General features: G+C 34.9%; 5 protein-coding genes across 6 annotated transcripts; 2 read left to right on the forward strand and 3 right to left on the reverse strand.

Moving 5' to 3' along the window:
- Positions 1 to 2964: 2964 nt before the first annotated feature.
- Positions 2965 to 27953, forward strand: LOC145607641 (putative disease resistance RPP13-like protein 1). Of its 2 annotated transcripts, none has more exons than XM_081663230.1 (6): positions 2965 to 3142; positions 5679 to 5784; positions 16087 to 16353; positions 20943 to 24146; positions 25018 to 26766; positions 26896 to 27953. In XM_081663230.1, exons 3-6 carry the CDS (start codon positions 16341 to 16343, stop codon positions 26940 to 26942), a joined length of 5013 nt encoding a protein of 1670 aa, XP_081519356.1. In that variant the 5' UTR covers positions 2965 to 3142; positions 5679 to 5784; positions 16087 to 16340; the 3' UTR covers positions 26943 to 27953. The 2 variants fall into 2 exon arrangements, with proteins under 2 accessions (XP_081519356.1, XP_081519355.1); XM_081663229.1 differs by having other exon boundaries at positions 16099 to 16353.
- Positions 27954 to 30303: 2350 nt separating this feature from the next.
- Positions 30304 to 38001, forward strand: LOC145609013 (putative disease resistance RPP13-like protein 1). The gene is made up of 4 exons (XM_081664590.1): positions 30304 to 30535; positions 33807 to 36660; positions 37540 to 37613; positions 37709 to 38001. Exons 2-3 carry the CDS (start codon positions 33844 to 33846, stop codon positions 37591 to 37593), a joined length of 2871 nt encoding a protein of 956 aa, XP_081520716.1. The 5' UTR covers positions 30304 to 30535; positions 33807 to 33843; the 3' UTR covers positions 37594 to 37613; positions 37709 to 38001.
- A 1354-nt stretch (positions 38002 to 39355) lies between these two features.
- Positions 39356 to 42630, reverse strand: LOC145609604 (transcription factor ORG2-like). The gene is made up of 3 exons (XM_081665054.1): positions 42376 to 42630; positions 41028 to 41405; positions 39356 to 39699 (listed from the first exon to the last, which is right to left on the reverse strand). The coding sequence occupies exons 1-3, from the start codon at positions 42628 to 42630 to the stop codon at positions 39598 to 39600; spliced, it is 735 nt and encodes a 244-aa protein (XP_081521180.1). The 3' UTR covers positions 39356 to 39597.
- A 4209-nt stretch (positions 42631 to 46839) lies between these two features.
- Positions 46840 to 49512, reverse strand: LOC145609739 (transcription factor bHLH101-like). The gene is made up of 3 exons (XM_081665202.1): positions 49171 to 49512; positions 48289 to 48654; positions 46840 to 46938 (listed from the first exon to the last, which is right to left on the reverse strand). The coding sequence occupies exons 1-3, from the start codon at positions 49510 to 49512 to the stop codon at positions 46840 to 46842; spliced, it is 807 nt and encodes a 268-aa protein (XP_081521328.1).
- A 2877-nt stretch (positions 49513 to 52389) lies between these two features.
- On the reverse strand, positions 52390 to 54426 carry LOC145609605 (transcription factor ORG2-like). Its single transcript, XM_081665055.1, has 3 exons — positions 54076 to 54426; positions 53274 to 53642; positions 52390 to 52491 (listed from the first exon to the last, which is right to left on the reverse strand). The coding sequence occupies exons 1-3, from the start codon at positions 54424 to 54426 to the stop codon at positions 52390 to 52392; spliced, it is 822 nt and encodes a 273-aa protein (XP_081521181.1).
- Positions 54427 to 60948: the final 6522 nt, after the last annotated feature.

The following is a 60948-nucleotide window of genomic DNA, read 5'->3' on the forward strand; positions in this document are numbered from 1 at the left end:
CCATTAATGGGCCTCTTACTTGCTTAACCCAATACCCTTGTGTGTGACCAATATAGGATCCATTCTAAAGGGCTTTGGACCATTTGACTAGCCCAAAGATCATCTCTCATAGTCTAGCAACAGAGGATGACGCCCCAATAGAATGAACTTATTATCTCCATAATAGTGATCCTTGATATATCTAGTAATTGCACTTATCGAAGACATAATTCCTTCAAATGGGTTTAAAAGGAAGAAAGAAAAATAACAGCGCCTTTTTGGTGCAGCAGACAATTTCAAATAACCCCTAATTCCAAGTAACCCTTAATTTCAGGTAACCCCTAATTACAAGTTATTCATATTATAGGTAACCCCTAATTTCAGGTAACCCTTATTTTCAGGTAACCCCTAGTTTCAAGTAACCCCTAATTTTAAATTATTCATATTATAGGTAACCCCTAATTTCAAGTAACCTATATTATAAGTAACCTATAATTTCAAGTAATCCCTAATTTCAAGTAACCCATTTTATAACAAACCCAAAACATAAGACAAAACAAGTAACCCATACTATAAGTAACCCTTAATTTCAACTAACCCCAACTCAAACCCTACCAGACCAACCATAAACCCAACAAAAACTACAAAGAAAGGCGATTCATCATCTTCTTCTTTAATGGATCTGATCTCCTTCGAAGCTGCTCTAATGGTGTCGAAGAAGACGACAACGGTGATTCATCATCTTCTTCTTTAATGGATATGATCTCCTTCGAAGCTGCTCCAATGGTGAAGAAGACGACGACGACGATTCATCATCTTCTTCTTTAATGGATCTATCTCCTTTGAAGCTACTCCAATGGTGTCGAAGAAGACGACGACGAATAACCCCAACCCCACCAAACCAACTCAAAAAATCAATAAAATGACAAAGAAACGCGACGATTTGGTCTCCAAGCTCGAAATTAGGGTTAGGGTTTGGAATATAAATTGAGAAGGAGGATTTGGAATTGAAAAGGAGAATTTGGAGGAGAAAGAAGGAATTGTCGAGAAAATAAAAAGATGACGAAGAAGAAAGTGAGGAGTGAGAGAATGATGATGATGATTGGGAAGATGAAGAAGAGTGGAGATGTTTGTTGTCACTGTTAGGATGTAGGAGAGAGAAAAGCAAGAGAAAGGGGAATATAGCGAGGAGTGAGAAGTGGGAAAACAAAAATAAATACATATTTAAATAAAAAATATGGCTAGTCACACGGTGTGACCATCCACATATAAGAATTTGTCGAAAAATGATACATAATGAGAGTGAGGTATCCATTTTTGGTAATAGGACACTTAAAAAAAACGACCATTTTTGGAAAGTGGGAACTTCAAAAAAAAAAAAAAAAAAAAAAAAAAGCGAAGGGAGTAATATATAATAGTATAGGTGTTAAAATGATGGCAATACTAAGGCCTTGTTCTTTTCACCTTAAAAAAATAATATTAAGTAAAAATAATTTCAGTTCAATAAAATTAATTTCAGTTCAGTAAAAATAATTTCAGTTCAGTAAAATTAATTTCAGTTCAGTAAAAATAATTTCAGTTCAGTAAAAATAAGTTCAGTTCAGTAAAATTCAGTTTTCTTAAAGAAGAATTATAATGGAAAATCAGTCAAAATAATTTCTGTTCAGTAAAAATAATTTAATTTCAGTAAAAATAATTTCAGTTCAGTAAAATTAAGTTCAGTTCAGTAAAAATAAGTTCAGTTCAGTAAAAATAATTTCAGTTCACCAAAATTAAGGTGAATCAAACAGGGCCTAAAAGTTGTAGCATATATTGTGTAAATTCAGTTCTTTGAGAGCAATATGCCATTAATTGAATTTCATATGTGGGGCAAACGAGTTTAATGGGTTAAAGACATAAATAAAGTATTGAAAATATAGTAATGTGAGATCTTGTTAGACTTATCTCATAAAATACATTCATAATATCAACTTTTTATAAATTTTTTCCATTGTACAATTATAGATATTTAAAATATAAAATGTGCTTTGAGATATGTAATTTCATCCTTGTTGCAATATTATTGAAGCGGAGGAAATATGTATTAGATTCTTCGCTTCTTCTTGTAGTTCCAGTTCAGCACCCATGCAACGGTTGTAGGATTTTTTTTATTTTTTTTTAAATTTTTTTATTATAAAGAGAACATAAATAAAAAAACAAGTTACAACTTAAGAGAGCTACAAAAAGAAATTAAAAACAACCAAGCACGCAAAAATCAAAAGAAAAACCTTGTAAACTGTGACTGAGCCGATACCCCCAAACAAGCCCACAAACGGGGTATGCCACCTACCTGTGTAGGAAACCCGAAGTGTAGGAATAAACCAGAGATGTCTTGTAACATATGAAGTACCAAATAGGCAAATACCACAGAGCTTGGACACCAAAAGAAATCTTACCAAAACCCTGTATTGGACCAAGAGTTGCCAACTAAACCAAACCCATCGATGGCTGGAATGCTTGGCCTTCATTCTCTGTCTTTCGACATGTTACAATGATCATTTTTAATTTACTAAAATCATATAATGCTTAGCCAAACGAACCCTTGGCTACAGTGCACGGACGGTAATGCCCTTGCCTTTTACACCAAAATTAAAGTTGTTGTGTTGGGCTTGTTTTATTTTTTTTCCTTATTTTTTTCTCAAAAATTAATTCTTTAATGACGCTTCCTTATTTAAAGTATTAAAGTCAAATAAAAAATTAATTAAAATATTAAACGAATTTATTAAATCAAAATAAAATTTTAACCGGTTTTAAAGGTAGCAGGTAAAATATCTTGTTTTTTTATTTTGACAAGAGGTAAAATATCTTGTTTAAAGCAGATATCCTACAAAATTTATATTATTCAGAAATAATTAAAAGTTTGACTTATTTTTGGCGGACCGTTCAAATTTGTATTATTTTTGACAAATTTATTTCGTTTTGCTTTTGAACAATCATTCAATCTCTCTCAACATTGAGGATTTATGGCCTTTGCAAGGTTTGGAGCAGTGCACAAACATCATCATTCGACGGTACTTTATCTCAATTTTAAGCTCCATATCTCTCCTCGATTGAAGTTCGCACTCTGAATTCTCCATTGAAGCGGTTTCTTAGCTCACTTTCCTCCGTTGAAGCATTTTTTGAGGTATGCTCTTAGTTTTTTTTAATTTCGTTTTTGATATAATTTAGGATTATAGGGTTTGTGTTTTGTTTGATTTTTATCGACTGTTTTGATTTTTGATTTTGATTGCTGAAAGTGAAAAATATGCCCAGTTTCTGATGTATGCTTTAATTCATTATAATCTTTAATGCTGAATTGTAGGATTCGAAGATCATCTATATTAGGATTTAGGATAGAATTTTTGTAGAACTCACCAATCCGAATGACCAGTCCATTCAATCAATAACCAAAACGAAATTCTATAGATAATGCTCAGTTTTTTGTGACTTCAACATAGTTTTTTGTTTTTGGGATCTTACTCTGAAACCACAAAATGGAATTACAAAATTTATATTCATTTATTTATGCTCCATTGCTGGTCTAAGCTATGATCAACAGTTAGTCCTCTAGGGTAATCCCTTTTTTTTTTCCTCCGCAGCATTTCTTTCATAGGAAATACAAGTTTATCTCTGTGGTAAACAAGTTTCGTTTATCACGAGAACAAAAATGTAAAGTAGCATTTGATAAATGTATGAAATGTTCTACGGAAGCAATGAGTGTTGTTTCTTCTTTGGCATACCACATACTAAGTCTATTATTGTCGTATCGAAATGGCAAACATAACAATTAATGTTGTTTTGGTGCATAAGGAGCCACTAAGGCAATAGCTAATTAGCTATACAAGATTTGAAGACAATCTTGGTTCCGATAAATGATAATAGAACAATTGTGATAAAAAGAAAAAACAAAGTGAAAGTTTTGCAGTAGCCAAGTTAAATGAAGTTGCTGCTTTTGTTAAAGTGGTCCATTTGTCTTGAAATTGAGAGCATCGTAGGCGAAATTTCTGGTTAATAATTGACAATGTATGCCCATGTAAAAAGGTTCTTAGATTTTGCTTGTGGATCACCTGTTTGAGCTTAATTTGATTATGTAGTGTGATTGATGCTTTTTACACAACTGTCTTGTTTGGGCGGTGTGGGTACTGGTCTTTAAGAAGCACTGATTTAAGGTATATCTCTATGATTTCGAATGGAGGTTTTTAGAGGCAAAATTGGCTGCCTTTATGAATGTTATGGATGTTAGTGTAGATGAGATAGAAGATTATGACTTTTCAAGGGCTTTAACTTGGAGATTAGAAAAAGATCCCTCGGTGAAAGGTCTCTTTGCGACTTGGTCATGTCACCTCCGGTGTCTACTACAAATGTTGAAAATATTAGCCACTTTGCAGATCATCTGGAAAATATTGTTTGCTCTGGTCGTCAAACTGATATCAACACCTTAAGGACTGGGTTTTGTAGCCCTAGCTCCCGTTCTAGCTTTGTGCCGCATCGGTTTTTGATGAATCCTGGGATGCATTGAGACGTTCTTTAACTATGATCATGTAAATACCTAATTTTCTTTTTCTCACCATTTTAATTGCCTTTTATCTTCAACCTGTAAGTCGTTGAACCATATTATGATGGAAATCTCTTAATTGATTGATCCTGTAAATTGTAGCTTGGAATTTATGATAATTACAATGAGTTTCTAAACTTCTGATGATACTATGCTGAAAGAAAGTGTACTTTAACCCGTGTAACTGATGTACTTTGGCACCCTTCCTTACCAGTAACAATCTTTAAATTGAATTTTCTGTGAGGTTTTCCAATTGGTAATCAGAAAAGATCTATTTGGCTTCTTTCTTATAGGTCTTTGTTAGGGATTTTGTTCCGATTGCATTGGCTTTTTTTTTTTTTTTTATGATTGTGGAATCAGAAATTTTTAAAAAATCTCTTCTGATAACTTGACGCCTGCAATCATGGGAGAAAAAAGATACAGGTTTTGACTGGGAGAAGGGGTGATGCCAGCTGGCTGTAAAGCTTTCCATGTTCCAGTGAGAAATTATGAAACTTTGATTGCAGACTTTGGAGAAAGTGCAATAGGAAGATTTTCCTAATTGATTTAGGATTCCGGTTCATCATATTGCTTCAAGTGTACATGAAATGCACAAGAGATACTTATTAGCTGAAATGCCGCATTGCCAGAAGGCTATGCGCCTCATTCTCAGTATGTGTCTTTCTGAGGGTTTTGATGTATTTTCGATTCTCCTATGTTCTGATGGTTACTGCATGATCTATCACAGATCAGTAAGCTCTTGCTCATACAACTTGCATTGTTATTTCTATTGACTTTTGTTGTCATGGCTATATTATTGTTCTTATCGGTCATGTGATTGTTGACTTCTTTATAAGAAGTTGTTAGTGAGACGAGGAAATTCAGCCTTCTGTGCAGTTTTCATACGAATATACACTCTTTTAGAAAGATGGGTGTATTATGAATGAGATGAAACTGATTAGGTTCCGTCCTTAGTTTGATATGTCAAATAAACAATTTCTGTGCGACATTTCATTTTCAAAAAAATGTTATGTTCTTATTTGTGCTCTGATATGATGAGTAGGTATTAATAGTTTTTATTGGGATATGTTTTTTTTCTTTTCTTTTCCGATAATATTGCACATCTGTTCTTGTTTGCTCTTTCCAGCCCAATTTCAAGACAGTAGAGAAGAGGACTTGATAGCTAGAAATTCTATCGAAAAAGACAAGGAAAACCCCTGCCACAAATTCCTGCATTATTGCTGACTTGATCGGTAAACTCTTTTTTTAGAATAAATTTGACTCTATATTTACTTTTTCCTTTAGTTAGATATATATATATATTTTTTATATGTCTCTCTTAATTGTGATACATGTGTGTGTGTGTGTGTGTGTGTGGGTGTGGTTGTGTGGGGGTGTGCGTGTGCGTAAGCGTGTGCGTGCGCCCGGGGCACGGGCGCGGCCGTGGGCGTGGGTGTATATGTGTGTGTTGGTCTTATACCCTTGTTTCAGTGAATGCCGAATGGGTGCAAACAAGTTTTGATATTTAGTTACTACTTATGATGAAATTCCATTAGTGACTTGAATAAATCTCATAATCGATAGGAATGTTCAAATTCAAAAACTTTAAAAGGAAGTCATTATATTAAGATGGTTTAAAGGAACCTTTTTATTAAAAACTTTTCTGGTTTGTGATACAGACGCGGGTACAGGCTCTGGCACGCACACATGCACAATCACTTACACCTTGCTCTTCTTTTTCGCTACCCTGCTGCTCATATTTTCATCTGGAATATATGGATGATTATATATTATTATATCCCTCTCCTTAACTCTGAAAACTCGAGGAGTTCCAGGTGGTGTCTCATCATGTCTTGCACATTTGGATACAACAGTGGTGGATGATGGGTGTGAAATGTACCTAAAGCATTAAGTGTATTACTGAACGGTTCACTTTTAGCCTTAAGAATGAAAAAAAAAATGAAAATATAATAAAGGAGAAATGGAAACTAATAATCCCATGATTCCCACCTTTGCTATTATTGCTCAAAACACGATCCTACCTTTTCGAAATCTGGAAACAATTCCACCTTTTATACCCATCTGCTCAAAACAAGCCTTTTACCGATTTGTGAAATTGGTAACCTATGTTAAAAGGTGACACGCTACGTGTCACCTTCTAAATGGTCTTTTTTTTGTCACCTTTTAAATGGTTTTTTTTTTTAAAAAAAAAAAATAATAATAATAATAAAAAAAACCCCACTTTAAAAAGACCCCATTGTCTTCCCCTTCCCTGCGGAGTAGCACCATCGGCCAACCCACCAGAAAGCCCCAACCCTTCCCCGTCGACGCTAGCAGTTCCCACCACTTTTGTCGCCGTTAGGGCTGGCCATTTCGGATATCCGATCCGATCCGAATCGATTTTTTGGATATCCAAAATTTTGGATCGGATCACTGGATATCCGATCCAAAATTAAAGTATTGGTTTATTAATTTGCACTGCACAAGTTAGTGACAAACAAGCAAGCCTAATCCCTTGGCAATTGGCCCATTAGTCCATGACCGCCCAAATTACCAAATAATTGAATTAGAAAAGCTTCTTCTTTTTTAGTGGAAAGGGGAATGCATTTCTTAATTAAATCAACAGCACATTACACAGTAGGTTTATGGCCTGGCTTACAATAATAAAAGCGTTCACATTTATATATTACTGTTTCTGGAAAACAGAGTTGCTCCTGGGAGTCTTAGAGTATTCCTCGGGGTTACGGTAATAATGTCAAGATGTCTTAAGGCAAAGTCCTAGTAATGTCCGAATTTCCCTCCGCTATGCCTCGCGGTCCGAGAGCTAGGCCTGCAAAAGAGAGAGAAGGTTAACTGCCCGGGGGTGTGACCCGGGAAAGCCCCTCCGATGCTTAAGTCAGCGATCGTACTTTAGAGAGAGAAAGTAGAGAGAGAAAGTAGAGACAGAATTAGAGAATTAGAAAAAAGTTACCATTACTAATGATTGGAGAGCTATTTATAGATGTACTTTCAGGTGGCAGAAGTTGTACTTAGTTGGATTGATTAGGGGTAAATCCGTACTTGGTGCTGACTAATGATGGGCTGAATAATGGAGGGGTATTTTCGTAATTCCAGGTCAATGGGCTTAGGACAATGGACTTAGCCCAAACATTTAGCCCCACGCGTGATGTGGGAACGAGATCGCATGAAGTTCGGATATCACGCGGAGTAAAGATAAGAGAAGAGTTGTCTGATATACCGGAGAGAATCCCGAGGTATACCCGAGGGCTAAAACAAGCCCCAAGTGCATCTGAGGGCTAAAAAGAGCCCCAAGCGATTTGCAAGGGTGAAAACCAGCCCCAAGCAATGCATTGAGAGTATTTTCATTCTGATGATTGAGCAGTTTGGGGGGCTAAGTCTGATGAGGGCTTAGGCACAACTGATGATTTTTCCCCTTTTAGAATATTTTTCTTCAGGTTGAGCTCCATGTATTTTGCTGAAGGCATGTCTTGTCTCCATTTCCCCTACCCTTGGGGCTTTTTGAGATAAGCTGGCGATGATTTAATGCTAATTAAGCTTGTAATTAAGCTTTAATCCCTCAATGGTGATATTCTGGGCTCAAGTATTACTTTAGGCCCAATTGAACCAGGGTTTTGATGAGTTGCCATCTTCTTAGCTTGAAACATATGAACTCCCACCGTACTTGCATTTGCCTGGGAATATTGGAATTCGGGTTTGACTTTGATAATTTTTCTGAGTTTTTGAATTTTGAGTGTGAATGCGAATTCCTGCTAGGTGTGTTCGGTTTTGCGGGAATTTTCGGTTTTGTGTTTGAATTTCGAATGATGTAAGTCATGATGCCTGAATCGGACTTTGTATATTTTTTTTTTAATTCTCGGGTAGGCTGAGGTGAGGAGAGTTGAGGGGGGAGCCAAGTCGAATGCTTGGCTTTTGCTGAAAGGTTGCCCGGTGCTGTTGAGGGGGTTATGATGCGAACGCCGAGAGAGTGAGAGATGTGAGCGTGAGAGCAGGTGTCTAGGCCAAGGGATGTGCCTAGGCTGAGGGGGTAGCTAGTGCGAACACCGAGAAAGTGAGTGATATTTTTCGAATTTTCTGGGGGTATTTAGCTAGAGTGTTGAAGGGCTGCTAGGTGTCGCAGGGGTTTGAAAACCCGAGTTGAGGGAGACGCTGAGAGGGTAGCAGCGTATACCGAGGGGGTGAGTGTGCGGAGCAGGCCGAGGGATCCGAGGGGTTTTCCTTGAGTGGCGCACTCGGTCTATTACCCCTAAGAGAGGATGAGCTATGCATAGCTGAGACTTATGTTTAAAGAGATAGGGCATTTACTTAGAAAAATTTGAGATGAGAGGATAGCTTTACGGTTGGATAGCTGAGAGGAAAGGCGATGGCCGAAGGCCTTGCTAGTCGAGCCGAGTGTCAGACCGGGGATGCCGAGGGGGTGCCTGGCGGGCCTTGGTGCGCGACAACCCCGAGAGAGATATGAGAGGTTTGAAGTTTACCCCCGGGGTGTAGGATCGGTGAGGTGAGAACATTCGGCTTTTACTTAGAATTTTTTTAGAGGAAGAGTGAGGTGCGCTACCCCGGGGTGAGGGAGCCATACCCCGGGGTGAGGGAGTCATACCCCGGGGTGAGGGAGCATTGAGTGAGAGTGAGAAAAGGGCATGCTCTCCGGGGTGAGGGAGCTAACCCCCGGGGTGAGGGAGCTATACCCCGGGGTGAAGGAGTATTGAGTGAGAGAGAGAAGAGGGCATGCTCTCCGGGGTTAGGGAGCTATACCCCAGGGTGAGAGAGCTATACCCCGGGGTGAAGGAGCATTGAGTGAGAGTGAGAAGAGGGCATGCTCTCCGGGGTGTTGGAGCTATACCCCGGGGTGAGGGAGCTATACCTCGGGGTGAAGGAGCATTGAGTGAGAGTGAGAAGAGCTATACCCCAGGGTGAGGGAGCTATACCCCGGGGTGAGGGAGTATTGAATGAGAGTGAGAAGAGGACATGCTATCCGGGGTGTTAAGGTAGTTTGAGAAATAAAATCAAGTGACTTATACCCCCGGGCGAAGTTACTTTGAGAAATAAACCAAGTGACTTATACCCCCAGGCGGGAGTACTTTGAGAAATAAATCTGAGAGCTTTATACCCCGGGCCGAGGCACTTTGAGAATAACCCAAGAAGCTTTATAGCTCTAATCAGAGGTACTTGAAAAAAATAAACCAAGTGACTTATACCCCCAGGCGGAGGTACTTTGAGAAATAAACCAAGTGTTTTATACCCCAAGCCGAGGTATCTTGAGAAATAAACCAAGAAGCTTTATACCCCAAGCCGAGGTATCTTGAGAAATAAACCAAGAAGCTTTATACCCCGGGCGGAGGGAGGCTGAGAGAGTGATTGAATAGGCCGAGCGGAGGGAGGCCAAGTTGAGAGAGTGATTGAATAGGCCAAGCGGAGGGAGGCCATGTTGAGAGAATGATAGAATAGGCCAAGCTGAGAAGGTGATTTAATAGGCCAAGCTGAGAAGGTGATTTAATAGGCCAAGCGGAAGGAGTAAAGAGAATACTCTATGCTGAGAGATGCTGATGGGCTTGACTTGTCATGTTGAGGCCTCCTCTAGGCCGAGGGCCTGGCTTCAAGTACCAAGAGCTTGCTCGAGCTGGGTCTATTAGCCAAGAGTTCGGCATGCATTATCTTTGCTAAAAATTATCCAAAATTGAGGGGTGATATAGATAAGCCGGGAGCTAAGCCGATAAGCCGGGAGCTAAGCCTTAGATAGCGACGCTGAGAACCTGGGGTATGCCTTGTTTTGAGTTTGTCACAAACCCAAGAAAATTATTTTTCTCCTAATTGAAGCTTGATGATTATCTCTAACTTTTAAATTTTGTTGATGTTGTAGAGGCTAGTCCCCGGGGTGCGCTTGACTTGTATTGAAGAGATCTTTCGGCCGAAGTAAGCCTCCTAAATAAAATAGATGAGAGGTATGCTATTCCAATCATAGGGATAGGTTGGGGGCTAAACGAGACCCTTGTTATAGATGTATGAGAAGTAGTTCATCCCAACTTTTGGGATAGGCTGAGGAGAAGTATGTTATCCCAAATCTTGGGATAGGCTAGGGGCATAACGAGACCCTTGTTATAGATGTATGAGAGGTAGTTCATCCCAACTTTTGGGATAGGCTGAGGAGAAGTACGTTATCCCAAATCTTGAGATAAGTTGAGGGCTAAACGAGTCCCTTGTTATATATGTATGAGAGGTAGGCTATCCCAACTTTTAGGATAGGCCGAGGGCTAAACGAGCCCCAAGTTATAAATATATGAGGGGTACGCTATCCCAACTTTTGGGATAGGCCGAGGGCTAAACGAGCCTTTTGTTATTTCAACGATTCGCCAGGACACTATCTCAAACATTGAGTATAGGCTAGCATCTTGCCCCAAACATTGGAACAAACTTGTTATTGATAACGTTAGTTAGCGACCCAGGGTGTCTTGCACGAAGGAAGGACCGGTGCTTTTTGAGAAGATAATGAATTCCCGAGATTTTAGAGCTTTAGGCAGCTATGTAGATAACCATCCCGGAAAATGAAAATGATGCACTGTTAAAAGAAAATTTCTTCCAGTATAAGTTATTGCCCCTAGGGTATCATTGTCATTTGAGAAGTTGTTCAGATGCAACAACGTCTTAAGTCCACATTCCAAGCATATCGGTTGCAGACTCCACCTTGTAGATGTTCATGATAGATGGGGAAGGATAGCTTAGGACCTTGCAATTTGGAACTTATGAGTGGAAGACCCTCGAGTGAATGACCTCCTTGATCTTGTAAAGTTCATGTTGAAGAGGGGTGCTTTCATCTTAGTATGGCCCTCAGCTAGGCATGTCAAGGGATTGGTATAAGCATATCCCTCGCCTAGGCATGCCGAGGAGATAATAGAAGCATATCCCTCGGCTAGGCGTGCCGAGGAAATGATAAAAGCATAGCCCTCGGGTAGGCATACCGAGGCGGTTGATAGAAGCATAACCCCAGGCTAGGCATGCCGAGGAGATGATATAAGCATGGTCGAGATGATAAAGGCATAGCCCTCGACTAGTCATGCCGAGGCGGTTGATAGAGGCACAGCTCTCGGCAAGGCTTGCTGAGGCGGTTGATAGAAGAATGGCCCCCGGCTAGGCATGCCGAGGAGATGATAGAAGCATGGTCAAGATGATAAAGGCATAGCCCTCGGCTAGGCATGCCGAGGCGGTTGATAGAAGCATGGTCCTCGGCTAGGCATGATGAGAATATGATAGAAGCTTGCAAAGGAGAAGATAGAAGCATAGCTCTCGGCTAGGCATGCCACGCTTAGCTCTCGGCTAGGCATGCCGAGACGGTTGACAAAAGCATAGCCCCTGGCTAGGCATGTCGAGGGGGTTGATAGAAGCATGGTCCTCGTCTAGGCATGATGAGAATATGATAGAAGCTTGCCAAGGAGAAGATAGAAGCATAGCTCTCAGCTAGGCATGTTGAGGTGTTGATAGAGGCATAATCCTCGGCTAGGCATGTCAAGGGGTTGATGGAGGCATTGCCCTCGGCTATATGAGCATGCCTAGACAAGAGAATCGGAGATTATCTAATAGGTCTTGATATGTACTGCGGGGACGCCTAGTGTTCACCATGACTTTTTGTTACTTATCCCCACAGACGGCGCCACCTGTTTCTGGAAAACAGAGTTGCTCCTGGGAGTCTTAGAGTATTCCTCGGGGTTACGGTAATAATGTCAAGATGTCTTAAGGCAAAGTCCTAGTAATGTCCGAATTTCCCTCCGCTATGCCTCGCGGTCCGAGAGCTAGGCCTGCAAAAGAGAGAGAAGGTTAACTGCCCGGGGGTGTGACCCGGGAAAGCCCCTCCGATGCTTAAGTCAGCGATCGTACTTTAGAGAGAGAAAGTAGAGAGAGAAAGTAGAGACAGAATTAGAGAATTAGAAAAAAGTTACCATTACTAATGATTGGAGAGCTATTTATAGATGTACTTTCAGGTGGCAGAAGTTGTACTTAGTTGGATTGATTAGGGGTAAATCCGTACTTGGTGCTGACTAATGATGGGCTGAATAATGGAGGGGTATTTTCGTAATTCCAGGTCAATGGGCTTAGGACAATGGACTTAGCCCAAACAATTACCAATCTTTAATTTAGATTTACGCTTTCACTTGTTAGCTCTGAAACTAAGAAAGAGTGGACAGCGGTTGCCGAAGGCCCGGAACACAACTTACACAAGTGATGAAGCGACGGTTTTCGGAACACGAGTGGGCTACGATACAATTGGTTAAGAATATGTGGCTGGTTGGTTGCGTCGCTCCGGTAATGTGGTCATGGAGAAGGAGTCTCGGCGGCTTATGGGTGGCTAGGGCGCTTGACACTGTGGTTGTGGGATACTAGGAGAGAGATTGAGTGAAAGTTTTAAAGTTGAGATATTTGAGGCATTTGACACTTTGATAGATTGTCTAATTTTTTGAAGAATTTTTAGTTTTTTATTTATTTTTTTATTTATTTTTTTAATTTTTTTTTTTATTTAATGAAATGGAAAACCGGATCGGATTGGATATCCAAAATTTCTAGATTCGTGATCCGAATCTAATCTGAAAATTTCCGAATATCCGATCCGAAATATCTGAAATTCAAAAAACCGAATCAGATATCCAAATTTTCGGATCGGATTTTTTGCCCAGCCCTAGTCGCCGTTGACAATAGCAGCCCCCACCTTCCGTCCCAATCAACCATAACAGTGTCCCCTCCTTCCCCATCAACAATATCAGCACCCTACCCGTGGACGAACATCCCCTTAACCCATTGGTGAACCATTTTAGTGAACTACCTTTCAGAAAATTTGTCAAAGGAACTCTAAAATTTTAAAATCTTGTTAGTGGATTCCTCGCACATGATTGCAACATCATCTTAATATGTGAGAATGTCTGATTAGGAGTTAATTGAAATGAATGCGTAGCTTAAAAAACCTCTAATTAAACTTTTTTTTGTGTTTGTTTCTAATGATTACAGTGATTAGTGTAGTTTATCTTATTGGTTTGTGATACATGTAAACTCAGGTAAGACAAAAGTAAGATGTCTCGCAGGAAGTTTAAGCACCCCATCATGGTTCCCTTGGGTGAAGTTTGGTGTTTGCACGATATGGGTCAGCTTGGGTTTCGAGATCCGGTAAGGTATGGGTCAAGTGAGAGAAGGTAGGGTGGGGTTGGGTGTTTGTGGTAGGTAGGAGGGCACAGGGGGCCAACCAGGTTAGGTAAGGTGGGTCATATGGATGTCAATGGGGCGGGGCGGGGCGGATGTTGGCTTTCCCATCCCCGCCTAACATTCTCATCCCCTTCCCCACCCCCATCCCCGCGACGGGTCTGAAATTCATCCCCATCCCCGCCTCGGCGGGTATAACTCCAAAACCATCCCCGCCCCACCGTCCACTTGGATATCCACTTCCACATAATCCCCACCTAAGACCCGCCTAATCTCCATCTTCTAAATACAACTATATTACATCATAATGATTAAAATAATCATTGTTAAGTTACACATTTTTTTTTGTTTATAATTTAAGTCTATTACAAAGTATTATACTTTTACAATATTATTATACTTATTTATATTAAAAATAGTAAAATAAGTATATTATATGTAATAATTTATATGGATATGAGTATGGGGCGGGTACAAAGTTGGGCGAGTGGAGTGTCGTGGGTATGAAGTAGGGATGGGGCGGGTACAACCTAAAATCCACCCCGCCCCATCACTCATGGCAGGTGTGGTTTTTATCCCCATCCCCGCCCCACCACCCGGCAAATCGGGACCCGTCCTCGCCCCATTGGGGCGGGGATGGGCCCGCCCCACTGACATCCCTAGTGGGTCATGTGGTGGTGTGGTGGTTTTTGTGAGGTGGTGCGCAAGTTATGGTGAGGTAGTGGTCTTCGTGAATAAGTCTAGAGTTGTCAATTCGGGTAAACGAGTCAAGTTTGGGTCGGGTAAGTGTGGGTGAAGTCAACTCGAGTCGGGTCAATTCAGGTTATTGTCGTAAACTATGCGGGTTAGGTCGGGTTGGGGTAAATAATAGGTCGGGTTCAAATTCGGGTTTTCATGGGTTAAAACGGGTTAGGGTTATTCTTGGGTTCAAGTCAGGTTTGGTTCAAGTCAATAATTTGTGAGTTATAATCAGGTTGGGTCATTCTCGGGTTTAAGTCGGGTTCGGTTCAGGTCAATAATTTACAGGTTATATTCAGGCAGGTCATTTCTAAGTCGGGTCATTCTTGGGTTCTAGTCGGGTTTGGTTCAAGTCAATAATTTTTGGGTTAGGTTCAAGTAAAGACAAAATACTTTCAGTATTAACATATAGTAGTTTTAGCCTTGAAGTTACTTTACAAGTAGATTACAATATATGTAGCATGTAGCTTTAGCTAGTCAATATCTACAATAACAAAGATGTATAAAATAATAAGTCGACTTGATTTTGGGTCGGGTCAATAACAAGTCGTGTTGATTTCGGGTCGGGTTTGTAACAAATCGGGTTGGATTCCGAGTCGAGTTAGTAACAATTCGGGTTAAATTCGGGTCGGCTTAGGTACACTTCTGGTTGAATTCAAGTAAGGTTAGTAATAAGTCGGGTTAAATTTGGGTTTTGACGATAAAACAGGTTTGGGTCAATTTCGGTTAAGGTCAATGATTTACGGGTTATATTCGGGTCGGGTCATCTCCATGTGGGTTCATGTTCGGGTCTTAAATACTCGGGTTAACTCGGGTCTAGGGTTGGTTTCAGGTTGGGTCAGATCCGATTCGGGTCACCATTTTTTCGGGTTCAGATAATCAGGTTCGGGTCGAGTCAACTTTTGACAACTCTATGAACAACCATGAAAGAGGTGGGGGATGGACGGAGGAGAGAGATTAAAAAAATTAACTTGTTATACAAGTTGTAGGTAAAAAGGCTTGTTTTGAGCAAATAGGGGTCAAAGGTGGGATTGTTTCCAGATTTCAAAAAGGTGAGATTGTTTTGAGTAGAGTTGGCAAATGTGAGATTATTAGTTTCCATTTTTCCTAAAATAAATTAATAAATAAAATAAAAGCTTACTAAAATAAATTAATAAATAAAATAAAAGCTTACTAGATAGCTTTGAAAGACCCTGGTTGCTCACCTTCCTCTGAGGGTCCGACATTCATTGCCTTTTGTTCTCAATATAGTGTTTTTGTGTTTACATTAATAGAAAGAAGGTAGATCTGTAATCTGAGCAATCAATCAAAAGGTGGCGGTTAGAGAACCCATGCTTTTGATCATTTCAGCAAACCACATCAGTGGTGAGATTCTTTTGTTTGTAGCTGAAATAAGTCAGCATATTTGGGGTGTGGGTGGCGGAGTCGAGAGTTAATATTTCACAATTTTTGGATTTAGTTTTGTTTCTGTTTCCGTTTCTATATCTATAAGCTTCTATGTCAGTGCCGCAAATGTTATTGAAGTTTTTTATTCATTTTTTTTTTTTGGGTGCCTTTGGCAATGTGGCATATTACCCTGCTGATTATGAACGCCATTGGTACTCTTTTATTTACTTCAGCCTGTGGTCCAGGCATCATTCCTAGCAATATACATCCACCAGGAGGAGTATTGCTATGAGTCTTCAGAGGTTGGATGCAGGCCTACACCAAGTCTGCAATTCCCTTGCACCAAAGAAGCCCATGTTAACGGTGATCCTGTCAAGGTGGAATACTGTGAAACATGCATGCTTTATCATCCACCCTGTTGTTCTCAGTGCTCGATATGCAACAATCGTGTGGAGAGTTTTGACCACCATTGCCCCAGGGTTGGGCAATGCATTGGAATGGTATGCATTTCAAAAATCTCAGTACTCCATCTTTTTTCAAGATTCATGTCTTAATTATTTTATTATTAATTTTTTCACACATGAACTCCCTTTGCTATTGCTGGTAACACTTGAATTTCCATGAAGCTTCTTAAAATACCTAATATAGTGCAGTTAGGTATGGTGTGCTTCATCTTTATTGTGTAATCATTAGAAAATGCAAACTTTTTAAGGGAGAAATAGAAAATCAAAATCGCATAATTCAACGATTGAATTGATCAATTTTCGGGAATTAAGCTCCCTGTCATGTTTAAGTAGTTAATTTATAACTTAAGCGATTTACCGAAATTACTACTCAAGAAAAATGGCGCGAAGTGGAACATCATCTATTCATCTTGGTGTATAAGGATAAAAGGGTATTGGGTGGCTGGTTTTAGTGAAGAGAGAGAGAGGCAAGATAGTGAGGTAGCAGCGACAAGAAAGGCAACAGCAACAAGAATAGAACTGTGGTTCAGGTTGGTTGCGGATCTCATGTCCAAAAACATGGTGTTCTTCCCTTTTTTTTTTTTTTAAATATTTTTTATAGAATTCTGCTTCAATTGTCATTTGTATGATGTCATAGTGCAAATTGATTTCAAAATGCCAATTTATTTTTCCCCACTTTCAGTATTATATCCTATTTAAAACCATAATTTGTTTGCTTGAGGGGTTTGAATTATGAAAACCCACGTTTCGTCCTCTGGAAGTGCATGGCAAACTAGGAACTAGAATTTTTCATATTGTCAGCCAATTTACCCACCACCCCTGTTCCTCTCTCCCACCCCCCCTCAATCACTTCTTGAGCAAATGTACCTTCTTTGTATAAATTTTCTGTTCAGTAAATCTTAAATCTTTTTTGTTTTAATCACCCACTATATTGTTGAATTTGTTCATGATTTTAGCTTTAATTTTTCTGCATTAATAATTACTTATTTAAGTAAAAATACAATCAATGTTTCCTTGATTTTGGTTTTTATAATTTTAGATATGGAGTACTGTATGTGTTGATTAATATCCTATTCTAAAGCCAGGAAAGGAATGTAATAGACTAATAGGCTAGAAAGACTACAGATAGTACAGATGAGTGTGATGGTAGCTAAGAACAGGGAACTTAGATTAAAAGCAAAAGCTTCTGCCAAGAGGATTCTCACTAATGTAAGACATTTTATCCTTGCAATTAATAGTTTCTGATTTCTAAACTTTACATCAAATGACACATTAGCAAATTACTAATTAATGGTTGATGACATTGGCTTTGCAAAATATGAACTTTGAGCTAAATTGAGCTCTTCTAGGCTACCATTGTGTTAAGGTCAGATTTCTAGAGGTATATGGGAGTTGCTTAAGAGAGTGAGAGTGTTTATGATTTTGTTTTGGGATACTTGGGCTCCACAATTAACAGCTGGAAATGAAAGGAGTCAAGAGAATGATGTCTTACCAAGTTAATAATTGTGAGAAGAAGACATAAATTAGTATTAAAATTGTTGGGTTTTAGATAGGAGAGATTTGTTTTGCAAATATGAAGTGCGGTGCTTAAAACTTATGGAGAAGGAACTTGGAACCATGTAGATATTCCAGTAGAAATCAAACGGTTTAGCTAGCATGGTAGCACCTAGCAGTTTCCATTTGGTTGGGGAGAAGAAAATTCCCCTGATTCTTCTCATACTGAAATTTTTTTTTTTTGTTTTTTTTTTTTTCCCTAATCGTTCTAAATGAACTTTGATTAATTTTTACTGACATGTAAATGAAAAGGTTTATCTGCAATTTTTTTGCTTTAGAAGAAAGCTTTCTTTCGGACCTCAAATTCGGATAAAAAGAATGAGTATATAAACATTGGTTATGATCTAATGACTTCTTCTATACTACTAGGTTCCCGTGGTAATGGTGGTATTCTTAGAAATAGTGAGGGTAAGCGGTTCATGGAAGATATGCTCCCACACCTAAAGATCTTACATCAAGGGATGTATCTAGATCTATGACAATGGGAATGCGAGATAGAGCTATAGAACTATAGAAGGCCATGGTGTAGGTGACACATCTGTTCTTCAGTTGTACCTAGATATGAAATTATGGCTATTAGGGAGGCAGAATTGCTGGAAGATTGAATGGTTGATGAGGGGATTGTATGGTTGAAAGATTGAAAGAGCATTATCTTCTTCTCTCTCTTTTTTTTTTTTTTTAGGCTGGATAGAAGTATAAGTTAACTTTATCTACTGATTAGGGTAAAACATGATAGAAACTTGGCGAAATATTTGTGGGAAAAGAGACTATGGATTTGGATGTTTTTAAGTGCAATGTTGATTTGTAGCCCAGCTAGGTGTGGTTTTGAGCTTCTGGTAATTTTGAATGAGCAATTGAAAATCGTTTGCATTGTTGAAGTAGCTCGATTTAGCTTATTACTTCGTATTACTTAATGGATACCTTGTGTGTTGTGTGTATCATTTGAGTGAGATTTTTTGTTTTTTTTTTAATGATCAATACAAGTGAAGTCTCCTATATAAGTTGACACATTTTGTCTTTTAGCACTATTCACACATCTTCCTTTGACCATGTTTTGTGATTTTTATGTGAAGAAAAATATAGTAAGTAGAATCTTGTTAGATTCATCACATTGTATATTTTCAAAATATCAATTTTTTTTTATCATTTTCGCATATTCGGTAATTAAAGATATTAATAATTGAATTTGTGCATTGACAAAGGTGACTAAAAAAACGTGTCAATTAAAAAGAAACGGAGGAAGTATTATACATAGGTATCGTCTATTGGTAATGAAATGAAAGCTACAAAATTAATTATTAGTGGTGACTTTTTACCTTGAGCAACCACTTGGGAGTTGGGACAATATGCTTAAGAGATATTTAGTAAAACATAATAAAAACAATTTGTTTATGTAAGTTCGAGAACAACTTTGAAAATAACTTGTAGTATAATGATTGTAAACATATTGATTTAATGTGTGGTTGGTGCGCCTGGATGCACCATACCGGGAAAGAACATTTGGAATATTTAAAAGAACATGACGAAAAAAAGAACATTATAGATAATTATAAAGAACGCGAGCATAGTATGTTCTTTAAGTTTGATTATTACTCCTTCCGTCCCTAAATTACATTCCTCCTTTCTATTTTTGGTAAGTTTTTTTTTAGTAAATCAACTCTCTTTTTCTGTTTTATATTTAATGCTTTCTCACTCATCCTTACCTAATCTCTCTCATAATCCTTGTGCCAAATTACAATGAATATGATTGGTTAAAATTTTTAATTAGAAGCATGTGATTGGTCTTTTTTTTTTGCAAAGGATTAATGACTTGTCATAAATAATAACTAATCTATCTTTGTACTTCCCATTGCATTATCTAATTATTGTTATTTGTCTTATTCTTCCCTGCTTAATTCCCGTGTAAATTTCCAAAGAGGAATGTTATTTAGGGACGGAGGGAGTATGTTCTTTATATTATACAATATGTTCTTTAATGTATGTACATTTAAAAAATAAAAATAAAAAATCAATCACCTAAGTATCCAGAAAAAAGAACATGTTCTTTAATATATTATCATGTTCTTTTTGTAAAGACTTTATGTTCTTTGGTTAGAGGTAATCAAAGTTAGAGCAACCCGGCTCGCTTTTGGACGGATTTTCGTAGAATATTTTCGCCCCCCAAATCGAATCGGACCCGGCTCGCAAATTTATTTATTTGTGCGGGTTTGGAAATGCGTTTTTATGCATTTTAGTTGATTTTTTTTACTCGACTCGAAAAGCCCGCACAATTGGATCATTTTGGGCGGGTTTGGGCATAAAAACTTCAACCCAAAACTTGACCCGACCCGAGAAGTGAGCTGCTTTTTTAACCTTGGTCCGGCCCGCCCAATGATCACCTCTATCTTTGTCGATCACAAACATGTTCTTTTTTGTCAAATATAATGTTTTTTTTCAAACACGTTCGACCACCCGAGTAACCATGAAAAATAACATGCTTTTTTTGTAAAAAATTTATGTTATTTGTAATGTCATGTTCTTGTCAAACACAAACATGTTCTTTTGTCAAACACAGGTGTGTTCTTTTTCAAACACTAGCATGTCCTTTTTTTGGCCCATGTTCTTTTAAATTTGTCTAAGGTTCTTTTCGGGTGAACCATGCGCATGGTGCACGCGGATGCACTATACTATTTTCAATATTGATTAACTCGTACACCGTAATATAAATGCATTAAAACTTAAAAGCGTTTTTTCAAAATACATTTTGCAAAATTGAGGGTGCACGCGCAAAAATATTCTTTTTATAATAAAAATTAAAAACAAATACGTAGTACAAAAAGAAGACTTTTTAATACTTATGAAGTACAGTGGGAAATATCAACCACATGCTAGTAAATTAAAGTTATAGAAAACCATCCATTCAAAAAAAAAAAAAAAAAATTTATAGAAAACCAGCCAGCTGTACATTTCTTCCTACATTATCTACTCGGCTATCACTCTTCTTTATTCTACTCTTCTTTATTCTATACTGTAATAAAGAATTATTGCTGCAACTCTTATCACTCTTACAGTACCCTTCTCTCCTCTTTCAGACTTTGACCAAACAGTGGAGCCAATGGAGGTTTTAGGTTCAGTTCTCTCTGCTGTTGGAACTCTTTTAGCAGCGCTGCGATGTCCGGAACTCTATAACATCCCCTCAATCGTTGAATACAAATCCCAACTTGAAGACCTCCAGCGCACTGTCGAAGCCATCGATCCTGTTCTCCGGGAAGTTGCCCAGATGAAGAAGGAGATCCTCTTCCACCAAGATAGGGCTCAAATCCTGGAGATCAAGGATGCCGTCTTTGAAGCTGATGATCTGCTTGATGAGTTTGTCACCATCGCGCAGCAGAAGCAACTTCCAGGGGATTGGTTCAAATTAGGCTCACTTCGCTTGGGTTACAGAATGAGTCACAAGCTGAAGAAGATCAAGAAGAAGCTGGATGATGCTACTGCTTACAACAGCCTGTTTAGCTTTAAGCATGATCCTCAGCCTATCAGGAACAGAAGGCCTGATACCTGTGCTTATGTGAATCAAGTCGATATCATTGGAAGAGAGGATGAATTGGAGGAGATCGTTGGTATGTTGCTTTATCCTTCTGCTGATAAATGTGATGTGTCTTTCCTTTCGATTGTGGGTGTTGGAGGCTTGGGAAAAACGGCTCTTGCTCAACTTGTGTTCAACGATCCCAGGATAGAAAGTGCATTTTCATGGAGAAACTGGACTTGTGTAGCTGATCAAGGTCTGAAAGAGCTTGATGTGAAAGAAGTTCTTTGCAAGACTCTTGACCAGGATCATGAGGAATCTGACATGGAACATGTGCAATCCACACTTCAAAAAAAAGTAGCAGAGGAGAGATGGTTGCTTGTTTTGGATGATGTATGGACCGAGAATCGTAATGAGTGGCTTGATTTGGCAAAACACTTGGTTGGAGGGCAAAGGGGAAGTTGGGTCGTGGTGACTACACGCTCACATACTACTGCGAGAATTGTAGGAGGTCAAGTGTATGAGCTGCAAGGCTTGTCCAAGATAAACTCATGGCTCTTGTTTGAACGAGCGGCTTTTACATCACATCAGTTATCAAACCCACCTGATGAGCTGATCAAGATTGGGCAAGAGATTGTTGACCGATGTGCTCAAGTTCCGTTGGCTATAAGAGTGGTAGGAAGTCTTTTGTATGGTCAAGACATGAGCAAGTGGAAATCGGTTCAAGAGATAGGATTAACCAACATTAGTCAGAGTCAAAATTACATTCTACCCATATTGAAGCTAAGCTTCCATCATCTTGAATCTCCATTAAAGAGTTGCTTTGTTTATTGCGCATTGTTTCCGAAGGATTTTGAGATGGATAAAGAGATGTTGAAAAGCCTTTGGATAGCTCAAGGCTATATTGTTCCATTAGATGAAGGTCAAAGTATAGAAGATGCTTCTGAGGAATATTTTTCGATTTTGTTAAGAAGATGCTTTTTCCAAGATATCAAGAAAGATGATTTCAATGAGATCTACTCGTGTAAGGTGCACGATCTCATGCATGATCTTGCTCTAGATGTCTCAGGAAAGGAGATTTTCTATGCAATAGATACCATTAGAGGCAACTTAAATAAAAATGTTCGCCATCTATTAGTTGCAAGTATGAGGGAATATGGCAATTACTCTTTATCAGGTAATAAGACCCATATTCGCTCTCTTCTTCATGTTGATTCTAATATTGAAGAAGATACCCAATTTTCGATGAATGCATTATTAGCAAATTGTAGGTCCCTAAGGGCATTGGATTTGCATTCGTTAGGATTTCAAAGTTTGTCGGGTTGCATTGGAGAACTGTTGCATTTGAGGTATTTAGATCTCTCATATAATGATCTACATGTGCTTCCGAAGTCCTTTACAAAATTATGTAATCTACAAACCTTGAATTTAAGGGGGTGCGTGGGTTTGAGAGAGTTACCAAAAGATTTGAGTAGACTAGTGAAGCTCAGGTTCTTGAATGTAGAGGGATGTGATAGTTTGACAAATATGCCCAAGGGCATCGGTAAGTTGACTTGCCTTCATTGGCTAAGTGATTTTATTGTGGGTGGAGGGGGGAGTAGTTCAAGTTGCAAACAATTGTTTGATAGCTTGGAAGACCTAAAGGCTCTTAATAAACTCAAAGGTAGTCTTAACCTTCGGATTATGAGGCCCAAAAAGGATAGATATATTGTTAAGGAAGATGTTATGAGAGAAAGACTATACATGAGGAACAAAGAACATCTCAATGGAATATCGTTTGATTTCATAGACGAGGAGGGTGATGATGGAGGAAAGGATGAAGAGTTAAGTATGATGGAAGATTTGCAGCCACATTCCAATCTGAAGTATTTAATCATGGTAAATTACAATGGTGTACAATTGCCTAGTTGGTTAGCCCTTCTTCAAAATATTGTAACACTTAAGCTTTGTTTTTTTGAGGAGTTGGAGTATCTGCCATGCCTAGGAAACTTGTGTCATTTGAAATCCATTCGACTAGAGAGTTTTGCAAAACTGGAGTACATAGGAGTAGATGATCCTTCATTGGCTAATTCTAGTTCCACAATGCGTATGTCCGAGTTGAAAAGCTGTGACAAGGAACTATCATTCTTTCCCTCCCTTGAAGAAGTTTGGTTAGAATATATGCCAAAGTTGAAGGGATGGATGAGAGGGTTTATATGTCGGGTGGAAGACAGCAACTCTGGCAACAAGCTCCAATCACAGCAATTACAACCATGTTTTTCCCGATTGAAGATATTGAAGATAAACAATTGCCCAGAGTTGACATGTCTTCCGTCATGTCCCAGTTTGGAAGTCCTATCTTTACAGAATTTCAACGAAGGGCTGCAAATAATAAATATGAAAAAAGATGAAGTTTTTCCCGCAACCTCTTCTGGTTATGAGATTGTAAATCCCAATTTACAGAAGTTTACCATAGACAACATGGCATGGCCAAATTCGCTGCCGCTGGAGTATTTTTATCGGGTTAGTACCCTGAATTTACGGCTTGGCAAGCAGGACGTGTGTCTGCCCAATTGGTTGCAGTTCTTGACCGCCCTCCAAACCTTGCATATTTTGGGATGCATAAACCTGGAAGCAATCCCAAATTGGATGCCCAAACTCTCTTCACTCACAACACTTTGCATTTGGAATTGTTCAAAAAGCCTGAAGCAAAAATGCCTAAAGGATCCACATGCAGAGGATTGGGCCTACATTAAACACATCCCCAGCATTGCAATCATTGCAATTCGAGGTAAGCCTTTCTTCCCCCTTGTGATTTTAATTAATCAGGAGTTTTTTTTTTTTTTTTTTTGACACAATCAATTAGGAGGTTTGTCACGCGTATGTATTTCATTAAATGCCTTGGTTTTCACTCATGATCGTATTGGAAAATAAATATAAGACATTAGTAAATACTTTTTTGTATCTTCGAGTGATTTGTAGCTTAAGTTTCCCTGGTGTTTCTTTCTTTAAAAATTATTCTTGTTCAGTGACTGCTTTTATTTTGTATTCTAATCAATAAGTTATTGTTGATTCACATAGATTCAATTAACCCTGTTTTTTTTCCTTTTTTTTTTTTTTTTTTTTGGCCTACTTAAAATATTATGTAAAGAAAATTATGGGTTAAAATTGCAATTTCAAAATTGTGGATTGATATTTATAAACCTAAATTGAATGTTATTTTGCTTGTATATTTTAATTTAGCTTTAGAATTTTACTAATTTGACTGTAATACTTAATATTTTGTTACCTGATTGTTTGCTTGAATAAATTAACTAATGAATTTACTTAACAATTTTATGATCTAGCTATTGATCATTATGGCCTTATGGGGGATGAATTAGCTGTTGTAACTTTTGATAAGTTGACAGGTTTAGACTATGCTAGACACATTGTTAGGGAGTGTAAGAATGGTGATACTTTTGAAGAATTTCCAACTGAGCAATCTAATAGCTTCAAGATCTGCATCATCTTTTAACTAGAAAGTAAAAAAAGGGGTTACGTATCAAATCTGACTAGATTCAATCTGTACTAGAGTTTTAAGAAAAACCATCTTAGATTAGTTAGAAGGCACAACCGCACAATCAACCAATGTTTAAATTAAGCAAACAACACTTTTGCAGGAGTGAAATCAAATGAAGATGCCAGTTCATGTATGGAAAAACCTAAGCTTTCAAAGCCTAACCGATGGAATACGTTGTCATTGACTCTACATGCCATAGCAAGAATGAAGATTATGGTTCAAGAGAGATACATGATTCTTTACTGTCTTTTGTTTGGTGACATTTATGAGTTCGAAAGAGTAAAATTAATTCAATTGTGGATGGCAGCGGGGTTTTTAAAAAGGGAGCCTATGGAGGATAATGGTGAACGTTTTATTGAATTTCTCTTGGATCACAAGTATATCTTACCTTCAAGAATTGGCATTTCGAGGCAGAATAATTGGTATAAAGTGAATTCCGAAATGATGCCTGATGTTCGTGCTAGGGCAAATTCAATCAAAGACTTCAATATGAGAATAGGGGATGACAATGCTATGGCCAATCAGTTTGCTGATTTGTGGCATATATCTGTGCAGTCAAGAAACATTTACAAATCTTTCGAATCACTCAAGAAAATTGGCAAGGTAAAAACACTTCTGTTACTCAACGGATCTCTTCTCACACGAGTGCCACCTGATTTTTTTTCAACTTTTAAGTTTCTTACAGCATTAGACTTGAGTGATAGTCGTATAACAGAGCTACCAAGTTCAATTCAGGATGCGAAAGAGCTTTGTTATGTTGATCTTTCAGGGTCGCCGATTAATAGGTTACCTCAGACAATAGTTCATTTGCGAAGATTGCAAACTTTGAGGCTTAAAGGGTGTACAGATCTTTTTGAGTTGCCTGAAAGAACGAAGGAGCTTATTAATCTTCGACATCTAGATTTTGATGTTCTCAGCCAATTGACTTTGATGCCAAGAGGAATAGGGCATTTAACGGAGCTTCGAACGTTACATGCATTTATTGTTGATGGTCAGATCGTTGATGGGGAGAAACGCTGCAATATCAAAGAGTTGAAGCTTATGAATAATTTATCTGGAACACTTTGCATATCAGGGTTGGAGCATGCGAGCTCACAGGATGCTGAGGAAGCAACTTTGATTGACAAAAAACGCCTTAAGCATTTGGAACTAAGATGGAGTGATTTTAACGAAGATTTTCCTAAGGAGGAATTAGTTAGAGTTATCCAGGGTCTAAAACCACATTCATCCCTGGAAGAGCTGAAGATTGTGTGCTATCCCGGAGAATGTCTTCCAAATTGGATTGGGGATCCTCAATATGAATGGTTGGTTAGTATTACCCTATTCAAATGTGAAAATTGCTCGGACTTTCCTTGTCTTGGTCGACTGCCTCAACTCAACAATCTTGAAATATTCGAAATGAATGGTGTCAAAAAAATTGATCACACATTTTACGGAGATGACATTGATCGTGCTACATACCATGCTTTGGAGAAGCTATCAATTGATGGTATGTATTGCGTGGAGGAGTGGAAAGGGCTAAGAGACGGGGACTTTCCTTGCCTAGTTAAGCTCATCATAAATCGATGTCCCAACCTAGCATTTCTCTCTTCATTCCCAAGATGTCAATCTTTGAAGCATTTGGAAATAACGGATTGCCCACAGCTTGAACGTTTGCCTGATGATATGTTGTCCTCCCCACTTGATAGTCTAGTTATAGATGAATGTCCTTTGCTCATAGAGATGTATTCAAAGGGAGGCGAAGATTCACACAAAATAGAGCATGTGAAAAATGTATGGATTGAATCAGAAGAGACAGAATCAAGTGATAAACATTCTACTAGTACTGAAGATGATGATTCCATTCATGGTAAGCTTTTGTATTTAAATATACAGAGTATCGTTATTTAGAAGGTTGAATTGATAACTATTTTGAAACTCAGTTTGTGTGAAAACAATCCTCATGGTAATATCTGATATCTGATGAGCTTTTATGCAGGTACGCATCATGAAGAATTGAAGATTATAGGGATGAAGATGATTTGAGTCATAACATGTAATCAATATGTAAACATTTTGGTTGGCTTGCCTCTTGCTCAAAGAATTGGAGCATACTAGTACTACTCAAGCTAGATTTGATTAAAATTTGATCTTATTTGTACACATATCATTAAAATTAAATAAATAATCAAGTAAAACATCAATTGAATTGTATTATTTTGTATTTTTCAAATATGAAAATTTTATAATTTTTAGTTATATTGCTTTAATTTTTAGCGCTTTTGGCTACTTGCGAATGCGTAACATGGATTTTTGAGGTCGATGTTGGTGAAACTATGGCAATGACTCAATGAGACATAGTCTGCTGACTGCAATTGAAGCAGGTTTCAATACCTTTGTGCCGAGATTGTTCCATCATTTGAAGAAGGGTACTGCTAGTCTGCTAGAGGTGTGACTTCTTTATCGGTCGGTAAAGCAAATGGCTCATATTTTAGTCAAGTTACTCAAGTAGCAATTTTGGAGTGTCCTTGAAAACTTGATTGATTAATAATATTGCTTACGGTGCTTTTGTGTAAAAAAAAAAAAAAGAAAGAAAAAAAAAGTAGTTTAGCGGTAAATGAACATGAAACAAAATTATTTAGTACTCCCTCCGTCCGGAGTTTTTACGGGTATTAAGAAACTTAAGTTCGAAGTACAAGTGTATGGGAAAATACATGGGATTTGCAAAAAAAAAAAAAAAAAAAAAAAAAAAAAAAAAGCAGAGAGAGAAAAAAAAATGTGCATAGAAAAAGCAAAATTTACATAAGAAAGTTAATTTTGCACAAATATTATTGCAAATGAGAGAATATATAAATGTAAACGGAATGAACATTTTGGGATTAAAATTTGGTCAAAAAAGTTGTTCTTTTAGGGACGGAGAAAGTAGTAAATAACTAAATACTCGTAAAACCGTAAGTCACAATGATTTAAGGAAAATTTGATTCTAATAATCCAACCTTTGACCGGTCTTAGTTTATTAATCCCACCTTTCAATTATAGCTGATTACTCCCACCTTTACACCCCATTCTATTTTATCCAACCCAACAGGTCATCCCACCTTCTACAACAAGTTGCCTGTCCACATGTCGTGTTATGATTGGTCTAAAAATATTAATCTTTTTAATTTAATATTTCTATTTCCTCTTTTCTCTTTCCTTTCCCCCTACCCTTCACCTCCATGAAACCCGACACTCCCAGCCAACTCTAACGCCCTTCCCCAACCACCATGGCCAACCTGCTGCCCTTCCCTTGCCACCCCAATCACCAACCCTTATAATTCACCTTCGTCCACTTCCTGAGGGTTGCCGGACGAAGATTTCAAGGAATACCCCAATCTACGAAAACCAATAGTTCACCACTAACCAAAACCCACCCACGAAACTGGCAACCCATGAAAACCAACCCATCGAGTCTTTTAAGCAAGAAATTAAGGTGGATTTTTGCGGAATTTCTGAATTGGATGATGGGTTTTGGAGCTTGAGTTCCATAGAAATGGAGGTTGTGAGGAATTGGGGGAAATGAGGACGACATTGTCGGTAATGGTGGTAATGGAGGGAGTGAGAATGAAATGATGATGATGAAAAAATCAATCGAGCTTTCATGGTGGTTGTTACTTGTTAATTGTTAGGATTGGAAGCTGAAATTCTGGGTTTTGAGTGAGTGATTTGTTAAACTCACATTCGCAATTTTTTTTTATTTTTTTTATTTTTGGGTTGTTGTTGGAGTTTTTGTTGATTGATTTTAATGGAAGGAGGAGGAGGTGGATTTGCAAGGAGTAAGAGTGAGAGAGAGATATTGAGGTGGATTTGTGGGAGGTGGATGAGGTGGTGGTCGGCGGAAAATGGATGGGGCGGCTGGGAGGTGGGGTGGTCGGGGAAGGGGAAGGGGAAGGGGAAAGTGGGTGGCTGGGAAGATTTTCTTTTTTTTTTTTTTAAATGAAAATGGAAAAACAAAAAATATTACCTGATGAGTAGGTAGCCGGTCAACTTGGCCTAATAAAATAGAATGGGGTGTAAAGATTGGAGTAATCAGCTATAATTGAAAGGTGGGATTAATAAACTAAGACCGGTTAAAGGTTGGATTATTAAAATCAAATTTTCCATGATTTAATTTGGTCTAGAATCTAGATATAATTATTTTTGAAATAAAAAAAAATACTCTCTCCATTGACCTATGCAATGCTTTGACCTATGCAAGTTTTAGGTGGTTTGATTGATTTGTTAAAGTTTGTCCTCCCTTCTTTATTAGTTGATACATTTTGACTTTTACCATTATGTATACTTCTTACTTGACTAAATTTTCTGATATATAAATAATATTTTTTTTCTGATTTATAAATAATATTCTTCTTATCTGCATTAGCTGTCTTCAAACCTCGTTCTATGCTCCTTTCTCCAGATTTTCATAGCAAAAACTTAGTTCCACTAAGAACCTGTCATCAAATACAACTAACATAGAAAGATAAACTGTTATGAATTTGCTTAGGCTCCTTCGAGTCATCATCAAAACTTAGGGTCAACAATATTCCCCTTTTTTTGATGAATAACAAAGCTAAGCAAACTCCAGTAAAGTAATGAAGATAAAATAAAATAAATAAAAAAAAAACGAAAAATAGAGATATTGAACTAGATATATACCTCAAGTCCTCAACATAGATGGATAGAGAGTTTGTCAACAATTGAGTTTGCCTTTTTATTTTCCCCCTTTTGGCTTTCATCAAAATTAATGCACACATATGTATCACTAAGGGGAAATTTGTCATTGGCAAATTTGTCATTTAATTTAATTTTTTATTTATTTATTTTTTTACAACGGTCCAAAGAGGGATTTAATTTGTCATTTAAACTCATCCTACTAAATCATCTCTTTACAAACGCTATTATGAGCAACATTTTCTTAGAAAAGCTTATCAAAGCAAATAAACTTTCCCAATAAGCTTACCAACAAACATTAGTACTAGTATTAGCTTATTTAACCCGTCAATCAGCTAAATTCAATCGAATCATCTAATTTCACTCCAATAAGCATAGTAATGTATTAGTGAGCATAGTATCATCACCAACTAGTTTTTGGGCCCGGGCGATGCCCCGGATTATTACATGGAATTAACATTAATATACATTGTAATGTATGATTTATTCTTCTTGTAATTAAATTTGTTGTTCATATTGTCATTTGCTACATATTAATATTTTGTTTCGAATGATTGCATAAAAAATTACCTAGCTTGGTGGTAAGATTCTTTCTGAATGAATTAGAGGTTGTGGGTTCAATTCTAGTGGATAACAATTTTTTTATTATTATGATGAGTCCATGACATGGAATGAAAAACGAATGGAATGAGAGCCACTTGACGTAATGAACAGTTGAGTAGGTGACGTGGCGTAGTGAGGAGAGCTTACGTGACACGTGGACGTTCTTAGGAACGCCTTTTAATAGATTAGTATAGATAAGTTTATTATTAAACAGTCCATCCCCACTCCTCAAGTCTTCAAGTCAGTATCATCCCCAATAAGCTTATTATTTCAAAATCTTGATTTTCAATTCCTCAAATCACCGGATCTGCCCAAAACTCATCATCTGAGCCCTGCCGTACTTGGTATGTTCTCTTTTCCGACAGTTTCCTATTCAGATCTGTGTGTTTTTTTTTTTTTTTTTTTTCAGCTGGATAAGTTTTCTTTCTTTTTATTGGATTTTTTAGCGGAAGATTTTACTTTGTATATATTTTATCTACGATTTGATATATGTTTAGTATTTTTGATTAGATTTCAATAAAAGATATACAAGTATGTATATTGGGTATTAAAAAGTAGTCTGTATGATTAATCCAACAACATACATAGTACATGATAACATTCATTTATTATAGACGGAGTATTAGTTTAGAAAAACAAGTCAATGCTAAGGTATAAATAGTACATAATTTCAAGTGATGATTTTTAGATTTTTGTAAGATTATTAAATGTAAAAGTATGTGGTTCCGGATGAAGGGAGGGGCCATCAGGGGTGGGGGGAGGTGGTTCTGTGGTGGTGGCTAAGGAAAGGGGATGGAAAAACTTTGGGGATTGGGAATCAACTTAGAAGATTTTGGGAAATGGACAAGGTAAAGGGAAAAATAGCCTAACAAAAAGTCAAAAACATCATAGGGAATCAGGATAGTTGATTTCCTATCCCGTTGATGAGTACCTCCAATTAGAGCTGTCAATTCGGGTAAATGGTTTGGGTCATCTCGGGTCGGGTCAGAACGGGTTAAGGTCGTAACATGTGCGGATCGGTTGGGTTGGGTCATGCTTGAGTAGGGTCACGTCGGATCATACATCTTTCGGGTTTGGGTTGGGTTTAGGTCGGACAATAAAAGGTCGGGTTACATTCGGGTCGGGTAAAAAATAAGTCGGGTTAAATTCGGGTTTTTACGGGTTTAAACGAGTTACGGTCGTTCTCGAGTTTGAGTCGGGTTCGATTCAGATCAATAATTTACGGGTTACATTATTCTCAGGTTTAAGTCGGGTTTGGTTCTAAGTCAATAATATGCGGGTTATAATCAAATCGGTCATTCTCGGGCGGGTTCGGTTCAAGTCAATAGCCATTTCTTTTCAATTTTAGTTATTTCAGTATATCTTGATTTCTAAAGCCATTTCATTTTTCAAAGTTATGGCTGTTGGCAAGCGTCTGCGTTCTTGGGTGGAGAGTATTCCTAATTCTTTTTTGTTCTACTCTAGCTTTTTTATGAATAGTTGATTATTTTAGCAAAGCACGTTGAAATAAATCGAGCAAGGATTTACATAATATGGAGTAATGTGTTTTCTTTTATAGAAATCATAAAATATGGTTAAAGTTTCATAGTATGTCTCTTATGAGATCGTCACACGGGTGTGTGAGTTAAGTGAAATATTGAAGGAATAGAGTTAGTATTCAATTTCTGTTCGAATACTAACATGAGAATATGAGGTAGATAATGACCTATACATATTGATTCAATAACAAGTCGGGTTAAATTTGGGTCGGGTTAATAACAAGTCGGGTTGATTTTAGGTCGGGTTTGTAACACGTCGGGTTGAAATTCGAGTCGGAAAAGTAACAAGTCGGGTTAAATTCGGATCGGGTTAGGTCAGGTTGGGTTAGTAACAGGTCGAGTTGAATTCGGGTTTTGAGGGGTTAAATTGGGTTTGGGTCATTCTCGGGTTCGAGTCAGGTTCGGTTCAGGTCAATAATTTACGATTACATTCGGGTCGGGTCGTCTATAGGTCGGTTCATGTTCGGGTTCAGGCCTCAAATACTCGGGTCAACTTGAGTCTAGGGTTGGTTTCAAGTTGGGTTAGGTCGGGTTCGGGTCACCATTTTTTTGGGTTCAGACGGGTCGAATGTCATCTTTTGACAGCTCTACCTCCAATCCACCGGCCCCTAATAATTAAATAATAGAAACTTTATTGTCTTTTTAATCTATATTTATTATTTAGCAACAAAAAATCTATAACAATTTAAAATAATAAAATTACTAGAGAATAACTGAATAAATGGTTGAAAATTTTTACTTCCATTTTTTTTTTTTTTAATCTTAGTTTGACTATTGCCTTATCTATACACTCTCTACACCGCTTTAACTAATGCTTTGGCTTAATACTTTGTATTAAACGTTGACATAAAAATATTTGTTAGAATTTTTTTAATGTTTAGTTTACAAAGATCTAACTTTTTACACTAATTTTTAAGTGGCTCTATCATAAGAAGTTACTCCATTAGTGTTAATAGGGGTTACTTAATTAGTTTTATAAGGGTTACCAAGTGAGTATTATATGGGTGCGTAAAAGATGATAAAGGGTTACCAGGTGAGTATTATATGGGTGCGTAAAAGATGATAATGATCAAAATCATTATTATCATTATTAGTTATTGATTTACTCCTAACTTTGATAGTCAAAATATACACAAATTTTTATATGTGGCTGGCCACACGGTGTGGCCAGCGGGATTACTTAAGTTACTTGGTTAGAGGTTAATTGAGTTACTTGGTTAGGGGTTACTCGATTTACTCGGTAAGAGGTTACTTGAGTTTGGACGGGGGGTTACTTGAGTTACTCAGTCAGGGGTTACTCGAATTACTCGGTCAGGGGTTACTCGAATTACTCCGTCGGGAATTACTCGAATTACTCGGTCGGGAATTACTCGGTCATATTTTACTTAAGGGGTTCGATTAGGGTTACTTGAGGGTTCGACCAGTGGTTACTTGAGGGGTTCTGTTAGGGGTTACTTGAGTGGTTATTCGGTCAGGAGTAACTCTTGACCGAGTAACTTGAGTAATCCTAACAACTCGAGTAACCCTGACGGAGTAACTCGAATAACCCCGGCATCTCGAGTTACCCCTGATCGAGTAACTTGTACCATCATACTATATTGATGTTCAATGTTATATATATATATATATATATATATATATATATATATATATATATATATATATATATATATATATATATATGTATGTATGTATATATATACATATATATATATATATACATACATACATATATATATATATATATATATATATATATGCTATTGTATACTTATTAATATAATTAAGCTTTTTGAGAGTGATAGATACCTCAAGTGGTTAGAGCTTCTCTCCCAATTTCAGATGATCCTGAGATCAATTCCCATCCCGCCTTTATGGCTCTTTAAACACCAAAAAATATAATTAAGCTTTTTCATTCTCTCTAAGCTTTCTCATAATTTAATCAACTTTATTCTTTTACAAGCTTTAAATATGTACTCATATTTAAAGTTTTGTAGGATTTTCTAACCTTACAATATTTTAGTTGCACCAATTTTTGTTGCACCATTATTAATCTTATATCCCTTGCTATTTTCAGGAAGGCAAAGGGAAATCTTATTTGGTTAAAGGGCATTATGGATAGTGCTTTTCTGGATGCCTTTGCATCAAACGTTCTTAAGACCATTTGGAATCCAGTATTCAAAGTCATCGGTGATGAGATATATAAGATTAAAGATATGGATGTAGCATTGAGAAAGCTGGAAATGAGTAGAGAGGAAGCCTTAAACCTGCTATATGAGGTAAAACCCAGCAGCAGACGTGAAGCAGATAAATTGTTAAGCTATTTGTACGAAGCTGAAGATCTCATTGAAGTGATTGAGTATGAGATTCAAAAATTTAAACCGCCCACATATACCAGTGTTTCTGGGCGTTGTATTCTGGTCTCACTAAAAAACTTGACTAAGCCTCATCAAATAGATGAGTTGCAAAAGAGGATTGCTAAAACAATATATGATTTGAAAGAACAAGTGGACTTGAGCCAACAGATTCAACCTCTTATTAAAACAAGTCCTCCAAACAAAAAGCTGAATTTAATCGGGAGGGATGCAGATGTCCAGATCATACTTGAAGAGCTAACTTGTTCAGAGAAATATGGTTCGAATGGAGTCTCTATAATTGGCATGAGAGGTGTTGGAAAGAGTGCACTTGCTGAACACATCCTCAATCACAAGAAAGTGCAGGCTAAATTTCCTCTTATATTACAAGCTTCTATGTTTGGCACAAGATTTTGTATGGAAGACTTGTTTTCAAAGTTACAGGTGGTCTATTCTGAAGGGAGGCTCAACGGAAATGGTCAAGGTCATCTGTTGGGCTGTGATAAGTGGTTATTAATGCTAGATGATCTTGAAGAAGTCTCTTCAAATACTTGGTGCAATTTCCAGACAGAGTTTCTAACAGCTGGGAAAAAAATTCTCATTACTTCTCTTAGTCCTCGAGTTGGAAAAATGGCTCAAACTACCCTCCTTTATTTAAAGCCCTTGTTAGAGGAACATTGTCAAGACTTAATCCGCCGCAAAATAGACCTTGTGCATCGCTGTCCACCACCTCAGCCTTCTATAAGCTTTGACTTGGCTAAAAAATCTTGTGGCTTGCCGTTGGTTGCTACTTTCTTAGCACAGTCATTACTTGGGACTGAGGAAGAGGATCGATGGTTCATTCACGAAGACTTGTGGAAGTGGCCGGAAGTTGAAAAAGAAATTCTTCCAATTCTAAAATCAAGCTCCATGAATCTTAAATTGAAATTGAAGAGATGCTTTGTTTACTTCTCCTTGTTCCCTCATGACTACGTATTCTGTCGGGAGGATCTGATCCATATGTGGATTGGAGAACGACTAGTGGAACCTCATGCATCAGGTTTTGAATTAAATGGGCAGAACTTTTTCAATGAGCTACTGGAACGATCGATTGTTCAACCTCAACCAGTTGACAGCTGTGGCTTGACAAGGTACGAGATTCATAAATTCACTCATGACTTTGCCCAAATGTCTGCAGGCTCGAAAACATATGTCCAAAGTGGCGATGAATGCATGTCCAGCTCTTATGAGTGGGATAAATACACCCGTCATTTTTCCTTGTCTTCCAATAAGCAAATCCAACCTTCCTTATGGGACAAAGTTAGGAAGCACCTTAGAAATTTAAGGTCATTGCTTCTTCTTTACAATAGGCAAAAGATTGGGCAAATTGGTGAAATTCCTTCTAATTTTTTTGATAAATTATCTGGTCTTAAAGTGCTAGCCTTGAATAACACCGATATTTCTGACCTTCCCAAATCTGTAAAAAAGTTGAAGCACCTTCGTTATCTAGACATTTCAAACACTAATGTCAAAAAATTACCTGAAAAGCTTGCTAACCTTTCTGCCCTGCAAATTCTCAAGATTAGAAACGACCCTGAAATCCCTCAATTACCTGTAGATTTCAACAAATTGACTAATCTAGCATTCATTGATTGGCAAGAAAGTGATATGCTGAGAATGGCCTCTAAGCTGAGCAAAATTGGGAACCTCGTCAACCTTCGGACTCTTCCTGTATTCATAGTAGATAACAAAGAAGGGCATCGTATTACAGAGCTGAAGGATATGAATCATATCCAGGGATCACTGAAGATAACAAACCTCCATAAAATCACTGACGAGGCAGAGACTAAGGAGGCAATGTTATCTTGTAAGTCTTCTCTCCAAAAGTTGGTGTTAGTATGGAAAGATAATGTTTCAGTTGCAGAGGAGGTTCTCAGAGGCCTAAAACCTCATCATCAGCTGAAAGAGTTAAGAATTGTAGATTACAGTGGTGCTACATTTCCACAATGGCTTTCACACGACGTAACTAAGCTTCAGAAACTTGAGTTAGTTGGATGTCAGTCTTGCTGTAACTTGCCTACAATCGGAGAGCTCCCAGATCTTAAACTGCTTCATCTTAAAAAAATGAACAACATTAGAAGTTTGGACCAAAATTTTTGCGGGGTACCTAGTAGTTGTACTACTACTGGGTGTTTCCGTTCGCTTGAGTCATTGGTGTTACATGATATGACAGAGCTTCAAGAGTGGAATGGATTGGAAGCCAATATCATGCCATCGCTTCGTGAGCTGAAGATTGTGAATTGTCCGAAGCTGAAGAGTCTGCCTTCTTTTCTGTACCAGTTTGCTTCACTTGTTGATTTACAGATTGAAGAGTGCAGATCTTTGAGCTCGATACCAAAGCTGCCATCATCATTAGAGTCATTGACCATTGGAAATTGTAATCTGCTGAAAAATAAATGTCAAGATGGAGGTGAACATTGGTCAAACATAAAACATATTCCGGATGTTTTTGTTGATGGTGTAAAAATGCTTACAACACCGGCTGAAGCTGAGCACATCTTTTCTCAAAATGCAGAAAATCATAACACGTCTCTCCAGGTATGTTAGATCAAAATTATCATTGATTTTGTTAGTGATTGTGCAGCGATTTTTTTAAAAGAAATTGTGTGGTTGCTTTGGAACATATCGTGTTAAGTTCATACTGTTTTAATCTAGAATTATTCCTATGTCTTTGGTTTTGGATGGATTATTTTGAAAATACTTCACTTTCTCTTTTGAAAATAATTCAGCTTAATTCTTTTCTCATAGCTTTAGCCTAAAAAATCTAGCCTTTAATCCTTGTTTTTCTCTAATATTAGAGATTGATTTTTATTTAAAAATGGAATCCTTTGTTTTTGCACCCATCAAATGCTGCTTCCTCTTTATATATTGATAAGTTTCAAGGAGCTTCATTCCAGATTATGAAAATCAATCGATCTGTTATAAAAACAAAGCTCGGATTTGTTACTAGAGCCTTTGTTAAAAACACAAATTTTGTGATGTTAGCAATGGTTGTTGCCTAAGATATGTCACAATATTTTAACTGCCATTAAGAAGTCCATATTACATTTGTAAACCAAGTATGTAAACAACTTCAGGTTTGCCTTGAAAATTGGCTTTAGAAATTACGAAGTCAATAAGAATCTATATGAAGCCAAACTTAATTGTGAATGATAAATACTGCACTGCACTCACTATAATATGGGATATAATTTGAATGATGAGTTTCATGCTTATTTCTAGGAAAAAGGGTGATAGAATGATATATGCAAGTAAACTTTTTTGTATAGGTACAGAAAGATGAATATACTCTGTAGTAGTAGTTATGAATTAAAGTGTGGTTGATAGTCCATTTTTGTTGGAAGTATTATGCATAATGTTTAGCTTTGCACTTGAAATGGACAAATAAACTGATCTCTTTAACCAAAATGTTCACAGGGTTTCCAATATGTCATTCAAGGTGTTGTTTCAGCATTCGGACGGCTGTTTTGAAGCATTTGAATCAATACAAGGTAATCATTTACGCTTTGTTTACAAAAAAAAAAGAAAAAAATCACTACGAGGTGTTTCTCATTACTTATTCCTGGGTTTCCATTACATATTGAAGCATTGCATCAATAAATTGGATTATATCAAAGTCGGCGCTGTAGAGAAACTGCTCATCAGCGTCATGGAGTCCACATTTTACCTGATAAAAGTCCATCAACAACATATTTGATGCAGCTTTCCATGGCTGAGTAATTCTCTTGTTGCTCAATTTTCAACAAACACCACAGTGTGAGCCTTGTGCATTTTTTTTTTTTTTTTTTTTTTATTTTTATTTTTATCTGGACTTGGGTCGAGCTACATCTACTTGTTCCGGTTCTAAGACGACACCATTTACCAATTTAGTTTGTTCTACTTTGGTTTCTTTGGAAATATTTCATTGTCAATAAGTGAAAATAGTATAGTGCACCCGGGTGCACCATGCGCATGGTGCACCCGGAAAGAACATGAGGCTTATTTTAAAGAACATGAGGAAAAAAAAAAGAACATACGAGTGTTTGAAAAAGAACATGCTAGTATTTGAAAAAGAACATGCATAATAGTGTTCAACAAAAGAACGTGTTTGTGTTTGACAAAGAACATGGCCTACGAAAAGAACATTAGGCATATTTTAAAGAACATGGAATAAAAAAAACATGTTAGTGTTTGAAAAAAGAACAAGCTAGTGTTTGAAAAAAGAACAAGCTAGTGTTCAACAAAAGAACATGTTTGTGTTTGACAAAGAACATGGCCTCTGAAAAGAACATTAGGCATATTTTAAAGAATATATATGGAATAAAAAGAACATGTTAGTGTTTGAAAAAAGAACAAGCTAGTGTTTGAAAAAGAACATGCTAGTATTTGAAAAAGAACATGCATTATAATCTTCAACAAAAGATCATGTTTGTGTTTGACAAAGAACATGGTCTCCGAAAAGAACATCAGGCATATTTTAAAGAACATGAAATAAAAAGAACATGTTACTGTTTGAAAAAGAACAAGCTAGTGTTTGAAAAATTAAACTTGCTTGGTTATCTTCCAGTTGGCTTCAATTTGCTACTATTCTTCTTTCTCCTCCAATTGTTCTTTTTTGAACAAATTGTACTTCATAGCTTTATTTTATTTTTATTTTTTTTTAAAAAACCCCAAATTCACAAAATTAAACACTTTGACTTTAAAATTATTGACGAAAAATAATTTGCATGTACAAAATTTATACTTACATTTTACTTGAATCCACCATTTGTTCAAGTTTGAAGGTTGAATTGTTGAAACAAGTTCAATTTTTTTCTTGGGTTTCACTTTGAAGATGAACAATTTTGCTATTTTGATTTTTTTTGGAAAAATAGAAAAAGATAGAGAGAAAAGTTCTAGAGAGAGAAAATTAGTACTTTGAAAATGGTTTTTACCCAAACAGTAGAAGAAGTACTAATATTACGAGATTGAAGCAAAATGAGCCCAATTTAAGAGCTTCATTGAAATTCTTAGATGAAAACAATGGAGTAAAGGAGAGAGAAAATTGGCAGTAAGAAAGAGGGTGATAGGAAGAGAAAGAGGAGTGAGAAATTGCTGGAGAAGAGAGTGATTGATTTGCAGTTGCAATAAAATAAAAACATGTTCATTTTTTACCCATGTTCTTTTAAATATATTAAATGTTCTTTGGGTGCACCTGGGTGCACCAACCACAAATTAGTCAATAAGATGTATAACTCCTATTCCCTCTTTTCCTAAGCAATGACTACATTTTTTATTTTTTTTAGTTGTTTCCAAATAGTTCCTTGCTATGTTCATCATTTTTCTATTATTCTATCACATTTGTAACAAATACTACAGCAATGATATGCATGTATAATTGAGTAAAATTGACATTTACACTATAATATGAAGTATAAGATATGCATATGTTTTTCCTAGGTTTGTAAAAAAAAAAAAAAAAGATCAAAAAGCAAAATGTGACATGATATGGGCACTTCAAGTACAAGGAGTACAAGGTGTATACAACTTCTGCTTCTGAAACAAGGACAATATCTCTTCATTCAACTTGTCGTAGTTGACAACATAATTTTCTTCCAACTGTTAAATAGATAAATAAACAGCTTAATCAAAACATTGATCTTTAACTATCCTTATAAAAGGAAAAAAGAAAAGAAAAGAAAAGAAAGGAAATTGAATACTCCTTAAGTTCTGCTTTGACAACATTATATTCTTGTAAATAATTCATGACCACTACTTAGCACCTAATTATTATCTTAGTTTGTTATGGATTAGCTAGATTAATTAGTACGTCCGCATTTAGGTGTGATCGACCCTACTATTAATATAGTTAGTCGAACAAATAGTGGCCACGACATTAACATAAAAATTATTGTAGAGTTAGCTTTCAAAAAAATAAAAAATAAAAAATGTAGAGTTACAACTTACAAGTTTACAACAATATACAAAAGTTATGGCCATGAATTAACACATATAGAATATAGTAGCTGAAATGCATGACCAAACACGTAAATTGAGACACGACTTTGACCATTAATTTATCTAATCATATGTTAATAAAATTATAAGAAAATTCATATTATGAAAGTATATATCATAACGAATCCAACAATGTATTATACAATATCATTTTTATTTTATTTTTTAAAAATTTATTTTTATATATATACGTAGTATATATTAGTAAAGTAATCAAGTCAAAACCATTATGTGAATAATGAAAAAAGTCAAACTGTAACACTTATTAAAATATGGAGGGAATATATGAAGTCAACAATTATATGGTAGACTTGTGGAGAATCTTGTACAGTAACCCTTCTTCATTTGTCAATACCTCATAAAATATAAAATTTACTCCTATTCCATTACTTAACTCAAAATTTTAAATGTTCAAGTATATAATAATACTAACTACTAAGGACTTGTTCCCATTTACTGAATTGAGCTAAACTGAACTGAACTGATTGGAGCTTAACTGAACTGAGCTGAAATGAATATTTTATGAGAGAAAGAAATTAAAAGCTGAACTGAACTGAATTGATCGGAGCTGAACTGAACTGAAATTATGCTGAAGTGAACGGGCCCTAAGTGTATATATATATGACTAACGCTATAATTGATCTAGTCCAAACCAATTTAACACGTAGAATTATTGTGACTAATGTTATTAGATTATCGTAAAAACCTAATCAACATAAATTCAAACACAACCATACAATTAAATAGCCAAATCAATTTTGAACTAAATAAATCATCACTAAAATATAACTTGGACTGAATTGACATGAACCAAACGACCTATTTGTCATCGTCACTAAACAAACTAGATAAAATGCATCCGATAAGGTAAAAAGATATCTTCCTTTTAAAGTCCAGTATAAAGGTAAAAGATGAATTAAGGTACTTACCCATAAATGTATATTGTAGAAAAACCTTCCTCCAAAGGAATGAAAAGAAGAAACATCAATAATAATATTACCATTCTTCTCAAGCAATATAAGCACTTCACACAATGATGACACCCTTTCAAATAATGTTGATATTTGAATTACCAATTCTTTATCACTCAAATTATTCACAGAAACTGAAAAAGATGTTGATTTCTCCTTAAATTTGTCCATTTTCGGCTTTTCCTCGTGAATATTTTCCCTTGCATTATTTCCTTGTAACGCTGAAATTTCTGATAAGAGTTCTTCTTTTCTATGTGTTAGATCTTTCACTTCTTCTTGTAGTTCTGGTATATACTTCAGCACCCGTGCAACGGTCGCAGGAATGCTTAACCTTCTCTGTAATTTGATTTGTAAATAATTATCATTGTTAATTACTTAATTGTTGTGAGAATATAGTGCTTAAAATAAAGTTCAACTTGAGTCAATAATGTATAAATTAACTATAAACGTTCGTTCTAAGTACTTAATTAATGGGTTCTCAAAAAAAAAAAAAAAGTACTTAATTAATGTGTAGTATTGTACTAGCTTGGTTTAATTTAAGTCATATTAAGCATATTTAAAAATTGAAATCATCCAACTGTCGACACGTATGTTACTGTACCATCAATACATACGTTACATTTTTATTATTCTACTATCAATTGGAAATAGAATAAATTTTAAACTTGGAGTACTAGCTATACAACAAAAAGTATTACTTAATTAATGGGGTAACTTTCATAATTAATAAATAATAAATTATGTGGGAAATTAATCACAATTGATTGAAATTAAATCAGGATTATTAAAAAAATAAAGGTATGAATGTAAATATGTTATATCAATATGATTGCTTTATTGATTGAAAAGAAGAATTATTTTGGTGAATGAAGTGAAAAATACTTAATTTTTGAGTAAGCTGAACCAGTCCACAGGCAAAATCACAAGGGATGTGCATGCAATGGTATGTACAACCTTATTAATTTTTTTTTTTTTTTTCCTCTTTTGTTTATAAGAAAAATTAGTTTTTGATGTCCCATGCACATAATACAACCAGTTATACAATAATTTCCAAAATTTGACATTCTATTTATTGAGAATTATTTTGGGAGTTCAATTTCCCCTAGGACGTTATACCTTGCCTATCTCATGGCACTTTTTTCGGACTCCTACATAGTTGAATAATTAGAGAGAATCCTCACGCGTAATTTTAACCATTATACATAAATCCTACTTTAAATAGGTAAAACAAAACTAAATTATTAGAAATATTAAATCATGTTTAATTAAATGTATATATAGAAGTAGAAATTTAGCGTTAACTTACAATTTGATCAGTAGGGGGAAGCAATTCACGTAGAGAAGAATACAAGACATTAATCTTTTTCCTCCGATCTCTCTCACTGGCGTTATGATTAAGTTTTCTCTTCATTGTTGTGTTCGTTGTCACGGCTGCCCCAAACTGATGATCGGCTGAACTTGTACTTAGCGGCGATTTTCTTTGCTTAATCTTAACAAGATTATTATTGCTATCATCTTGAGCTTGAGACAACAAAATATTAGGAAGAAAAATGGCGTCCATGTTTAGATAATTATTATTATCTAGTAAAACTTGATCATATGTTTCTAATTCTATGGGATACTCCAATCCTAAAGTGGGTACAAAAGGACACATCGCTACTATATATTTGGTCTTGATAAGGAGATGAAGGGAAGCTTGGTTTTTTTTTTTTTTTTGGTTGCTAAGCTATTTTCTTGGGATCAATTCCTTGTAAGAGGCAAATGTGTTTTAGTGAAGCTCTTTATATAACTACACTTAGGGCCTGTTCTCTTACGTTGAAATTCAGTTCAGTTCAGTTCAACTCCTAATTTCCTTCTCTTATAAAATATTCATTTCAGTTCAGTTCAGCTGAATTCAGTGCAGTTCAGTTCAGTTCAATTCAGTTCAGCTGAGTTCAGTCAATGAGAACAGGCCCTTACATATATAGTACTCCTATTGGACTTTTGTTTATTTTTTATTTTTTTTATGTATATATAAAATCCTTTAGAATTAGATAATAATAAAAAATATATCCATAATAATTATCATAATTATATTTTAACTCCTTCATACAAATGCATTTGACTTGTAAACCTATTTGTTACCTTTTTATTATTTTAGTTTCTTTTTGTTAGGGTAATAAGGAGGGCCTCTATATTATTATTATTATTATTATTTTATTTTTTTTTTATTTTTTTTTTGTGGTGGAAGGGGGATAAGGGAATTCGTACCCGCAAAGAGTCCATAGAGGCATGGGATTTGAACAATAATAATCTTATTTATTTGTTTTTACGACTAGGGCCAGGGTACATGCTTATGAAGCAAGTTGAGTTTGGTTTTGGGATAGATCAATTGGATTGGCTCGCTAACATTTCGAGTTGAGTTGAGTCTTAACAGAGTTGAGTCTTGACTAAGATTTGATCAAATTTGACCGAGTTGATTTTAAGTAGCTCACTAGCTAATTAACTGTCTAGACTCTAGACTATGTAGCATTCATAGTATAACAAATATGTTGAATATATATTAATTCCATCTATCTTTTTCCTTTAATGGTTGACCATATTTGATAATAGGTTTTTTTTCAAGTTTACTTATTGGTTTTCAAGTTAAGTTTTGAGTATCTCAACTCAATTCACTATCATCTCGAGTCAAGCCTACTTGAGATGAGTTTTGACATGTGATGAGCTCAAGTTGCTTGTGAGTTGTGTCATCTTCTCGTAGCGACTTATAATTAAAACAATGAAAATAACGGATAAACTTAATTAGTTAATAAAAAAAAATCATATGCTGGTGGTCATATACTTTCTAATGATGATAACTTAGATGTAGCTAAAACATTAGTCCGTACAAAAACTTAATTTTTAAGAGATGCTTGATGAATTATTAAAGTGTGAGTGTGCTAGCTTTTGCTAGGGTTATGTATGCTTAATTGTGATCAATATTTAATTTAATCCAATAGGATAAATTTGTGATTATAAAGAGATTAAAGTTAAATAATTAAGAATGACAAAAGTGTGTCATGCACTAGATTTACACGTGGTTGCCTCAAGCCATCTTGTGCACCAGTTATCTTTTTTAGTTAAAAGTATCAAGTATCACTTATCACCTAAATTGTACTTATATACGAAGTAATACAAGCATTTTAATATGCTTATCTATTTCGCATTTTACGTACGAGTGGTGTATGATTATTCATGATGCATATAACAAGCCGATAAAGAATTAAATAAGTATAAATGTTGTTAAAGTTGTTAAAAAAGTATTGTGATAATGCCTTTTGTTTAATATATTAGCAATAACTATAATATGTTTAATGCTACTTGATCATTTATATATACATTGTTTGATGTTTAGTTGTTTACTGGAAGTTTGTCTAATAAAAACAAGTTCGCGTCCATTAATTTGCAACACGTATTAGTGAATGTCTACCAACAAGAGTTGGTAAGAAACTTGACGTAGCTTAAGGGAGGTCTCGGGTCCAAGCCTCACCGTATGCAAAAACTCTTGTTGGGAGACTCACTCACTACAACTCTATAAGCCAGGTGTGCAACCTGGGTCGGATGCGGATGTAGTTGGAGCTAAATTTCGGTGAACAGATGGGCATCCTAAAAAAAAGTACTCGTCTTGTTGAGTTGTTGATCACATCCTTAGGTTATGCTCTAGTATTCTCTGTTTGTGTGTTTTGATGAATTTCAAGCGATTAGATGCAAATGGATTATGGTTGGCTAATCTTGAGTATAATAATCATGGAGTATAAAGCTACGTTGCTCAAGAATCTCAAATCATGTTTTCGAGAGGAAATGAGGATAGAAGGAAGCAAAGGCGTTGATGATGAAAAACTTGACAAATATGAGTCTCGTCCACTATTTTGACCATAACTTTTGATGTACAAATGATATTGGAGTTATTCAAATTACATTGAAATGTAGATTTCAAGAGATTTCCAACGATATATTACACGCTTCAAACAAAGCTCTAGATCACAAGTTATGACCGTTTTAAGTTGAGTTACCCGCGCAGTCCATGCCTTGACGAGCGAATTGGTCTGAGGCACGTTTGTGCCTTTGTGTGGCACGTCCGTGTTTGGATGATTTAGCCCTTTGATTTCCTTACTTATCCCAAACTCCTAGCTTTATTATAAATACTCCTTGACTTTATTATCCCAGGTTAGAACCCTAGTTTTCTCTCTCAAGTATTATAGTTTCTTTTTTTTCTTTCTTTTATTTTATTTATTTTATTATGTTAGTGTAGATTATTATTCTAGGTTTAGATTGAACAACTCTAGCCATGATTGATACTTGATTTGTTCTTTTAAATTCTCAATTAATTGTTTATATTGTTCATGCTTAATTGATTGTGCTTATGCGAATACTAGGTTAGGGATAATTGGTATTGTTTATTTTATTGTATGTCTTAATTGCAATGGGAGTTGAGTTTTGACGGATTTGAATAGATAATTAAGGGTATGAAATTCTCTACAGAAGTAGATAGAACGGATTATTAGGAACTTAGAGTGACGGACTTAATGTCTTTAATTTGCATGACTTGGCTCCACGGAAGTAGGTTTGATTATTGTTAATTAGAGAAGTCATTGACAACTCAGGAGAGATCTTTGGTATTTTATAGGGCATACCTTTCCTTATGAAACATATAATTAATTGTTGGAGGTAAGAATTTGTCTTGTATTGATTATGGTAGTGGTGATACTTAATTTTAGATGTTTTATTATTTTTTATTTGTGTTTGATATATGAGTAGTCGTAGTTAATCCATCGTTTTATCTCTTATTTAGTTTTGTCATTGGTAAAAGTTGATTGTTAAACAACCTTAGCTTCTCTCTGTGGGATCGATCCTGACTTACCTTATTACATAATTAGGTAGTCTAGTTAGGCATTATTTATGTTAGGTGTGCGACCGCCTATCAATGCAAGCCAAATTCTTAGTACGGTCAGGATCTGGCTAGAAACTGAAGAGATCAAATGCTTTGTACTTCGATCTCCTTGTTCCCTCTTAAGTCATAACTACTACTACAAATTTTGTCACAGGAAACCTTAAGGTTACTTCTCCAGGCCACAACACATTATAGGCGGGGGCGGATCTAAGGTCAAGCTAATGGGGTTTATTAGCATCATATATGTCATCATTGTAAAATCTTATATTTAAGGAAGGGTTTTAGGCTCTTAAGGCCTATTCTGATTCACTGAAAACAACTGAACTGAACACGGTTCAATACATAGATTTTTTAAACACGGTTCAATACATAGATTTTTTTTTTTTTTTTTTTTTTTTTTTTTAAAACACAATTCAATACATAGATTTTGATCCTTAGCTTGCATTGTTTAAAGTGGCGGACCATGTGAGTATTGAGGAGTTAATTGTAGATTAAGCCCAACACGGTTTGTGATACTCGAAGACACATTATAGGTGAGGGTTTAGGTTGGGTTATAAATCAGCAAAACGTCATAGATACAATTAATAGCTTCAGAGTTCTACGTGCAAGTAAAATTGTTTGCGACTTTTTGGGCTTCTAAAGGTCTTTGCTCTCTATCCTTTAAATACATAACATATAATTTAACGTGTTATTCTCGATTGGATAACTTTTAGATCATAAATCAGTTTTAGTCGATGAATTTCTTAAATTCCAATGTTAATGTATGATAAGAATAAAAATCATGTATCAAAAATTCATCAATCACAAAAGGTTAGATCGATAGTTAGAAAAAACTATAGTTAGGGCAGTTCTTCAATATTGCTAGGAATATACATGCATCTGCATTAATTGTTGCTTTTGAAGCTGGAACATCAATGCTTCATTCAACTTTTGGAAGTCTATGTTGCAGTTTCCTTGTATCTGTTACACATACATACACATACAATTAACACAATGCTCATATGGAAGTATACTTAACAAGTAGATAATCAATTAAATTACTTTATATATATAAATTAAATTAAGATATATACGTACATGGTTAGGGGTAATGCAACAAAGAGTACCTAACAATATTTTTTTTGGCTAAGAATATTCTAATTAAGATAATGTTATGTTACATCATTGTATTTATTCCAATTTTCCCAGCCACTTTTGTGTAATGTGAAAAGTTTTTTTATAAAAGCATCCCTCAACCTCTATAATCGTATGAAATATAATACCAGTAAAAAATTTCTCATACACTTTCATAGAATTTTGAATTATATGCATAGATTATATATGTCCTTATTATAAACCAAACACAAAATATAATTTGCCTTATAGAAATAATATATGTGTGACATTAATTACTTAAGAAAACAAAATTAAATTTCTACTTACGGAGTAATAATAAGGAAATTTTGACAATTACCACCTTCTGTTATGTCCATTTTAGCAATTACCACCTTTTTTTTTTTTTTGAAAATTACCACCTTCTATTTTCAAAAACATCAAAAGTTACCATCTTCTTGCCCCCCAACTACCACGTGACGTCATTTTGGGCCCATTTTTCCCTTTCCTCCCTATTTCCCTCACATTTCTAATTCCTATTTGGATTCTCATCTCCCCTTTCACTTTTTTTCCCCCAAACCACCAATAATTGTTCGTCAATTTTGATTTGGAGGAGTGAATTGAAGTGTTTTTGATTGTTTGGGGGAAAAGAAGTGAAAGGGGGATGAGAATCGAGTTAGAAATGAGAAATGTGAGGGAAATAGGGAGGAAATGGAAAAAATGAGCCCAAAATGACGTCACGTGGTAGTTGAGGGGCAAGAAGGTGGTAACTTTTTATGTTTTTGAAAGTAGAAGGTGGTAATTTCAAAAAAAAAAAAAAATAGAAGGTGGTAATTGCTAAAATGGACATAACAGAAGGTGGTAATTGTCAAATTTTCTTAATAATAATACTGTAATACAATATTAATCTTAAATGTAACTTTGTAAGATAGAAACTTAGGAAACGGATCGGATAGGTGACCAGTCCGGCTGTCCCCACTCGTTTCTTTCTCTTTTTTTTTTCATCAATCTGAAGAATAATGTGGTAACTTTTAAAGACATGCTCGATAATTTTCTATTCAAATCTCCCATAAATTATAAAAAACAAAAATATTTGGCCAACTTTAAAGTAAAATCCTAATTCCGCCACTGACTATGTTTATAAGTTTACAAAGTAAAAAACTCAATCCTGATAAAAATAAAAAATTCACAATACAGCATAGTAACATAGTAACTTACCCACAAATGTATATTGTAAAAAGTCGTTCCTCCAAAGGATTGAAAAGAAGAAACATCAAGAACAAGATACCCATTCTCCTCTAGCATCAAAAGCACCTCAGAAATTGATATTCTCTCAAATGCTGATATTTGAATCACCAATTCCTTATCACCCAATTTATTTGAAGAAATCGAACACGACGTCGTCTTGTTAATTATGCATTTGTTTGGATTTTCCTCTTGTACAATTTTCCTAGCATTTCCTTGTAATATCGAAGTTTTTGATACAAGATCTTCCTTTTTATGAATTAGATCCTCTACTTCTTTTTGTAGTTGAGGTATATAATCAAGCACTCGTTCAACTGTTGCTGGAATGCTTAATTTTTTCTGTAACAAATTTAAATATTTAGTTTTTGCATATCAGAAAAGGTCACTATTACAAAAAAAAATTCAATAATGTGACAACATCTCAATTTTTGGAAAGCACATTATATATATAGCGAACAATTTAATCCTTGGGAATATATTCTTATGGGCCGTAAAGACATTTTGACCCAACTAAACAAAGCTTAAACTAGTGGTTGAAGTCCAAAATGGTTTATATAACTCTATCAATTTTAATTTCATCCATAATTTATAGATATGAAGTATTAAATAATGTAAAATCAAATAAACTTTCAAAATCATATATATATTAATTTGATTTTTTATAAAAAGAAAAACTAGAAATTAAAATATATGAGGAAGGCAAATAAAATCATTTTGATCAAAGAAAATAAAACAACAAAAAAATGAGAAAATAAATTTATAAAAGATGTTTTAAATTTTTCCTTCCAACCTCGAAGTGCAAATATGTACAATACGAGAGAAATTAATATGGAAAATAAGAAAGTACGTACATACCCTTTGATCATTTGTAGGAAGCAAAGAACGTAAAGAGGAATACATGTTATTGATCTTCTTTCTTCGATCTCTTTCACTTGCATTATGATTAAGCTTCTTCGATATCGAGGGATTCTTATCAAATTGATCTGTTGAACTTGTACCTTGTGGTGATTCACTACGCTTAGCTTGATCACTAGACATTTGATTATCTTCGTAATCTCGAGTTTGTGATGTTGATGATATATTAGCAAGAAATATCGAATCGAAATCGAGGTTATCTAAAGGTTGTTTTGGCTCTAATCCTAAGGGATACTCCCATCCTAAATTAGTATTAGGACATAAAGAAGACATTGCTAGCATATTTTCTTAGGTGGGATTGATTTACTTAATAAAGAAAATAAGAATCTTGTAAGTATAAAACAAATTAAATTTAGCTCAATTTATATGACAATTATAAAGTGAATACTGAATAGTATAATTTTTTACTACTCGATACAATTTAAGGAATAATAATATACAAGAAGGTGATGATCTGACTAGATGGTAACGAGAATCTATTGGTAGGCTCGTGGAAACTTGCGTTAATTAATTTAAAGAAAGATTAATTATGAGATAAAAACTAGAATTAGCTTATAATAATCATTTTTGCGTGTGTTAGGCTCGTGTATGTCTTAAGAAGGCTCGTGAATTAATATTTAATACGTAGTAACATCTTAGGTGTTATAGCATATTCTTTGGATCTTTGCTAGTTAATCATATTTTATATGAATAAAGTATACTTTGATATATATTTTTTTTTAACATACAACTTTAAAAATTAAGACGAAAATACTAATGAAGTCGTTGAAATTGTAAATACATTAATACGTGTACACGTCACTTTAGAGACCTAACAAGCGTAATGCAAAGTATAAATGAATAATTTATACGTAGTATGAACTATGAAGTAAGACAAACCAATTAGTTGAATAATCAATTAGCGGAATATCACGAATAAATAGTCGACAACCAGTTAAACTTCTTTGTGACAATCATTCGTCATCATGTATTGCTTCTAATTTACCTCACCGGACTGAATCTAATCTAAGCAACACATCAAATGGACTATTATTTTGTTCGAGAGCATGTACCTCATAATATAATGATCTAGTTCTTTGGTATATACATAATCCTTTATAGTATAATTCATTAATTTGTTAGAATATCCCTTGAATCAATTGGCCCCCTTAATTTATTAATTTGTTAGAATATCCCTTGAATCAATTAGCCCCCTTCGATGACTATTATTTTGTTCGAGAGCATGTACCTCATGGTGATCTAGTTCTTTGGTGTATACATAATCCTTTATAGTATAATTCATTAATTTGTTAGAATATCCCTTGAATCAGTTAGCCCCCTTCAATGACTATTGTGGTGTCTGATATGTAGCTATAGATTTCTGATTTTTTGCCCTATTATTAGCATGGTTTTATTATTTATGGGAGCATTTAGTAGTGTAGTACTATATATATATATATATATATATATATATATATATATATATATATATATATATATATATACACTCAATAAAGGGCTCTACTCTCTCCTCTTTTTTTTTTTTTTTTTAACCACATAAAATTTATTTTCTGACATGTTTGTTGATTTCCTTAGTGTTTCTTGCATGTTGGATGCCATCTAAAATTCACAACATTGATATAATGAGGGTCGTGTTTATTGAATAGTAAGGGTAAATACTTTTATATATGGTGTAGTCGTGTGGATTTAATTTACTGAACTTATTATTGTTTTCTAGGGTCATCTTAATCTTTTTCTTCGAATTTGTTGCTACGACAATTAGGATCATCTATTGTATTATGTAATGTAAGGAGTATATTGGTCATTATGTAATGTAATATAAGGAGTGTATTGATCGATCATTATGTAATTTAAGGAGTATATTAGTCTTAATAGTGTACCAAACTATGCAAAAGTTAAAATGGGACTCTAATGTAAAAACGGAAAGAATATTTTGCATTCTATGTACTTGTATATCATTTGAAATTTTTATATGAAAATTATTGATGGATTCATTATGTCAACATATTTTAAAATTTTATATGAAAATTATTTATGCATTTACTATGTCAACATAGCTAGTCAAACAGTGTACAGATGTAGAAGATTCTCTTAGAAACCTATGACCTTAACATATTCTTTCATTCATTGTTGTTGTAGAGGACGCATACAGTGTAGGTTACAACGTAACTTCAAATCCAAAAACTATGGAATAAATTACTGTAATAAAATCCACTAATTTAATGAAACTGTAAGAGCTCGTGCCTTGCAGTAAGAAAGGACTAGACTGGCACGTGCCTCCATAAATTTAAAACCTCCTCATCATTCATCAAATGAACAAATTAAACCTAAACTATATATATATATATATATATATATATATATATATATATATATAAACTACTTCATAGTTTGTATTTGTGCAATAACGTGAGATATTTATTTGTGTAATTTTTTCTTGATAGAAACCTAATTTAGATAAGACAAGGTTTTATAGCTAACAAGAAGATCATATATACTACGTATAAGTTATAGTATAACATATAACTAAATAAGTGGAAAAAAAAAACGCTATATAAGTGTACACTAGTGTATAATCTGAGGGCAAAAGATAAGTTTATTGGATGAGGTCAAGGCTTCAGTTAGTTTAGGCCACATAATACGAGGCATGAAAAGTGTATGTACGTACTTAATAAAACTTTAGATGTGAGAGTGTGATCGAGACTAACTGGTCTAACTCATATTATGTAATGTCGTAAACTAAACTATATATGTGTGTGCCTGAGTAGGGGGCAGCCATTAGGAAGTAAGAACTAGCTCAAGTGGACATAGTTCATCTAGAGCTCCCTACTTGTTACGTGCTCACAGTTACCTCGATACAAATTAGTGTCATTGAGTATGTATTCCTCGTATAAAGATTTTTTATTTTTATGTGCTTGCATTGTTGTACACAGGTTGATTTAGGTGTCGCATGAACAATTTGCATTATTGGTCGTCCTGCTATGCACTAATGCACTATACCGCAAGTCCGCAAGGATTACTGTCTAGGATGAGATATATCATATATGGATAGTAATACAGTAATGAGTTTTTATATTTCTAATTTCGGCAACTTTATAATTTAATACAATAATAATTTACAAAAGAGTCGACCGTTCACTATATAATTCGTACAAAGAACTACTTATAGGTACTTCCATCTATCTGCATTTGCTTCATTTGTAGCAGGGATGACAACTCTACATTCATTTTTCCAAAGCTTACAATATTGCTTCCTTCCATCTGTTACATGTATGAACATAAACTTGATTAAACTTTAGAGCTCGATAAATAAATACTTTGTAGATTAATTCACTTTAATAATAAGAAATGTGTATAAAAAATTTAATTAAATGTATTACTTTGACTATAGCTTCTTAGTAATGCGTGTAAAGTAATTATTATTATTCCTTTGTTTCATAATAATTAACACAGTTAAATTTGACATTTGTGTCAATGCACTAGTTTGACTTTATTTATAAATAAATAAAATTTAAATCAGGAAAAAGATATATGCAGCCTTTAGGGCAGCATATAAGAAGCTAAAAATGGAATGAAAAGACAATATATAAACATTTATTACACCGATTTACTCGGAATTGTCGATAAATTTCCAACTTAATACTAAAAAAGGAAGTATATATTAAGTGCTTATATAGGGCTGCATATAGCATTACCCTTAAAATTAATACAAAAAAATTTGATATTATGTAACTTTATGTCAATATTATCTTGATAACATTTTACATAATAAATTTTTTAGAATTAAGTTCAAGGTCAATATATAAATACAGTAGTGAAAAAGTCTAGGTGTGTTTATTATTATGGAATGGAGGCACGCAATATCAAACTAAGTGATTTAAAATATATACAACCGAATTAATATGAAATTTCATAATGTTAATTAAGTTATATATAGTTTTTATTAATCTACTAGAATGCAATTTGCAAAGTAGCATGGGATAGAAATATTTAATTTGTTTTTTGTATATATATGGACAATGATTAAAAAAAAAAACACTTACCCACAAATGTATGTTGTAGAAAGTTGTCCCTCCAAAAGATTGAAAAGAAGAAACATCAATGACAATACAACCATTCTTCTCAAGATGGAGTAGAACTTCAGATATAGAAACTCTCTCAAATGTTGATATTTGGATCACCATTTCTTTATCTCCAAGCTTATTTGCAGAAATCGAACACGATTTCGTTGTCTCCTTAATTATGCAATTTTTTTGGTCTTGTTCTAGGACAAACTCCCCTGAGTTTCCTAGTATAATGGACATTTTAGATGTAAACACTTCCTTCTTATGGGTTAAATCTTCAATTTGCTTTTGTAATTGAGGTATATACTCAAGCGTCCGTGCAATTGTTGATGGTATGCTTAGCTTTTTCTGTAACAAATTAGAGCAAAATAACAAGAAATTATTTCATTAATGCTTGCAATGATAAAAATTTTAGCCTTCTAATGAAGATAACATTATTTTTTTTTTTTAAGTTGAAATAGACACGGATAACATTTCTAAATAATAAATAAAACAAGCATGTTGATTTTTTAGGCTTCTTTTTTGTTGCTTACATTTTAACTTTTATGGTCAACTTTTAAAAATTTAATTACAAAACCTAACTATAATAACCATTAAACTATATCATAATATATAGGATGTATTTAGATGCAAATTAAAATATATTTCCTAATATCAATTTTTGTGAAACTTAATCACCATCGTACGTATTCATGATCTTATAAAAATATGCATTGCTGCATTGGAGACTGTAAAAGTCAAAGTAACAAATAAAAAAGGAACAGAGGGAGTAATAGCGTACCCTTTGATCAATTCCAGGAAGCAAAGCACGTAGAGAGGAATACATGTTATTAATCTTCTTTCTTCGATCTCTCTCACTTGCATTGTGATTAAGCTTCTTGGATGACAAAGGATTATTATCAAATTGATCTGTTGAGCTTGTACCTTGTGGCGATTCGCTACGCTTACCATGATCATCACTCCACACTTGATGATTAACTTCACAATCTTGAGCTTGGAAAGATGATAAATTAGCAAGAAATGTGGAATCAAAATCGAAATCGAAGTTATCAAATAAAGCTTGGTTTGTGTCTAAATCTAAGGGGTACTCCCATCCTAAATTAGTAGGGCACAAAGGAGACATTGCCAACATTTTCTTGAAGAATTATAATTTTATGAAAGATTTTTCTTTGGTTTAATTTCTTTAGAAAGATGCCAAAGTATTTTATAAGTGTGTAACTGTATTTGATATCGTTATTTGAGTTCGACTATATATATATATATAAGTATTTGTTTTTTTTTTAGCTCTATGTCATTATTATCATATATTTAAATGTAATTAATCAAGACAAGTAGGTCTAAAGTGGGTCGACTCATTATTTTTCCTGATTGTCCCGTGTATAATTATGCTCGTTTATTATCATTTGGATTAAATTAGAAAGAAATCAAGAATTTAATTTAAAAATATGTTTTACTAAGTGTGACAGGCTCGTGTATTTCTTAAAATGGCTCGTGAATTAATTAATGCTCTAACAACTTTGATTAAGATAACATCTTAACGATATGTCCTTATCGTTTAAGCGTAGACTATAATATAAAATACAAGTATTTGTCAAAAAAGAAATAAAAAAAATGCAAGTACATGTCAGCGCTTAATGGAGAAGTGAGTATAGAAAGAATAGCTCCAAATATTAAAAGAAATTTTGATCTTATATTTAAACATAATTTTCTTTGGCCTTAAGATGTTCTCTAATCTTTATAGCATAATGAGATTTTATTGAGCTGTAAATTTGTTTATCTGGGGGTATGATTGTCTTTTCAAGTACTAGTAGATGGGTACATGTGTCTTTTCATGTACTAGTTGAGGGGTACATGTGTAATTTCCGAATCAAATAGTAATTGAACACCTCATCAAAAATATAATTGAACAAATGACAACGCTTTTTCAATATATTTTTAAGAAATGCCACCAGATTAACAAAATTTCGTTTATCTGGCAGATAAACTTGTATTTGCCTGATTTTATTCTTGTCAACAAAAAGAAAAAAAAATGTGAATTTTTTATAACTTAGATTATTTTTGGGGAAATTTGAACTTTTAATTTATCATTCAAAAATTGAACGTTCATATTTCATCAAAAACTTATTAGAAAGGGGATCAAAAGTATCCAAACTTATGGGTATTGAGTCGTTTGTGAAAGTGACTTAATTTGTGTTATTAAGTTTTGATCATCTTAATTATTTTCCTACTCAATTGTTTTACCTGTTGTTATAGATTGTTTATGTCTGAATTAAAGAAAGAAATTATTGTTACATCTGAATTAAGGTTAATTTCAATGTGAAAAAAGGGATATTGCTTGTGCTTTGCACAACTATTCTGCTATGAGTGTTATCGAATGACAATAGATATTAACTTTTTTCTTTTTGTTGTAAATATAAATTTATGTTGTTTTGCAAAATAACATCCAAAATTCATAATGTGGAAGATTCTTTTTTGCATCAATACTAATCTAACAAATCCAAAAGACCAAAAAATTACTACGTATTTCAATTTGCTGCTTAGGAGGGTGCATATAAGTTAGGTACCGCTCCTTATTACTCCATAATAAAGTACAATTTTAAGTAATCCCTTTGAAAAGCTAAACAAATAATTAGGGCTTGTTTGACATTGTTTTTTGTTTTCAGTTTTCAGTTTTTTTTTTTTTTTTTTTTTTTTTTTTTTTTTTTTTTTTTTTTTTTTTAAACAAAAACGAAAAAGGTGTTCCCACTTTTCTATTGTCAATTTTCAAAATTATCATGATTTTGATAAGTTTAACCAATATTTGAATCATTATATGACATATATTATATGATTTTGAAAAACAAAAACCAAAAAACTAAAAATTACAACGATGTCAACGAACCCAACCTCTAAGTATTCAATTAATCCTCTAATTTAAATTAAGAAGATGCCCATGGCACGCAAGGTAGGGCACATTCCTAGATGGTTAGACCTCTTTACTCCGTACTCCCTATGGTGGCGTTATAGGTTTCTAGCTATCAACTTTGTTGTTAGCCCCACTTATAAATGAAACGTATAGTACTACCTCCGTTACATATTAGTTGCAACTTTGAAATATTTTATCTCTCACAAATATTGCTCAAATTTGCAACTAATATGTAACGGAGGTAGTATAAAAAAAACGTTAATATATATATATGTATATATATATATATATATATATATATATATATATATATATATATATATATATATATATATATATATATATATATATATATATATATATATTTTAATTTAATATAACCTGGAAACCTATTACGAGTCTACGAGTACTTGATATTAAATTATTAATAGAAACATAATATAATGTGGACAAGATTTTGTTACAAGATTTACCTAAAAGAATACATAGTTGACAAATTCTCATAATTTGTACTGTACTCCGTATTTTTTAAATCTTGATGGTTTCTATTTTCTAATAGTAGAAAAAAGAAAAACAAATGAACGCTAATCATTACTAGTATATTCTTGGTGCTTGGACGGCTGGACATATGTTAATTGATTGTTATATTATTATTAATTATTATTATTATTATTATTATTATTAATTTAGTGCTGTCAAATTTCAAACCGAAACTGTTTAACTGCCCGAAACCGACCGACCCAAATAAGAACCGAACCGATTAAAAACCAATTTTTTTGAAACCATAAACCGACCCGAACCGTATTTTAGTAAACCCGAAATCGAATCGACCCGAATAATGTTAAACCGTCTAAGAACCGAACCCGTTAACAAACCGAACCAAATATAAACCGAATTGAAAGAAAACCGAACCGAAAAAGAACCGAACCGTATCTAACCCGAAACCGGTTCCAACCCGAAACCATTTAAACTGGCAAAAAAACCGCTTACACCGAATCGTTAGCAAACTGCTACCGGTTTGCACCGAACCATTTAAAAACTGAACTGTTTGTAAACCGAACTGGTGATGAATCACATTTATATAGAGTTTATAGGCACATTTATGCTAGTTTTATAGTTGATTTTTGAGTCTTTTGTTGCTTTTTAGGTCGCAATTGCATAAGTTGTCCATTTTGTGCTCTATTATGCTCCGTTTGTGTTTTCTTAATGTTCCAGGTAGTTCTCATAGCTATTTGGACGCTCTCGGAAGAATTTAGCATTTGTCGTTGGATGGAGGGATGTTGATTTGAGGCCGATGATTCATTGACCTTGTGCTTATATATGTATGTAGATTCTTTGAAGCAAATCGGAGTTGTTTCGTAGCTCTTGTTGCAAGTATGAGATCGTTTTAGGCCTTTGGTGCATTGACAATTTGAGTTGCTAAGCATTCTTGCATCGAGCTAAGCTCGAGCTATAGCTCGAGTACTAGCTCAGTAAGGCAGCAAGTCAAGGAAGCTCCGAGCTATCGCTCGCAAGCTAGCTCGCCTATTAGCTCATCACTGCCATACGCAAAGTCCTATGCGAGCTATAGCTCGCTAGCTAGCTCGTCAAGGCAGTAGCTACATTCGACGAGGAGCGATAGCTCGCTCGTTAGAGAGCGATAGCTCGGTGCTGCTCCATCTTTTCTTGGTCGTTTGACGTAATCAAGTCGAGTATCGTGCCACGTCATCAATTATAATCCAATAGTAATTCAACTTATGTATTTATTATTTTCTTATTACTTTTCTTTAATTATTTCTTTAGATTAGTTTTAGGATAATATAAATACTCAAGGGATAATTATTTTCCCTTATGCCTTTTATATCTTTTGTTATTTTACGTTCGTTTTAGTTTTCTCTCGAACCCTAATTTCTCATGGCATCTCCATGGATTCTTCCATGGATGATTCTTGGGTTTATTATTTTAATTCATTGAGGTATTTTTATTCCTACTTCTTGCTTTCAATTATGCTCTCTTTATTAGATCTAGTTTTTATTATTTATTTCATGTTTGAATAGTTTATTTCTAGGGTTTGGGAATCCATGTTGATTCTATGAATCTTGATTGATATTATTAATATTTTGATTATTGATTTCTCTAATTGATAGTGTTTTATTGTTAATCTTGCAATCTGATCAATTGTTTGATTAATTATTGTTAATAAGAGTTTGAATCGAAAGATCTTACTTTTAGAGGCTTACCTACAATTAGCAATTCTTATTATGTTAGCGACCGAACTACATATGTTGAATTGAGAGCGTTAAGACCCGACCGTAGGCTTAGCAATTGCTCTAGTTAATTGATTAATTGAATTGTTATTGGTATTTTGATAGGTTTAGAACTATAAGCATGGTGAACCATAACCCTAGGTCCTTTTTATTATTTGTTTTATTCCTATTTTATTTTAGATCTATTCTTAATCCCAATTTCGTGAATTGTTTAGTTTCATCAATTTCTTAGAGGTTAGATTGAATACCCTCTCTCTGTGGATTCGACCCTACTTACCCTACTACATTGTTAGTTGGATTCGTTAGGAATTTATTTTTGACAGGTGTACGACAACCTATCAAATTTTGGCGCCGTTGCCGGGGAGACGGTATAATTTGATTTTACTTTTATTTTTGGTTGAACTAAACTTGCATATATATATTTTTTTATTTTGTATATACTTCCTTTTTGTTATACTCTTATTGTGTTATCATGGAGTGGTACGATTATAATTTATATGGGATGAATAATTTTAATTATCAGGGGTAATATGATTATAATTTTGGGTATTGTAATGCTAATATTTCTATGTTTGATGCATCATATGATTATCAAAATTCACAAAATATATGCATGAATTCCTGTGAAAATTATTATTACCCTGGTGAGTCTTATATGCATGATTTTAATTCCTCTTACCAACCCTTGGTGGATAATTATACTCAACCCAATTCATCGGAGTGTAGGGAACTTTTTAATATGATGAATGAGGTTATTGCTAATCAACATGAAGAACTTAATGAATTGATGCATGATTGTCAACGTATTTCAAAATCTATTGAATTACTTGCTGTGCAACAATATTCTAACCAACAGGTGATACATGATGATAAGGATATTGGTTTTGAGGATTGTATTTCAGTGGAGGAAAGCGCTAATTTGACTCATGATATTTACTCCCCGTCAAGTGAAAGTACAATAGAGGAAAATAATTTCTCATCTATCTATGAATCTGATGGTGAAAATTTTTGGAATGACGATATAGAAGTAGTGGAGAAGGAAGAACAACCAATTATCGTGAAGTCCTTGGTTGAGAAACCATTGGTTTTGGATCTTCTGGTAGTTGAAGATCTTGTTGACAAGCTTATTCATGAGGGTGAAGTTGAAGGTAAAAGCATAGGTAAAAACATTTATGTCGAGCCTAACATATCTCCTTTTTATATCCCGTCTTCCCAGAGGCTTGATCTAGTTCCTTCATTCACTATGTCAAATCCTCCATACTTTCTCAAAATGTCTCCATTTCATGATACACTTGGTCATGTGGACCTTGATGATTATTCAAAAAGGTCTACATTGCCTAAGGGGCAAACAGGGGTAAGGTGTATACATTCTTTTTCTTTTTATTTTAACTTTTCTTTTTCCGATTATTTTTCTTTAATTTTTTTTAACCCTCTGTATTTCAAGATTTGTGTGCTTGCAGTCAAGCCATATGTGGTGCTCAATGATATGTTTGCAGGGGCGTATGATAAGTTACTCAAGGCATTGGATTCTTCCGATTGACGAATTGAGTAGGGTCGTGCGGGACCTTAAAAACCAGCGCTAATTGGGAGGCAACCCAATTTTCTTTTTGTTTTTTTTGCTACTTCCTATATTTTTCGTTATTTAAATAATAATGCTAATGTGTGTTCAAGTGATGAACTTTGTTACTAGGTACAAACATAGCTAAGTTGCGTACTTGGCTACGTCGGCTACCCAATTACAACTACCAATTGTGGTGGAGGTGTCTACACCCTTGACGCTCCCTTCGCCTACCCACCCCTTGTGAGTTTTGCCCCTCCCTTATTTATGTTTTAGTTTCCTCTTTGTTCACATTGAGGACAATGTGATGTTTAGCTTGGGGGAGGAAAATTGTCATCATCACTTTATACATGTTAGTTGTGTTTTACTGCTTTGTAGGTGTTGTATGGTTTGTACCATTCACTAGGAGTGGGAGTTTACATACAACGAAAAACAATGTATTGCTTTCTTATTTTTATTTTTTTTCTAGTTGTTTTGATTGTGCATACTTGTGTCTATTTTTCAGATTTTTGACTTCGAACCGTGTGCGGATTTGGTTTGACTCTCTTGAGCTTCTTTTGATCTTATTTATAATTCTAAAATTCAGTCGGTTTGCGCTATACATTGCTAACTGCTTAACATTGTGTGAACCAATTGAATGGTTTGTGGAAAGATTGGTTGTCCCATATCAAGTATAGCTAGCCAATTCTCTTGTTAGGTCACCTTACTCTGTGTTTGTGTGATTGATGCAATTTGTTATTTTAATGACTTTGGCTTGAGATTTATTAGTAATTTGACTATGATTCACGCATGCCGCATATGATAAAGGCCATGTTCTTTAGGTAGCCTTTAGATGATATTTAGATACATTTGTTCCAATTTTGCTCACCCATGTTGTTGCCTTGCCCATTCATTGATATATAACTACATTACAAGCCACTTTAGCCTCATTGGTTACTATTCCCA

This window comes from Chenopodium album, chromosome 23 (genome assembly GCF_948465745.1).
Source record: "Chenopodium album chromosome 23, dcCheAlbu1.1, whole genome shotgun sequence".
Classification (NCBI taxonomy): Eukaryota; Viridiplantae; Streptophyta; class Magnoliopsida; order Caryophyllales; family Amaranthaceae; genus Chenopodium; species Chenopodium album.

Excerpts from the sequence above, each read along its gene's own strand:
- LOC145607641 (XM_081663230.1), top strand. Across the intron at positions 24,147-25,017 it reads TGCAATCATTGCAATTCGAG|GAGTGAAATCAAATGAAGAT; the intron begins GTAAGCCTTTCT and ends ACACTTTTGCAG. Across the intron at positions 26,767-26,895 it reads AGATGATGATTCCATTCATG|GTACGCATCATGAAGAATTG; the intron begins GTAAGCTTTTGT and ends GCTTTTATGCAG.
- LOC145609013 (XM_081664590.1), top strand. The coding sequence starts at position 33,844 with ATGGATAGTGCTTTTCTGGATGCCTTTGCATCAAACGTTCTTAAGACC. Across the intron at positions 36,661-37,539 it reads ATCATAACACGTCTCTCCAG|GGTTTCCAATATGTCATTCA; the intron begins GTATGTTAGATC and ends AAATGTTCACAG.
- LOC145609604 (XM_081665054.1), bottom strand. The coding sequence starts at position 42,630 with ATGGACGCCATTTTTCTTCCTAATATTTTGTTGTCTCAAGCTCAAGAT. Across the intron at positions 41,406-42,375 it reads TTCCCCCTACTGATCAAATT|AGAAGGTTAAGCATTCCTGC; the intron begins GTAAGTTAACGC and ends ATCAAATTACAG. Across the intron at positions 39,700-41,027 it reads TCTACAATATACATTTATGG|TTGGAAGAAAATTATGTTGT; the intron begins GTAAGTACCTTA and ends TCTATTTAACAG.
- LOC145609739 (XM_081665202.1), bottom strand. The coding sequence starts at position 49,512 with ATGCTAGCAATGTCTTCTTTATGTCCTAATACTAATTTAGGATGGGAG. Across the intron at positions 48,655-49,170 it reads TTCCTACAAATGATCAAAGG|AAAAAATTAAGCATTCCAGC; the intron begins GTATGTACGTAC and ends AATTTGTTACAG. Across the intron at positions 46,939-48,288 it reads TTTACAATATACATTTGTGG|ATACAAGGAAACTGCAACAT; the intron begins GTAAGTTACTAT and ends TATGTGTAACAG.
- LOC145609605 (XM_081665055.1), bottom strand. The coding sequence starts at position 54,426 with ATGTTGGCAATGTCTCCTTTGTGCCCTACTAATTTAGGATGGGAGTAC. Across the intron at positions 53,643-54,075 it reads TTCCTGGAATTGATCAAAGG|AAAAAGCTAAGCATACCATC; the intron begins GTACGCTATTAC and ends AATTTGTTACAG. Across the intron at positions 52,492-53,273 it reads TCTACAACATACATTTGTGG|ATGGAAGGAAGCAATATTGT; the intron begins GTAAGTGTTTTT and ends TACATGTAACAG.